The sequence below is a fragment of the Aquarana catesbeiana genome, linkage group LG10, assembly GCF_042186555.1.
Source record: "Aquarana catesbeiana isolate 2022-GZ linkage group LG10, ASM4218655v1, whole genome shotgun sequence".
In the NCBI taxonomy this organism is placed as follows: Eukaryota; Metazoa; Chordata; class Amphibia; order Anura; family Ranidae; genus Aquarana; species Aquarana catesbeiana.
The window spans coordinates 11904509-11976597 of NC_133333.1; the positions used below are offsets into that span (position 1 = coordinate 11904509).

Consider the following 72089-nt stretch of genomic DNA (forward strand, 5'->3'; position numbering starts at 1 on the left):
CAGTATGGGGGCAGGCAGGAGGGCACAGTATGTAGCAGGCAAGAGGGCACAGTACAGGGGCAGGTAGGAGGGCACAGTATGTGGTGGGCGGGAGGGCACACTATGGGGGAAGGTAAAAGTATTTTTATTTTATTTGGGTACAGCGTCGCACGACCGCGCAATTGTCAGTTAAAGTAATGCAGTGCCGTATCATAAAAAATGGCCTGGTCATGAAAGGGGGGTAAATCTTCCAGAGGTGACGAGGTTAAACATCCATTGTGACCCTTTACTTGTCTCTTTCAGTCACGGAGATGTGCGGATCGGAATGACCTGGAGGGAGCAGCTCGCCATGGATCTACTGCTCTCAAATGGAATATCTGTGGTCTGGTGATTGGGATCATATTAGAGATTGCCCTGGCTGTGTATTATTTCTATAGAATTCGTAATGATAAAGATTTTGCATCTCTATTCGAAAACGAATAAATATACCTTCTGCTGCACCTTCTTTCATTCAGATTTGTCTTTTGTATATCTTAACGTAGCTCAGTCAATATAAAAACATTTTATCGGAGAGGTGGAGGCGAGGTACCGAACTCAAATCTATAACCATCAAAAAGCAATCATTGGTTTAGCCTAACGGCTTAAAAATGACAGCTCTCCCCAAAAGTGGGACCCCCCCAAAACGAAGGGGGGGGTCACCCAAGTTAAGAAATTCACAATTAAGTGACCCAAAAGAAGGACCAAGCAATTGTCTTGAGAATCCAAAAATCCCTTTATTCTGGTCACAAATAAGAACAGGAAGGCAAAAGGCGTGCAACGCGCTTCGGAGCGTCACCAATTTTGCTTTTCATCAGCCCTACAATACAAATGGAAAAAAAAAATCGATAAATATTTCAATATTTGCAGATCCATTGGGCTCTCCCATACATTTCAATGCACAGCAAATACACGGCAGAATTGAGGACACACCCCCAAACAGATGGAGTTCTTTTTTCACTAGGGTTTCACTGATACCGATACTGGTATGGTATTGTTATTGGTGCCGATACTAAGCATTTGCCCGAGTATCGGTACTCATGCAATGGTTCCGATACCTGAAACCGATACTTTCAAGCTCGGTTCTTTCAGCTGTCAGCGAGATTCCCCCACTGACAGCTGAAATGTAAAAAGAAAAAAGCCAGCAATTATCAGTTGTTAAGGAGAGGGGTCCACCGTGTCCCTAACAACCGATGACTCATTCAGCTGTCAGTGGGGTTCGCCTGTTGACAGCTGAAAACAAAGTTCTGGCAATTGGAGCTGTCAAAAAAAAGCATCCAGGCAATGTTTATCAACAACATTGCTCAGCTGTTGAAACAGAAAGATAAGAAAAAAACATTGTTTCTTTTTGTATCTGTTTCTTCATCTACGCAACAAAGGGATGAACTTCCATCTGCAAATGAAGTCAGTTTCAAGCAACCTGCCAAGTAAAACATTTTTATTTTGTTAAATATTCCTCTGCTTTAACCCCTTATTAACCCCTTAATCATCCTTAATTAACTCCTTATTCTCCTTCTCCGTTTAATTATTATTTCCCTGCTTTTTTTTTTGCTTACTTCTATGTTATAAACTATTAATAAGTTCAACTTTTTTTTTTTTTTTTGCTTTGTTCGTTAATATTTTTACACCTTTAACATATATTTACACATATCACGTTTGAATAAAGCACAACAAAGCTGAAGTGTAAGCGAAGTCCCGGCAATTGGAGCTGTCAAAAGAAAAAAAACAAAAAAAGGCAATGTTTATCAACAACATTGCTCAGCTGCTGAAACAAAAAGATAAAAAGAAACATTGTTTCTTTTTGTATCTTTCTGTTTAAACATTTACAGATCAAAGGGATGAAACCAGATGAAGTCAGTTTAAAGCAACCTGTCAAATAAAAATAAAAAAATTATTAAATGTTCCTCTGTTTAACCCCTTATTAACCCCCAATTAATTCCTTATTCTCTGTCTCCATTTAATTATTATTTTCCTGCTGATTTTTTTTCTTCACTTTTATTTTAAAAACTATTAATAATTTAAACTTTTTTTTTTTTTTTTTGGCTTTGCTCATTAATATTTTTGCACTTTTAACATGTATTTACACATTTCACATTTTAAAAAAGCGCAAAATAAAACAATAAATAAATGTATTTAATTTGTAAATAACTTTCCAATGCTTTGTACCATTGCTGACAGCTGAAGTGTAGACAAAACAGTTGCGGTAGGTGTCGGTAATTGGTCTCGGTACTAAAAAAAAAAGTATCAGTACTCGTAAAAAAAAAAATTGTATTGGTTCATCCCTAGTTCTCACAAATACACTCAAATTATCCACAGGTAGGTCTATGGAGACCATTCCCAGAGCAGGGCACATGATTCCCCAAGATGCAGTAGAGCACATCCAGATCAATCGTCCATTGACAACCCCCGCACCCTTTTTTGGTCTAAGCCAGACAGGCGACTCCAGAAAACTTGGAAATTTGGACTTGCAGATGGTTCAGACAACCCATCCTCCCCCCAGGGTAAATTTAGACATCATTAACCTTTTATCTTACAAGGCAAAAAATTATTTGACCGTGTTTTGGAGAAAAAGCGTATGATGCCACATCCCAAAAATATGGAGAAGACAACAGATAAGTAAAGGGCCGTTCCCAAAACCGGGGGCTTTAATACTCGTTTCCTGCAAACATTTTATACGTTGTCCGAAATGCACAAAAATGATATTATACCCACCAGGTCTACCGATAATTTGGGGAATTGGATCTCTAAATGGGAATGTCAGCTGTTAAGTGGATTTCTTTCTGATGCCCCTTGCCCTATGGTTACCTTTGTATGTCAAGGACACTACTGAGCTCCTCAAACTGCATCCTGAGGGCCTAGCCTTTATCAAGCCCCAACTGACACAAATAATGGGGCCCACTAATATCAATGATGGGACACGATTCCTCCCACCGATACCAATGATGGGGCACTATTCCTCCCACTGACACCAATGATGGGGCACTATTCCTCCCACTAATATCAATGATGGGACACAATTTCTCCCACTGATACCAATGATGGGGCACTATTCCTCTCATTGACACCAATGATGGGGCACTATTCCTCCCACTGAGACCAATGATGGGGCACTATTCCTCTCACTGATACCAATAACGGGACACTTCCTCCCACTGATACCAATGATGGGGCACCATTCCTCCCACTAATACCAATGATGGGGCACTATTCCTCCCACTAATACCAATGATGGGGCACTATTCCTCTCATTGACACCAATGATGGGGCACTATTCCTCCCACTGAGACCAATGATGGGGCACTGTCCCTCCACCTAATACCAATGATGGAGCTTTATTCCTCTCATTGACACCAATGATGGGACACTTTTCCTCCCACTGACACCAATGATGGGACACTATTCCTCCCACTGACACCAATGATGGGACACTATTCCTCCCACTGACACCAATTATGGGGCACTATTCCTCCCACTGATACCAATGATGGGGCACTATTCCTCCCACTGATACCAATGATGGGGCACTATTCCCCCCACTGACACCAATGATGGGACACTATTCCTCCCACTGATACCAATGATGGGACACTATTCCTCCCACTGATACCAATGATGGGACACTATTCCTCCCACTGATACCAATGATGGGACACTATTCCTCCCACTGATACCAATGATGGGGCACTATTCCTCCACCTAATACCAATGATGGGGCACTATTCCTCCCACTGATACCAATGATGGGACACTTTTCCTCCCACTGATACCAATGATGGGACACTATTCCTCCCACTGATACCAATGATGGGGCACTATTCCTCCACCTAATACCAATGATGGGGCACTATTCCTCCCACTGATACCAATGATGGGGCACTATTCCTCCACCTAATACCAATGATGGGGCACTATTCCTCCCACTGATACCAATGATGGGACACTATTCCTCCACCTAATACCAATGATGGGGCACTGTTCCTCTTATTGACACCAATGATGGGGCACTATTCTTCCCACTGACACCAATGATGGGTCACTATTCAATGATAATGAAAAAGAAGATTAGTCACCTAACAATAAGAGTGTCAGACTCTGTGTGTAGCCACACCTAGAACTAGCAATCTGCTAGGGGACACTCACAAGCCTATTGTTTGTGTGCTGATTGTAAAAAACTCAGCAGACAAACCAGTTCCTCTGAATCAAATTGCAATATGGTAACAGAATATGGTAACAGAAGACTAAAGGTCAAAAGAGATTCTTCAAAGAGGAACACTCAGGTTTAAAAAAAAAAAAGATACAAAATGGTATATGTTATTGAATGCTATAAATACCGGACAAATGATGGGATACAATGCAGACATGCTGCACTTTATCGCATAGCGCACACACCCGAATCGCACTGCAATGTCAGGCAACGTAGGGCATTGCGCTTCCCGACATCGCATTGAATGAAGTGTTACGTTTTGTACACTTCAAATAAAGCTTGTACAAAAAAAAAAAGACAGTGTGGTGCACTAAATAGTGCACCACACTGCCCCCTAGCGAGCCAGGAATGCAGAGCAGTCAGAGCGTTGAATCGCTCCGTCTGCTCTGTGATTTGGCTGAGGGCCAGTGTGAATTGCCCCTTATAAAAGACCTTTTATGGCGCCTGAAAGAACCATTTGTCCACGTTTGGATAATAATTGTAAAAATATATACAAATACCATTTTATTTGAATAAAAGCAGCCTTCCTTTATAATTTGTGCTATATTTCAAACAATTTCTTCACGGTGGCCTTTCTTATTACAATGAGATAAGTTCATGAAGAACTGAAGGGCTTTACCGTGATATCCAAGTCTAAATACAAATTTATGCCAAAGATACACCAAAAGTATTGGGACGCCTGCCTTTACACGCACATGAACTTTAATGCCATCCCAGTCTTCGTCCGGAGGTTTCAATATTGAGTTGGCTCCACCCTTTGCAGCTATAACAGCTTCATACTCTTCTGGGAAGGCCGCCCACAAGGTTTAGGAGTGTGTCTACGGGAATGTTTGACCATTATTCCAGAAGTGCATTTGTGAGGTCAGGCACTGATGTTGGACGAGAAGGCCTGGCTCTGCTCTAATTCATTCCAAAGATGTTCTGTCGGGTTGAGGTCAGGACTCTGTGCAGGCCAGTCAAGTTTCTCCACCTCAAACTCGCTCACCCATGTCTTTATGGACCTTGCTTTGTGCACTGGTGCGCAGTCATGTTGGAACAGGAAAGGGACATTCCCAAACTGTTCCCACAAAGTCGAGAGCATGAAATTGTCCAAAATGTCTTGTTATGCTGACTCCTTAAGATTTCCTTTCACTGGAACTAAGGGGCCAAGCCCAACCCCTGAAAAACAACCCCCACACCATAATCCCCCCTCCACCAAATGGTTTGGACCAGTGCACAAAGCAAGGTCTATAAAGACATGGATGAGCGAATTTGGGGTGGAGGAACTTGACTGGCCTGCACAGAGTCCTGACCTCAACCCCATAGAACACCTTTGGGATGAATTAGAGTGGAGACTGCGAGCCAGGCCTTCTTGTCCAACATCAGCACCCGACCTCACAAATGCCCTTCTGGAAGAACGGTCAAACATTCCCATAGACACCCTCCTAAACCTTGTGGACGGCCTTCCCAGAAGAGTTGAAGCTGTTATAGCTGCAAAGGGTGGGCCAACACAATATTGAACCCTACGGACTAAGACTGGGATGCCATTAAAGTTCATGTAAATGCAGGCATCCCAATACTTTTGGTAATATAGTGTAGGTTGCAAAGCCAATGCATTTTGGGGCCGTAGCTCTGTGCCTTTCATAAGCGCTTCAAAGAATACAACAAAGATGCAGCACAAGTGAACTCAATGGTTGGTATATAAATGGATTGTTGGAGTGTTGTTGGTTATTAGGACATCATTAGCAGATGGTTCAAGTAGATTGCAAGCAGGTGTATGGCCGACCTTTAGATATACAGTATAAATATATCTGGTATATTGCAAACACACCTGAAAAGGTGAAATAAATCTAACTACATAAACCAGTCAGTGGCCATAAACCAACCATAAAAAGAAACTCCCAACTGGTTCCTCTTCACCAATATCTTCCGCTGATAAGATAAAAAGGAGCTCTAATTTCCCTTTCACCAGGGAAAATGTCTGGGCTAGGTAGATGATGGAGGAGGGGAGCATCCTATATGGTAGGTGGGTTTATGTAAATGGAGCAACAAAATGACATAGTCCTCTGCAAACTGTCCTAATTCTCTTCCTAGTCAACGACCTGAACACCTTAACTCGTCACTCAGACCAGTCTTTGGATTTTAGGTGAAAAATGGAAGCTTCTGCCAGATACACCAAATCGGGTTTCCAGGTCAACGACGAGGCCAATGAGACAAATGAGAGCTCTCCACCTCCTCAGTACTATCCAATAACATTCACACCCCCGCAGAAGGAACCCACCAGCCAACTTGGCTTCCAACAAGGAATTGACCGTGGAGTTGAAGACCTTCTCAACCAACAAGGCCAGGCGTTGGTGATAGTCTCGGGATATGGGGGCAATGGTCTACGTAGAAAGCAAAGCACTTACCTCTGCTTTTCCATCTGCAATCTTCTTTGTTGCTGTTGGCCGATCGGACTTTGGGCCTTGCGATACTCTCTCAAGGTAAGGAATTGGGAATATGGTGCTTGTGCACAAATGGAGCTCCAAAGGTCGGTGAATGTGGCTGCTCTGCATAGTCACCTTGTGATCCGGCCACGAATTGCCCTTGTTTGTGCACAATTGCCCTAATCATTTTATAATGAAATACTTGTTTTCACTTTTCTTTATCCTTTCTCTCCAAAGTGACACAAACAGCTAAAAAAATAAACTATGAAAAAATATATATACAGTATATAAGCACACAATCCAAATGTAAACAATAATGTGATATAAAGTGTGTAAATTCGAAGTCCATATGTATAACGGAAAAAAGTTTTTTTAAAACAGTAGTAGGGTGAAAGATTTAAAAAAAAAAAAGTCCAACATATAGGTGAGAAGAGCCGGAAACTCCTTGTTACAAAAATGTATGAGCATTAAAAAGCAAACAGCTGACGCGTTTCGGCATGAGCCTTAGTCTGATTTTAAAAAAAAGTCCAACAAGCGCTTCAAAAAGTGCGGAGTGGTTTATGAACACGGTGCTTCACCCGGTGCTCCTTTTCCATGTATAATCAGCGCCGCTTACCAGAACAGTTGGATCTCAGGTTATAGAGATCGTAAACGCTCACACAAACGTCAGCCGACAGGGGTTATCCACTCCTCCAATCAATGCTCCTCTCCAGTAAACAGATAGATAGATACAGTAGATCTCCCCAAGACACAGGTCATCCTTCTCTGGATTAACAAAATGTTCCGGAAAAGATCCTTTCCGAAATAAGACAACTCTCACCTTACCTTACTTTTTTGTCTTTAATTTAAAAATCTGTATTTTTTTTTTTGCTAGAAAATGACTTAGAGCTCCCAAATGTTATATATATATATTTTTTTTTTAAAGCAGGAGCCCCAGAGAATAAAATGTTGGTAGTTGCAATTATTTTATGTCACATGGTATTTGCGCAGCGGTTTTTCAATTCATTTGGGGACAAAAATACACTTTTTAGAATTTTATTTCACAAAAACATAATATAATACCCAATTGTTTGGTAACATTTAACCACTTCAATACCAGGCACTTAGACACCTTGCCGCCCAGGCCAATTTTCAGCTTTCAGCGCTGTTGCAATTTGAATGACAATTGCGGGGTGATGCTACACTGTACTCAAACACATTTTTTATCATTTGGTTCCCACAAATAGAGCTTTCTTTTGGTGGTATTTGATCACCTCTGCAGTTTTTATTTTTTGCGCAACAAATAAAAAAAGACCGAAAATTTTGAAAAAAAACAAGTTTTTCTATGTTTCTGTTAAAATTTTTTGTAAATAAGTTTTCTTCTTCAGTGACGGGCACTGATATGGCTGCACTGATGGGCACCGATGAGGTGGCACTGATGGGCACTGATAGGTGGCCCTGATGGGCACTGATAGGTGGCACTGGTATGTGGCACTGATGGGCACTCATAGGCGGCACTGGGCATTCGTAGGTGGCATTGATGGGTACTTATGGGTGGCACTGATGGGTACTTATGGGTGGCACTGATGGGTACTTATGGGTGGCACTGATAGGTGGCACGGATGGGCACTGATGGGCACTGATAGGTGGGCACTGATGGGCACGGATGGGCACTGACAGGTGGCACCGATGGACACTGATGGGTGGCACTGATGACACTGATTGATGGCACTGATGCCCCTAAGGGTGGCATTGCTGGGCATCAGTGCTATATAATGGTGCCAATCAGTGCCCATTTGTGGGCACTGATTGGCACAGATTGGGCACTGACTGGGCACATTGGGCACATGTGGATGGCCATGGGGTACATACCTGGCCATCCACATGTTGCCCCTTCCCTGGTGGTCCTAGTGGCGATCCCTGGTGGTCCAGTGTGGTGATCTGAGGGGGGCTGTGCTGATAAACAATCAGCACAGACCCCCCCTGCCAGGAGAGCCATCGATCGGCTCTCCTCTACTCGCGTCTGTCAGACGCGAGTAGAAAGACACATAAAAGTTCATTGATAAAAACGGCATGGGATTTCCCCACAGTTGAACCCCGAACCAAAATTTAAAAAAAAATGGAGTGGGGGTCCCCCTAAATTCCATACCAGACCCTTCAGGTCTGGTATGGATATTAAGGGGAACCCCGCGCCAAAATTAAAAAAAAAATGACGTGGGGGTCCCCCTCAAAATCCATACCAGACCCTTCAGGTCTGGTATGGATTTTAAGGTGAACCCCACGCAAATATTTAAAAAAAAATGGCGTGGGGTCCCTCCAAAAATCCATACCCATCCAGACCCTTATCCGAGCACGCAACCTGGCAGGCCGCAGGAAAAGAGGGGGGGACGAGAGAGCGTCCCCCCCTCCTAAACCGTACCAGGCCACATGCCCTCAACATTGGGAGGGTGCTTTGGGGTCCACTCCAAAGCACCTTGTCCCTATGTTGATGAGGACAAAGGGCCTCATCCCCACAACCCTTATCGGAACAATCTTTAACAAGGGGACCCCCAGATCCCGCCCCCCCGTGTGAAATGATAAGGGGGTACAAAAGTAACCCTACCATTTCACAAAAAAAGTGTCAAAAATGTTAAAAATGTAAAGAGACAGTTTTTGACAATTCCTTTATTTCAAGTATTCTTCTTTCCATCTTCTTTCTTCTATCTTCTATCTTCCTTCGGTTTCTTCCTCCATCTTCTTCTTCCTCTGGTTCTTCCTCCAATCCTCTGCTTCTTGCTTCGGTGTTCTCGTCCGACATCTTCCTCCGCGGCGTCTTCTTCCCTTCTTCGTTCTCAGGCCGCTCCGCATTCCATGATGGGAGGCTCCCACTATGTGATGCTTCTCGTCTTTTGACCCTGCCCCCCCTCTGACGCACGGGGACTTGACTGGGACGTCCCTGTGGCATTACCCGTGACGTCAGAGGGGGGCGGGGTCACCCATTACGTAACGGGTGAACCCGCCCCCCCTCTGACATGACGGGGAAGGCCAGTCAAGTTCCTCTACCCCAAACTCGCTCATCCATGTCTTTATGCTCCTTGCTCAATATACACTTACTGGAATTTTACCAAAAATATGTAACAGAATACATATTGGCCTAAATTTATGAAGAAATTTGATTTGTAAACTTTTTTTATTGGATGTGTTTTATAGCAAAAAGTACAACATATTGTTTTATTTCAAAATTGTCGGTCTTTTTTTGTTTATAGCGCAAAAAATAAAAACCGCAGAGGTGATCAAATAACACCAAACATTTGTGGGGAAAAAAGACATCAATTGTATTTGGGTACAACTTTGCATGGTATGGGGGCAGGCAGGAAGGCAGAGTATGTGAGGGGCAGGAGGGCACAGTACGGGGGCAGGCAGGAGGGCACAGTATGTGATGGGCAGGAGGGCACAGTATGGGGGCAGGCAGAAGGGGGCAGGGAAGAGGGCACAGCATGTGGTGGACATGAGGGTACAGTATGTGGTGGGCAGGAGAGCACAGTATGTGGCGGGCAAGAGGGCACAGTACAGGGGCAGGCAGAAGAGGGCAGGCAGTAGGGCACAGTTTGTGGTGGGCAGGAGGGCACAGTATGTGGTGTTCAGGAGGGCAGAGTATGGGGGCAAGCAGGAGGGCACAGTATGTGGTGGTCAGGAGGGCAGAGTATGGGGGCAAGCAGGAGGACACAGTATGGGGGGAGGCAAAAGGGCTCAGTATGGGGGCAGGCAGGAAGGCACAGTATGTGACAGACAGGAGGGCACAGTACGGGGCAGACAGGAGGACACAGTACAGGGGAAGGCAGGAGGGCACAGTATGTGATGGGCAGGGGGGCACAGTATGGGGGCAGGCAGGAGGACACAGTATGTGGTGGGCAAGAGGGCAAAGTGCGGGGCAGGCAGAAGGGGGCAGGCAGGACGGCACAGTATGTGGCAGGCAGGAGGGCGCAGTATGTGGTGGGCAGGAGGGCACACTTTTGGGGGGAGGCTGGAGGTCACAGTATGTAGCAGGCAAGAGGGCGCAGTATGGGGTCGGGCAGGGGGGCACAGTATGTGGTGGGCAGGAGGGTACAGTATGGGGGGAGGCCGGAGGGCACAGCATGTGATGGGCAGGAGGGCATAGTATGTGGGCAGGCAGGAGGGCACAGTATGGGGTGGGCAAGAGGGCACAGTATGGGGTCAGGCAGAAGGGGTCAGGCAGGACGGCACATTATGTGCCGGGCAAGAGGGCACAGTATGTGGTGGGCAGGAGGGCATAGTACGGGGTCAAGTAGGCAGGCACAGCATGTGGTGGGCAGGAGGGCACAGTATGGGGGCAGGCAGGAGGGCACAGTATGTAGCGGGCAAGAGGGCAAGGTACAGGGGCAGGCAGGAGGGCACAGTATGTGGTGGGCGGGAGGGCACAGTATGGGGGAAGGTAAAAGTATTTTTATTTTATTTGGGTACAGCGTCGCACGACCGCGCAATTTTCAGTTAAAGTAACGCAGTGCCGTATCGCAAAAAATGGCCTGGTCATGAAAGGGGGGTAAATCTTCCGGAGGTGACGAGGTTAAACATCCATTGTGACCCTTTACTTGTCTCTTTCAGTCACGGAGATGTGCGGATCGGAATGACCCGGAGGGAGCAGCTCGCCATGGATCTACTGCTCTCAAATGGAATATCTGTGGTCTGGTGATTGGGATCATATTAGAGATTGCCCTGGCTGTGTATTATTTCTATAGAATTCGTCATGATAAAGATTTTGCAGCTCTATTCGAAAACGAATAAATATACCTTCTGCTGCACCTTCTTTCATTCAGATTTGTCTTTTGTATATCTTAACGTAGCTCAGTCAATATAAAAACATTTTATCGGAGAGGTGGAGGCGAGGTACCGAACTCAAATCTATAACCATCAAAAAGCAATCATTGGTTGAGCCTAACGGCTTAAAATTGACAGCTCTCCCCAAAAGTGGGACCCCCCCAAAACGAAGGGGGGGGTCACCCAAGTTAAGAAATTCACAATTAAGTGACCCAAAAGAAGGACCAAGCAATTGTCTTGAGAATCCAAAAATTCCTTTATTCTTGTTGCAAATAAGAACAGGAAGGCAAAAGGCGTGCAACGCGTTTCGGGGCGTCACCAATTTTCCTTTTCATCAGCCCTACAATACAAATGGAAAAAAAATCGATAAATATTTCAATATTTGCAGATCCATTGGGCTCACCCATACATTTCAATGCACAGCAAATACACGGCAGAATTGAAGACACCCCCCCCCAAACAGATGGAGTTCTTTTTCACTAGGGTTTCACTGATACCGATACTGGTATGGTATTGTTATTGGTGCCGATACATTTGCCCGAGTATCGGTACTCATGCAATGGTTTCGATACCTGAAACCGATACTTTCAGGCTCGGTTCTTTCAGCTGTCAGCGAGATTCCCCCACTGACAGCTGAAATGTAAAAAAAAAAAGAAAGCCAGCAATTATCAGTTGTTAAGGAGAGGGGTTCACCGCGTCCCTAACAACCAATGACTCATTCAGCTGTCAGTGGGGTTCCCCTGTTGACAGCTGAAAACAAAGTCCTGGCAATTGGTGCTGTCAGAAAAAAAGCATCCAGGCAATGTTTATCAACAACATTGCTCAGCTGTTGAAACAGAAAGATAAGAAGGAACATTGTTTCTTTTTGTATCTGTTTCTTCTTCTACAGATCAAACTGATGAACTTCCATCTGCAGATGAAGTCAGTTTCAAGCAACCTGCCAAGTAAAACATTTTTATTTATTTTTTTGTTAAGCCCGGGTTCACACCTATGCGAATTAGATGCGGCTTACACCGCATCTAATTCGCAGGACATTTTAAAATACATTCATATGAATGTATCTGGTTCACATATGTGCGTTGCATTCGCACTGCGCATTGCACAAAAAACGTGTGCGTTTTTTGGGCATTGCGGTGCGAACTACAAGCCTATTATCTCCTATGGGAACACATCTGATTCGCAGATGCATTGCGTTCTGAACAAGGATTTTCTCTTTCTCCTCACTACACCTCCCCCTCTCCCCCCCCTCTCCCTGCTCTCTGATACTGAGCAAAAACGCAATGAATCCGTTGAACAGGAGATTGTTATCTCCCCAGTGAAACCTGAGCTTCAATTCGCACTGCACAAGTGTGAAACAGGGCTCAATGTTCCTCTGTTTTAACCCCTTAATCATCCTTAATTAACCCCTTATTCAACTTCTCCATTTAATTATTATTTCCCTGCTGATTTTTTTTTTTTGCTCACTTCTATGTTATAAACTATTAATAAGTTAAACTTTTTTTGTTTGCTTTGTTGATTAATATTTTTACACTTTTAACCACTTACGGACCAGCTCACGACGATATACGTTGGTACTTTGAAGGAGGATATTGTTTTTATGGTAGCAGCTAGCTGCCATAACCCTGGTATCCTCTTTTTCAGTGAGCGGTCCGGTTTAAGATAAAAGTGGTCTCTGCGGCGGATTCACCGCAAGATCACTTTTATCGATGGCGGGAGAGGGCCCCCCCCTCATGCCGCGCTCTGGTCCCCTCCGCCGCTTACCGGAGCCATCGGCGATCGCGTCCTTCCTGTGGTCTGACATGGAGATGAGTGAGGGGAAGATGGCCCCCACCCGTCTCCATATCATTGCAGGACGGAAGCGACGTCAAAACGTCACTTCCGCCCATAGCTCTTGAAGGGCCTTTTTTTTCTTCATTTTTTTAAATGACAATTTTTTTTTCATTATTGCATTTTAGTGTAAATATGAGATCTGAGGTCTTTTTGACCCCAGATTTCATATTTAAGGGGTCCTGCCATGCTTTTTTCTATTACGGAGATTATGGAGATTTTTAAGGGTAAAAGTTTGTTGCCATTCCACGAGCGGGCGCAATTTTGAAGCGTGACATGTTGGGTATCAACTTACTCGGCGTAACATTATCTTTCACAATATAAAAAAAATGGGCTAACTCTACTGTTGTCTTATTTTTTTAATTCAAGAAGTGTATTTTTTCCAAAAAAAGTACACTTGTAAGACCGCTGCACAAATACGGTGTGACAGAAAGTATTACAATGACCGCCATTTTATTCTCTAGGGTGTTAGAAAAAAAAATGTATAATGTTTGGGGGTTATAAGTAATTTTCTAGCAAAAAAAAATGTTTTTAACTTGTAAACAACAAATTTCAGAAAGAGGCTCGGTCCTTAAGTGGTTAACATATATTTACACATATCATGTTTGACAAAAGCACAACAATGCTGAAGTGTAAGCGAAGTCCCCGGCAATTGGAGCTGTCAAAAGAAGAAAAAAGGCAATGTTTATCAACAACATTGCTCAGCCACTGAAACAGAGAGATAAAAAGAAACATTGGATTCTTCATATACAGATCAAAGAGATGAACTTCCATCTGCAGATGAAGTCAGTTTCAAGCAGCCTGTCAAGTAAAACATTTTTTTTGTGTGTTACATTTTTCTCTGTTTTAACCCCTTATTAATCCTTTATCATCCTTAATTAACTCCTTATTCTCTTTCTCCATTTAATTACTATTTTCCTGCTGATTTTTTTTGTTCACTTCTATTTTATAAACTATTAATAATTTAAACTTGTTTTTTGTTTGCTTTGTTCATTAATATTTTTACACCTTTAACATATATTTACACATTTCACAAAAAGCACAACACAGCTGAAGTGTAAACAAAGTCCCGGCAATTAGAGCTGTCAAAAGAAGAAAAAAAAGGCAATGTTTATCAACAACATTGCTCAGCTGCTGAAACATAAAGATAAAAAGAAACATTGTTTTTTTTTTGTATCTTTCTGTTTAAACATCTACAGATCAAAAGGATGAACTTCCCTCTGCAGATGAAGTCAGTTTATAGCAACCTGTCAAGTAAAAAAAATGTTTCTATTAAATGTTCCTCTATTTAACCCCTTATTAACCCTTAATTTATTCTAATGAGCCCTAATTAACTCATTATTCTCCTTCTCCATTTAATTATTATGTTCCTGCATATATATACAGGCGGTCCCCATTTTTCAAACATCCGACTTACAAACGACTCCTACTTACAAACGGAGGGAGACAACAGGAAGTGAGAGGAAATCTACCCCTAGGACGGGAAATTCTCTCCTGTAAGAGTTAATATGGGAAAAACCTCCACTGATGCTTTATCACCAATCCTTGTTTCCCTAATAACTCAAAATGTTCCAAATCCAATTGTCATTGGGACAGAAAGTGAGGTGAAATCTTCTGAACAGGGGCACAGACAGCAAAACAAATGTCACAGGGGTGATAACCCTTCCCTATGTTATCCAAAAAGCTTAAAAATAGATTTTTTGGCTGGAGCTACATTTACAAAATGTACCTGTTCCAAATTACAAACAGATTCAACTTAAGAACAAACCTACAGTCCCTGTCTTGTTTGCACCGCCTGTATACTGCTGTTCAGAGTATATAGGGCCTAGGGGCCCCACGCCTTTTTTTTTTTTTTAATTTGGGTGCGGGGTTCACCTTAATATACATACCAGACCCAAAGGGTGGGGCAACATTACATTACAGCCGCAAGCAGTTTTAAATGACTTTTTTTCCTTTAGAAATGTCATTTTGTGCAGGGACTGTTCTAAACTCGGAAAACATGCGTCACTTTACAGGCATACTATAGTACCCCCTCGGCTTTCCGGGGTACCATTGTTTAGAGCGGGCAATCGGCTATCCGAGTATAACAACCGATGTGGCTAAAAGCCGCTCGGCTGTTATACCAGAGGAGCGGGGGGGACATCCCACCTCCTGCCGTCTCCCGCCGCTCTTACCGGGCCTCCCAATCGATCGGGAGGCCCGCTGACCAATCGGCTGCCTCTGGCGGCTGGGGGCGGGCTGGAAAGCAGCCGTGGGTGGCTTTGTTCCAGCCTTCTAATTGTAAACGCGGAAGCGACATCATGACGTCACTTCCCGTTTACTCGGCTGCCAATAGCGCCGGTTTTAAAAAAATACACAGTATTCAGAATCGCCGTTTTCGTCGATCTGAATACTTTGAAGTGCAAAGGAAGGATCGGGGGTCTTTTACCTGGGGGGTGTTCAGCTCATTCCTAATATCAATGATGGGGCACTATCCCCCCCCACTGATACCAATGATGGGTCACTATTCCTCTCACTAATAATAATGATGGGGCACTATTCCTCCCTCTGACACCAATAATGGGGCACTATTCCTTCCACTAATACCAATGATGGGGCACTATTCCTCCCACTGATACCAATGATGGAGCACTATTGCTCCCACTGATACCAATGATGGGACACTATTCTTCCCACTGACACCAATGATGAGGCACTACTCCTCCCACTGATACCAATGATGGGGCACTATTCCCCCCACTGATACCAATAATGGGGCACTATTACTCCCATTGATACCAATGATGGGGCATTATTCCTCTCACTGATACCAATGATGGGGCACTATTCCTCTTACTGATACCAATGATGGGTCACTATTCATCCCACTAATACCAATAATGGGGCACTATTTCTCCCACTGACACCAATGATGGGGCACTATTCCTCTCACTGGTTCTGGTAAACGCCACTTACCAGAACAGTTGGATCTCAGGTTATAGAGATCATAAACGCTCACACAAATGTCAGCCGACAGGGGTTATCCACTCCTCCAAACAATGCTCCTCTCCAGTAAGCAGATGGTTCAGCTAGATAGATCTCCCCAAGACACAGGTCATCCTTCTCTGGATTGTCTCAGACCTGGGAAGCAATGGAAGGAAGAGGCTTCATGGTGTAATATACATGACCATTAAAGCAGGGAGCCCAAGCTGCAATCAAACCAAGCAGATGCGCAGTTAGGTCAGGTTCAGCAATCCCTCTGGGCCATCATGACCAACAAGTCTATCCAGTTTACCCCCCCAGGGAAATCCGCATGCTCACCACCACCTTACACCAGGCCTTATAAGATATAAGATCAGCATCTTGTTCAATGTAGAAGTCACTTGAGATTGTCGCCAAATAATCAACAGTCAAAAAATTAGTCTGATGGTCAACATCATTCATATCACTTCCTCTGAGCCCAGGTTGTCCTGGACCCACCCCCAGCCTGTGACTGGATAGTGAGAGGCAGTACAGGCAGGCAGAAGTTCATCTCCTTGTCACTTTGTTTTCATCTACTATCATCATGCTTTTTACCTACCTGGTGGGAGACCAGAGTAGATGAGGAGGTTCCTCTTGCACCTCCTGCCCAGCACTCCTAAGGGGGTGACAGAGAGCACGGAGTGTCACGAGTGATAGAGCTGCAGGTCATATCAGACCTGTGTTTGCAGTCGGATGTTTAGAGCAGGGAGCTGAGGATTAGGGAGCAGGAACCAGGCAAAGGAACATCGTGGTACCAGATAAGGAGACGAAGGCAGAGTTGGGGCACAAACCGAAATCAGGAACAGCGTGGTACCGAACCAGGAGACAAAAACAGAGTCCAGGAAACAATACAAGGTCAGTAGCAGCTGGGCAAGCAAGGTAGTAAGCACAGTTTATGTCAGGACCGGGATCTGAACCCATTACCTCTGCTGCATGGAGCTCTTCTTGGTGAGCCACCTGAGATTCCGGACAGCTCGCCGTCTGAGCCTTTGGACAATCCTGCCTTGTGGCTTGTTACTGCTGAACCCTGAGCTCCTTGCTCCTCCCATGAACTTCCTGTTTAAGCCATGCTTTTGCACTTCCTGCCTGCCAGATTATTGTGCTCTTTTTCAGCCATGGTCTTGCTCTTGTCTCTCCTGCTGCCATCCATATCTTCACTATCACTCATTACTAACCTTTGGCTTGTTCATAAACTACCTCGATCTCATAAGCTTCCTCTCGATCCCAACCAGCAACAATTTGTTACCAACCTTGGCTTGTTCCTGGAGTATGTTTCTGCTTGATCCCAACCTGGATTAAACTCATTACCGAACTTTGGCCTGTTACTCGTGTATGCTTCTGCTTGATCCCAACCTGCAACTACTTGTTACCGACCTTTGGCTTGTTCCTCGTCTATGCTTCCACTTAAAGTGGTTGTAAACTCTGTACAGGGGGTCCCCGGGTTACGAACAGGATAGGGACTGTAGGTTTGTTCTTAAGTCGAATTTGTTTGTAAGTCGGAACAGTACCTTTTTTAAGTGCAAATCTAGTCTCAGAGACAGGATGTAAACCTAAATCAACAGAGAAAGGCAACCGGATGGCAGGGGCGGCATGGTTAGTTCAAATATGTTTTGTTTCTTTTATTTTTTTACTTTTTAATCACTTTTTTTTATTTGTATTTATTTGTAGCTTGTCGTTTACTTTTTTATTTTTGTATAATTTTCTTATTTTTAATATTATTTTTATTATTCTTTACTTTTTTAATTATTTTTTTATTTTATTAATTTAATTATTACTGTATTTCTTATTTTAATTTTATCAATTTTTTTTTCACTTAACTTTATTGCTATCACACAGGAGGAAACAATTCCCTGTGTGATAGCAATTGGAGGTGACAGGTTCTCTTTATTGACCCTGTCACCTCCAAAACAGGAGTCCAGGAGCGCAGCTGAGCACAGCTCTCCCCTCTCACTATTTCCTGGCGGCAGCGACAGGAGACAGCAGAGAGAGGTACACTGTATGGCACAGCAGGGAGATGGATGGTGAAAGCAGCCATCAGAGGCCAGGCAGGCCGGGCGGCCGGCCGTGGTGCACCCTCGCGGGGCAGCGGCGTAGGAAAGACCGGGGATCCTGGAGGCTTCATACGCCGCACAAGGCCTCGGCCACGACGGCCAGTTTTAGCGGCCTGGCAGGCCACCGGACCATACCAGGGCTGTAGATGGGCAGGCAGGAGGACGAAGGGGACCCGCAGCCAAGCCAGGAACGGAGGAAAGGCTCAGGAGAGGAAGATTCGGCCAGCAGTGACGTCATTCGGGCTCCGTTCGTAAGTAGGGGTTGTTCGCAACTCGGATGTTCGTAAGTCGGGGACCCCCTGTACTACCACTTTTACCTACAGGTAAGTCTATAATAAGGCTTACCTGTGGGTACCGTGAACATCTCCTAAACTTGCACTGTTTAGGAGATATGCACTGGATCCACATGTGCTGACGTCATCGGCACATGCGCACTTAAGAAATGTCTCTCTCGTGCCGTTTCTTCAGTAGCTGTGCCGTGACTGGTGGCTCCCGTGCACATCCGCCGGAGTGACGTCATCACGGCTTCGGCCAATCACAGCTCCGGAGCCCGCGAACCCGGAAATAACTCCAGGAGACATGTCGCCGGTCACAGCTGCAACAGCTTCGATCTAAGGTATTTCATAATGAGCTAGTATACGATGCATATTAGCTCATTATGCCTTTGTCTGGCAGGTTGTTTTTTTTGTTTTGTTTTTTGAGAGAATTTACAATCACTTTAAACCCAACCTGCAATCACTAATTACCGACCTTTGGCTTCTTCCTCGACTACGCTTCTTCTCAATCTCAACCGGCAACCATTTGTTACTAACCTATGGCTTGTTCCTCGACTACGCTTGCGCTTGATCCCAAATTGCAACCATTTGTAACCAAACTTTGGCTTGTTCCTCGACTACGCTTCCGCTTGATCCCAACCTGCAACTACTAATTACCGACCTTTGGCTTGTTTACAGACTACATTCTGCTTGATCCCTACCTGCTATATCTGCTACTGGACCCTGACATGCTTACCTCCTGGTGGGGCAATCCTGAGGACTACAACCCAGTACTAACATTGAGCAAAAGCCATCTCCACCATCAGGAGATCTGGTGAACACCGGTTAGTGCTTAGACCACGCACCTCGGGTGAGCCTACGTCATCTGCCAGGGTGACCTGCTTGTATATTTTTTTAGCTGGTAGGTGGGAGCCTCTCTACTGCTATGGCTACTGGTCTCCCACCCTGACCCCTGACCATGACAGTCCAGGAGGCTGGCCAAAGTAACAACAAAGAGGCAAAAAGTCCAGAAGCCGAACAAAAGGCAAACCGGGTCTTACCCTGTGAGGCAAAATCAGTAAGTCAGGTCTCGGGTTAACAAGGATTAGCTGAAGACCACTCAGCAACTTCCTTCTGCAGTGCTTCAGTCTATTTAGGCCACTGGGGGGCGTCAATACCAGTGGAGACCATGCATGCTAATTTTTTCATGTTTACCTTAAGCACAGAGGTATAGCCAGTGTTATGCGCACGTGCATACACCCGCACTGGCTTCCTTCTTCTACTGAAAAGAATTCTGCCTTCTTTACAATACGTCTTGCCAGCAAACACACTGATGAGCGTCTTGTGCTGCTTCTTCCTCTCACACTCCAGCTCTGCTGTACAGAGACTGCAAGAGACTTGTGATGCCAGGTCACATTCAGGTATTTAAAAAAAAATAATGATGTACTAATAATTACATAGCTGCAACATTTGTGTTTTTTGTTCATTGGCTTATGCCACGTACACACGATCGGATTTTCCGATGGGAAATGTTAGATGTGAGCTTGTTGGCGTTAAGTCCGACCGTGTGTATGCTCCATCGGACATTTGTTGTCGGACTTTCCACCAACAAATGTTGGCTAGCATGCGCTCCAATTTTCCGCCAACAAATGTGTGTTGTCTGACTTTCTGATCGTGTGTGCACAAGTCCGTCGGAACAAACACGCATGCTCGGAATCAAGAACGAGCCGGAAGCGTTCGCAATGGAGATAACGTCTTGTACGTCACCACGTTCGTAATTGTTGGCCAACATTTGTGTGACTGTGTGTATGCAAGACAAGTTGGAGTTAACACCCTTCGAACAAAATTCCATGGTTTTGTTGTCGGAAAGTCAGATCGTGTGTACGTGGCATTAGAGTAGAATTACAATACATTTAATACATTTTTTATAGGAGGTGACACCAGGCATTGAAGGAATTGCACTACTGGATCTCCAGCAAGCTATCCGCAGAAACACACACATACCAAAAGAAAGAAATAGTACAAAAAAAAGAAAAAATGTTTCCTGTTCAACTAGATTTTTATTTAATTGTATGAAAAAATGGTGCAGTGGATTCCTAGGTAGCATATGGGGAGGAGGCTGACGTCCGGTTTGACAGGTGCGTTTTTACAGAAAGAGATGATCCTCTAAAAACTGACATAATTCTCTTGTATGTGAACAAAGTAAACACTTTAACTCTTCACTCCAGTCTTTGGATATTAGGAGATAAATGGAAGAATTGGAGAAATACACCAAACCAAGTTTCCAGGTCAACAACAAAGCCATTAAGCTGAATGGGAGAGATCCACCACCTCCATACTATCTGCTAGCATCCATACCACCACAGCAGGCACCCAACTACTACCCTGGCTTCCCACAAAGTATGGGCTATGGAGTTGAAGAGTCTTTCAGCCGGCAACCAGCAAGACCAGTCGTGGTGATGGTCTCACCATCAGAGGGCAATGATCCACAACCACAGTACCGCAGTTTTCTCTGCTTTTGCATATTCAATCTTCTTTGTTGCTGTTGGCTACTCGCACTTTATGCCTTGCAAGTTTCTCTCCAGGTAAGGAAGAGGGAATATGGTGCTTGTGAGCAAATGGAGCTACAAAAAGGGTGAGAGTGGCTACTATGCATAGTTACAGACATGGGGGCAATTTTGATGGGGCAGTATGATGGGGCAATTTTGATGGGGAAAGTTTTGATGGGGCAGTTTTGATGGGGGCAGTATGATGGGGCAGTTTTGATGGGGCAGTGTGATGGGGCAGTTTTGATGAGGCAATTTGATGGGGCAATTTTGATGGGGCAGTTTTGATGGGGGCAGTTTTTATGGTGGCAGTATGATGGGGCAATTTGATGGTGCAGTTTTGATGGGGCAATTTTGATGGTGGCAGTATGATGGGGCAAATGTTGATGGGACAGTTTTGATGGGGCTGTTTTGATGGAGCAATTTTGATGGGGCAGTTTTGATGGGGCAATATTGATGGGGCAGCATGAAGGGGGCAGTTTTGATGGGGCAGTTTTGATGGGGGCAGTATTGATGGGGCAGTTTTGATGGTGGCGGTATGATGGGGCAATTTGATGGGGGCAGTATGATGGGGCAATTTGACGGGGGGCAGTATGATGGGGCAATTTTGAGGGGGCAGTTTTTATGGGGGGCAATTTTGATGGTGGCAGTATGATGGGACAATTTTGATGGGGGCAGTATGATAGGGCAATTCTGATGGGGGCAGTATGATGGGGGCAGTTTTGATGGGGCAATTTTAATGGGGCAGGATGATGGGGCAGTATGATGGGGACAGTTTTGATGGGGCAATTTCGATGGGGGCAATTTTAATGGGGGCAGTTTTAATGGGGCAATTTTGATGGGGCAATTTTTATTGGGGCAGTTTTAATGGGGCCATTTTGAAGGGGCCAATTTTTATGGGGCAAAATTGATGGGGCAGTTTTGATGGAACAATTTGATGGGGCAGTATAATGGGGTAATTTTGATGGGGGCAGTTTTGATGGGGGCAATTGTGATGGGGCGGTTTTGATGGGACAGTTTTGATGGGGCAGTATGATGGGGCAGTTTTGATGGGGCAATTTTGATGGGGCAGTATGATGGGGGCAATTTTGATGGGGGAAATATGATGTGGCATCTATTGCAAAAGGTAATTGCTTTTTTAAAAGATGCTAATTGCAAATATATATATATATATATATATATATATATATATATATATATATATATATATATATACACATAACAGAGAATATATATATATAAAATCTGCACAGAAACAAGGGATATAATTTACAATTAGCATCTTTTAAAAAGTAATTACCTTTTGCAGGAGCTTTTTATATTTCTAGGTTTATAATCTTTGTAAATGTAGATATACCTTCTGGTTCTTGGAGGGGGAGGGGAGGTTTCCATAGCTAAGGGGTGGCAACTTCCCCTGACACTGCTGTTGCTATGGAGACCCGACCCACAACCTATTACACTGCTCATGCTGCTCTGAGCATGTGCGAGATCTGGAGGTGCATACTGGGTAACCATGGAATACAGGAGGAGATACAGTCCGGCTTCAGATGCCCACACATGAGATGGCCGCGGCCTGCTGGGACTTACAAAAGTAAGAAACCAATGCTGCAAAAATACAAAACGGTCCTTCGTTTACAGCGTACTTTTACTAGAATACATTAAGCATGAGGATTATAGAGGGATTTTTTTATCTAAAAAGTAAAATTTTTGGAACAACTGCTTTAAGCTAAAAAGAATGCAATGCTTCTTCTACAGACAGTATGTGGGCAACATGAATGACACCGATAGCTGGGAGGCGGTTGGTTAGAAAACGGTTTGGTGTGGTGTTCTTGAAGTTATGTGGCCAAACAGATAAATGCCGATAGGACAGATAAAAATGTTACAAAAACAACCATCGCCGAAATCAGACATCTCTTACCATGATAAATCATTACAAGAGAAAATATTATGCACTTGCCCTAAAATATAACATCTACTACCTACCAAAGAGCTCACAACTTCACCATCTACTAATACTGATGAGTAAATCTGAACAGTTTCGGCATGTCAATGGTTCGGCAAATCTTGCTCAAAATTCTGTAAACCCAAACTCAGAGGTGAACGCTTTTGAATTCTAAGGTGGGGTGGGGGCAACCTTGTTAAATTCTGGTCACTTTTAGGGCTAATAGGTAGAATACTGTCAAAAAGGCTTGGCTAGCTGGGCACTGTCATGAGGGGGGGCATGTACCAATGCAAGTGTAGCACCCTCTACCTTAGGTAGGTAGGTGCTAGAGTAGGTTTTTTGTGTATGCTCCCAGAGCAGGTAAATTTAGGCCTATGCTGTGAGCTAGGCCTGTCTGTTTTGATCTGGGGGCAGGGGAGGGCTTTTAGTGTAGCAGGTGACTGACATGTGTTTAAGCTCTTGGGCGCCTCCTCTGTTTCCAGGGAGAAGGTTCTGGAAAAGGGACAGGGCAGAGAGCTGGAGTGACATGGGGTGCACATGGGAGCCCTGACCAATCCCCAACTAGGATTGGCAGGGGGCAGGCCTCCTACATATACCCATGGTCGGCCTGCTGTGGGAGGAGTTGTGGGGTGGAAGAACTGGGGTTATGGCGTATTGGACTGTCGTGGTCTGAGGGAACCCCCTTCCTGGGGGGGTGTACCTCAGGCCAGGAGCTCAGGAGCTGAGAGGGAGCCTCTCATTACATGGTCATTGAGAGGTGTCCTGGAACAGGAGCAGGAAGAGGACAGTTGGAGGGCATGGCCGGGAAAGTCACTCAGGAGGGATCCATGCCGGGGTCAGTCTGGGGGGGATGTACCTCAGGCCAGGACCTTGGGAGCTGGGAGGGAACCTCTCATTACACGGCCATTGAGAGGTGTCCTGGAACAGGAGCAGGAAGAGGACAGTTGGAGGGCACAGCCGGGAAAGTCACTCAGGAGGGATCCATGCCGGGGTCGGTGAGTGAAGTGCACAGTGGAAAGCTCTGGAAGAGACATGCCAGGAGTTGGATGTGGAGCCAGAGGGAGAGACTGTGGGGTTGCGTTGAAGTCAGGTCACTGCAGCCTGGAGGGCTTCCAGGATTTGCATCGGATGTGCTGGGATCAGTAGTCCACCAAGTGCCAGTTAGTACATTTATTCTTTTCATCAAAATGACTGCTACCTCAAAGGGGACTGCAGACCCCTGCCTGTAATGGGCTATCGGGATAATACTAGGACTCATTCAGAGTGAGGCCTAGCCGTGTGCTAATGTGACAGAAATCTAGATTTGGATAGTGCAGTGAAACAAGTGATCTCCAGTATTGTGCTGGAGGAGATGTGCAGAGGAAAAGACTGTCAGATCTAGCCGCAACTACTTTTATTCTACTGAGAATTATTCATTATCTGGGCGTCCCATGTCCCTTTTCCCCGTCCAAGTTAATCCCCTAGAAAAAAACAACAAAAACAAGCAAGATATTGTTGTTCATATGGCGTGTACGGGTCTTTAGGCCAGGTTCATACTGGTTTGATCCCAGACATCGCATGTGATTCGCATTGCTGTTCAGATCACATGCAATGTCTGTGCAATGCAATTTCAGCTATAGAAACTCTATGGCTGAAATCGCATCACATTCGCACCAAAATGGTGCAGGACCCTTTTTTTTTGGTCCGCACTGGAATCGGATCGCATGGGTGTTCTTATACTTATACTTATAGTTATATGATCCGATTTCCTGCACCATTTAACAGTTCGCACTGCGATCTGCCGACCAATGTGGGGGTGTCGTTAACTTTACATTGACACCCGCAGCGGTTCGCAGATCTCAGTGTGAACCAGTGTGAGATTCAGGTGCGATGCGGGAACCCCCGCACTGGATTCGCAGGGTCCTCGCATCGCACCACTGTGAACCGGCACTTAGTGTCCGTTGTCAGTAGGGATGAGCCGAACACCCCCCCCCCCTCCCCGTTCGGTTCGCAGCAGAACATGCGAACAGGCAAAAAATTGGTGCGAACACCGTTAAAGTCTTTGGGGCACGAACATGAAAAACCAAAAGTGCTAACTTTAAAGGCTTATATGCAAGTTATTGTCATAAAAAGGGTTTGGGGACCTGGGTCCTGCCCCAGGGGACATGTATCAATGCAAAAAAAAAAGTTTTAAAAATGGCAGTTTTTTCGTAAGCAGTGATTTTAATAATGCTTAAAGTGAAACAATAAAAGTGTAATATTCCTTTAAATTTCGTACCTGGGGGGTGTCTATAGTATGCCTGTAAAGTGACGCATGTTTCCCGTGTTTAGAACAGTCTGATGCCCCGTACACACGGTCGGATTTTCCGACGGAAAATGTGCGATAGGACCTTGTTGTCGGAAATTCCGACCGTGTGTAGGCTCCATCACACATTTTCCATCGGATTTTCCGACACACAAAGTTGGAGAGCAGGATATAAAATTTTCCGACAACAAAATCCGTTGTCGGAAATTCCGATCGTGTGTACACAAATCCGGCGCACAAAGTGCCACGCATGCTCAGAATAAATAAAGAGATGAAAGCTAGTGGCCACTGCCCCGTTTATAGTCCCGACGTACGTGTTTTACGTCACCGCGTTCAGAACGATCGAATTTTCCGACAACTTTGTGTGACCGTGTGTATGCAAGGCAAGTTTGAGCCAACATCCGTCGGAAAAAATCCTAGGATTTTGTTGTCGGAATGTCCGAACAAAGTCCGACCGTGTGTACGGGGCATGACAGTAAAATGACACTCCTAAAGGAAAAAAAGTCATTTAAAAATACTTGCAGCATTTAATGAATTATCGGTCCGGCAATACACATAAAAGTTCATTGATAAAAACGGCATGGGATTCCCCCACAGGGGAACCCCAAAACAAATTTTTTTTTAAAAAAATGCATGGGGGTCCCCCCAAATTCCATACCAGGCCCTTCAGGTCTGGTAGGGATATTAAGGGGAACCCCACGCCAAATTTAAAAAAAAAAATGGCATGGGGTCCTCCCAAAAATCCATACCAGACCCTTATCCGAGCACACAACCTGGCAGGCCGCAGGAAAAGAGGGGGGGACGAGAGAGCGCCCCCCCTCCTGAACCATACCAGGCCACATGCCCTCAACATTGGGAGGGTGCTTTGGGGTAGCTCCCCCAAAGCACCTTGTCCCCATGTTAATGGGGAGAAGGGCCTCATCCCCACAACCCTTGCCCGTGGTTGTGAGGGTCTGCTGGCGGGGGGGCTTATCTGAATCTGGAAGCCCCCTTTAACAAGGGGACCCCCGTGTGAATTGGTAATGGGGTACCATTTCACAAAAAAAGTGTCAAAAATGTTAAAAAAGACAAGAGATGGTTTTTGACAATTTCTTTATCAATGTCTTCTTCTTTCCCCGCTTCTTCTTCCATCTTCTTCTGGTCTTCATTTATTTTTCTTCCTCCATCTTGTTCTTCCCCCGCTTCTTCCTCTGCTTCTTCCTCTTCTTCCTCCGATCCTCTGCTTTTTCCTTCGGTCTTCTCGTCCGCATCTTCCTCCGGCTTCTTCTTCCCCCTTCGTTCTCCGGACGATCCGCATCCATGGGCGGTTCCCACAGTGCGACGCTTCTGTTCTTCTGACAGTTCTTATATAACTGAAAGCGGGGCCACCCGGTGACCCCGCCCCCCTCTGACGCACAGGGACTTCACAGGGACTTTCCTATGGTTTTCCCTCTGGTATCAGAGGGGGGCGGGGTCACCCGTTACGTAACCGGGTGACCCCGCCCCCCTCTGACATCACGGGGACTGTCAGAAGCGTCACACTGCAGGAACCTCCCATGGATGCGGATCATCCAGAGAAGGAAGCGGGGAAGAAGAAGCCGGAGGAAGATGCGGACGAGAAGACCAAAGGAAGAAGCAGAGGATCGGAGAAAGAAGAGGGAGAAGCAGAGGAAGAAGTGGGGGAAGAACAAGATGGAGGAAGAAAACCGAATGAAGACCAGAAGAAGATGGAAGAAGAAGCAGGGAAAGAAGAAGACATTAATAAAGGAATTGTCAAAAATTTTGGTTCGGGGTTCCCCTTAATATTCATACCAGACCCAAAGGGCCTGGTAATGCACTGTGGGGGATAATAAAAAAAAAATCAGGAGATATTCATTACCATTTACCACCAAAAAAAAAAAAAAAATTAAAATTAAAAAAAAATGCGATATAATCTACATGGGTGCACAAACTAGCTGTGATGATATATACGGTTTTACTAACGTATGTCAAATTTGCAAAATTGTGCTTAGGCATTTTGAATTTTTTACCCTTAGGTGCGAAGGGGTTAACAGCAGCAGCAGCGTCCCGATCCGATTCAGTTCAGTAAGAGAAAAAGTCTTTTTTTTTTTTCATGAACACTTACCCAGGGAACTTTTTCACCTCTCACTCAGGCCGGGTAGCCGCGGCTCTGTATTGTGCAATCCATGCGGGTCAGGCTGCGGCACTGTGGGGTTAGCCTGGGAGGTTTACCCTTTTGGCTCACTCCTCCTACAGAAGTGTATTTGCTATCTAGCTTCATGGGCTCATCACTTTCCTATTCCCCTTTGGGACGCTCGCTCCTCCGCTTCTGCTCTGTAGTTGTCGGTTTTTGCAGCCAGCTGCGCGTGCGTGAACGGGCAGAGTGGTGCACACGCATCCCTGGCAAAGTGAGTACACTCCTAAGTGAAAATGTCCAAAATGGGCCCAAAGTGTTAATATTTTGTGTGGCCACCATTATTTTCCAGCACTGCCTTAACCCTCTTGAGCATTGAGTTCACCAGAGCTTCACAGGTTGCCACTGGAGTCCTCTTCCACTCCTCCATTATGACATCACGGAGCTGGTGGATGTTAGAGACCTTGCGCTCCAACACCTTCAATTTGAGGATGCCCCACAGATGCTCAATAGGGTTTAGGTCTGGAGACAAGCTTGGCCAGTCCATCACCTTTACCCTCAGTTTCTTTAGCAAGGCAGTGGTCATCTTGGAGGTGTGTTTGGGGTCGTTATCATGTTGGAATACTGCCCTGCGGCCCAGTCTCTGAAGGGAGGGGATCATGCTCTGCTTCAGTATGTCACAGTACATGTTGGCATTCATGGTTCCCTGAATGATTTGTAGCTCCCCAGTGCCGGCAGCCTTATCTGGTTGCCACCACACACGCTTGACACCATCTGAACCAAATAAGTTTATCTTGGTCCCATCAGACCACAGGATGCTGAGCACTTGCACTCAACTCCTTTGGTGGACCATGGCGAGGCCTGTTCTGAGTGGAACCTGTCCTGTTAAACCGCTGTATGGTCTTGGCCACCGTGCTGCAGCTCAGTTTCAGGGTCTTGGCAATCTTCTTATAGCCTAGGCCATCTTTATGTAGAGCAACAATTCTTTTTTTCAGATCCTCAGAGAGTTCTTTGCATTGAGGTGTCATGTTGAACTTCCAGTGACCAGTATGAGAGAGTGAGAGCGATAACACCAAATTTAACACACCTGCTCCCCATTCACACCTGAGACCTTGTAACACTAACGAGTCACATGACACCAGGGAGGGAAAATGGCTAATTGGGCCCAATTTGGACATTTTCACTTAGGGGTGTACTTACTTTTGTTGCCAGCGATTTAGACATTAATGGTTGTGTGTTGAGTTATGTTATTTATTTATTTATTTTAACTAGTAATATCGGCCATTTTTTTTCTGCAACTGCGACATTGCGGCGGCCCAATCTGACACTAAGTGACACTTTTTGGGGACCAGTGACACCAATACAGTAATCAGTGGTTAAAAAAAATGCACTGTCACTGTATAAATTACACTGGCAGGGAAAATCTCAGTTTTCCCCTCTGGCAGAACGGCGGTCTGCCTCTCCTGATTGGGTCCCGCTGTGTCCAATCACAGCGGGAGCGGGTTGTCGGCGGCACGCGCGTGGGTGCAGGCACGTGAATTCGCGCAGGGGGGCCGCCCTGCTGCAACAGTCTGGGAGGGGTTAACTGAACCAAAAGGAGCAGCAAACAATTGTGTTGAGAGTCCAAAAATTCCTCTATACTTGTCACAACAACAAGCAAAAAAGGATCCAATGCATTTTGGGGAATATATACACACATAACAGAAACAAGGCATATCATTTACAATTAGCATATTTTAAAAAGTAATTACCTTTTGAAGGAGATTTTTTATATTTCTAGATTTATAATCTTTGTAAATGTAAATAAACTTTCTCTTTCTTGGAGGGGGAGGGGAGATTTCCATAGCTAAGGGGCGGCAACTTCCTCTGACACTGCTGCTGCTATGGAAACCCGACCTACAACCTATTACACCGCTCGTGCCGCTCTGAGCATGTGCGAGATCTGCTGGGTAACCATGGAATACAGGAAGAGATACAGTCTGGCTTCAGATGCCCACACATGAGATGGCCGCGGCCTGCTGGGACTTACAAAAGTAAGAAATCAATGCTGCAAAAATACAAAACGGACCTTCGTTTACAGTGTACCTTTACTAGAATACATTAAGCATGAGGATTATAGGGGTATTCTTTATCTAAAAAGTAAAATTTTCATCCTGAACAACCGATTTAAGCTAAAAAGAATGCAATGCTTCTTCTACAGACAGTAGGGATGAGCTTCGAGTTCGAGTCGAACTCATGTTCGACTCGAACATTGGCTGTTCGCAAGTTCACCGAACAGCGAACAATTTGGGGTGTTCGCGGGAAATTCGAATGCCGCGGAACACCCTTTAAAAGTCTATGGGAGAAATCAAAAGTGCTAATTTTAAAGGCTAATATGCAAGTTATTGTCATAAAAAGTGTTTGGGGACCTGGGTCCTGCCCCAGGGGACATGGATCAATGCAAAAAAAAGTTTTAAAAACGGCCGTTTTTTCAGGAGCAGTGATTTTAATAATACTTAAAGTCAATCAATAAAAGTGTAATATCCCTTTAAATTTCGTACCTGGGGGGTGTCTATAGTGTGCCTGTAAAGGGGCGCATGTTTCCTGTGTTTAGAACAGTCTGACAGCAAAATGACATTTTGAAGGAAAAAACTCATTTAAAACTACCCGCGGCTATTGCATTGCCGACAATACACATAGAAGTTCATTGATAAAAACGGCATGGGAGTTCCCCAAAGGGGAACCCCGAACTAGACATGTGCACAGCCAAAAAAAATCGTTCATTTTCGATTTCGTTTCATTCGTTTATTATTTTTTTCTTTTTTCGGGTCATTCGTTATGATCGCGATTCGTAAATTCGTTCATTTGTAAATTCGTAATTCGAACATTTGTTCATTTGTACATTCGTACATTTTTACATTTGTACATTCATAAATTCGTACATTCGTAAAATCGTACATTTGTAAATTAGAAAATTCGGAAATTTGTAAATTCGAAGTTTGAAAATCCAAAAACCCGAAAATTCAAAAATCTGAAATAGTAACTAACTATTAAATTATAGGTATTGTAATTTCCTTTCAAACTTGACTGTCAGTGAACGTAACAAATACAAATTTAAATGAAGTTACGAATTATCCAAAACGAATGCTGCATCTAAACAAATGGAAAGGTGTTTTCAAGGGCCCAAAAGTACACCACTCAGCGCCAGGGATCCAAGCAGCTCAAATTAATAATCAACAAATTAATAATCAATAATAATAATAAAACGTTGTTATTATTATTATTGTTATTTATTATTATTAATTCATTATGTTCCATTCCGTTTTTTCGGTTCATTCATAACTTCGGATAAATTTGTATGTGTTACGTTCACTAACAGCCAAATTTAAAAGGAAATTACAATACCTGTAAATTAAAAGTTACTAGTAATTACTAATAGTTAAGTTATTATTAGTTAACTATTATTTCAGATTTCCGAATTTTCGAATTTACAAATTTACGAATGCACGAATTTACGAATGTACGAATGTAAATTGCGAATGTACGAATGCCCGAATTTACGAATGTCCAATTTTATCGAATTTACGAATATTCGGAAAAAATTCGTTAAACGGGTTTTCGTTAATTCGGATATTCCCGAATTAACTAATTTGTCGAAATTCGTTAAAAAACTAATTCGGAACGAAACGAATTGCACATGCCTACCCCGAACCAAAATTTAAAAAAAAAAATGACGTGGGGGTCCCCCTAAATTCCATACCAGGCCCTTCAGGTCTGGTATGGATATTAAGGGGAACCCCGGCCAAAATTTAAAAAAAAAAATGACGTGGGGTTCCCCCTAAATTCCATACCAGACCCTTCAGGTCTGGTATGGATTTTAAGGGGAACCCTGCGCCAAAAAAAAAAAAAAAACGGCGTGGGGTCCCCCCAAAAATCCATACCAGACCCTTATCCGAGCACGCAACCTGGCAGGCCGCAGGAAAAGAGGGGGGGATGAGAGTGCGGCCCCCCCTCCCTCCTGAACCGTACCAGGCCACATGCCCTCAACATTGGGAGGGTGCTTTGGGGTAGCCCCCCAAAACACCTTGTCCCCATGTTGATGAGGACAAGGGCCTCATCCCCACAACCCTGGCCGGTGGTTGTGGGGGTCTGCGGGCGGGGGGCTTATCGGAATCTGGAAGCCCCCTTTAACAAGGTGACCCCCAGATCCCGGCCCCCCCCTGTGTGAAATGGTAAGGGGGTACATAAGTACCCCTACCATTTCATGAAAAAAGTGTCAAAAATGTTAAAAATGACAAGAGACAGTTTTTGACAATTCCTTTATTTAAATGCTTCTTCTTTCTTCTATCTTCCTTCATCTTCTGGTTCTTCTGGCTCTTCTGGTTCTTCTGGTTCTTCCTCCGGCGTTCTCGTCCAGCATCTCCTCCGCGGCGTCTTCTGTCTTCTTCTCCTCGGGCCGCTCCGCACCTATGGCATGGGGGGGAGGCTCCCGCTCTTCTCTTCTTCTCTTCTTCTTTTCTTCTTTTCTTCTTTTCTTCTCTTCTTCTCTTCTTCTTCATTTTCTTCTCCGGGCTGCTCCGCAATCCATGCTGGCATGGAGGGAGGCTCCCACTGTGTGACGGCGCTCCTCGTCTGACAGTTCTTAAATAACGGGGGGGCGGGGCCACCCGGTGACCCCGCCCCCCTCTGACGCATGGTGACTTGACGGGACTTCCCTGTGGCATTCCCCGTGACGTCACAGGGAAGTCCCGTCAAGTCACCGTGCGTCAGAGGGGGGCGGGGTCACCGGGTGGCCCCGCCCCCCCCCGTTATTTAAGAACTGTCAGACGAGGAGCGCCGTCACACAGCGGGAGCCTCCCTCCATGCCAGCATGGATTGCGGAGCGGCCCGGAGAAGAAAATGAAGAAGAAGAGAAGAAGAAAAGAAAAGAAGAAAAGAAGAAAAGAAGAAGAGAAGAAGAGAAGAGCGGGAGCCTCCCCCCCATGCCATGGGTGCGGAGCGGCCCGAGGAGAAGAAGACAGAAGACGCCGCGGAGGAGATGCTGGACGAGAACGCCGGAGGAAGAACCAGAAGAACCAGAAGAGCCAGAAGAACCAGAAGATGAAGAAAGATAGAAGAAAGAAGAAGCATTTAAATAAAGGAATTGTCAAAAACTGTCTCTTGTCATTTTTAACATTTTTGACACTTTTTTCGTGAAATGGTAGGGGTACTTTTGTACCCCCTTACCATTTCACACAGGGGGGGGGGCCGGGATCTGGGGGTCACCTTGTTAAAGGGGGGCTTCCAGATTCCGATAAGCCCCCCGCCCGCAGACCCCCACAACCACCGGCCAGGGTTGTGGGGATGAGGCCCTTGTCCTCATCAACATGGGGACAAGGTGTTTTGGGGGGCTACCCCAAAGCACCCTCCCAATGTTGAGGGCATGTGGCCTGGTACGGTTCAGGAGGGAGGGGGGGCCGCACTCTCGTCCCCCCCTCTTTTCCTGCGGCCTGCCAGGTTGCGTGCTTGGATAAGGGTCTGGTATGGATTTTTGGGGGGACCCCACGCCGTTTTTTTTTTTTTTTTTGGCGCGGGGTTCCCCTTAAAATCCATACCAGACCTGAAGGGTCTGGTATGGAATTTAGGGGGAACCCCATGTCATTTTTTTTTTTTAATTTTGGCCGGGGTTCCCCTTAATATCCATACCAGACCTGAAGGGCCTGGTATGGAATTTAGGGGGACCCCCACGTCATTTTTTTTTTTTAATTTTGGTTCGGGGTTCCCCTTTGGGGAATTCCCATGCCGTTTTTATCAATGAACTTCTATGTGTATTGTCGGCAATGCAATAGCCGCGGGTAGTTTTAAATGAGTTTTTTCCTTCAAAATGTCATTTTGCTGTCAGACTGTTCTAAACACAGGAAACATGCGCCCCTTTACAGGCACACTATAGACACCCCCCAGGTACGAAATTTAAAGGGATATTACACTTTTATTGTTTGACTTTAAGCATTATTAAAATCACTGCTCCTGAAAAAACGGCCCTTTTTAAAACTTTTTTTTGCATTGATCCATGTCCCCTGGGGCAGGACCCAGGTCCCCAAACACTTTTTATGACAATAACTTGCATATAAGCCTTGAAAATTAGCACTTTTGATTATTCATGTTCGTGTCCCATAGACTTTAACGGTGTTCGCATGTTCGAACGAACTTTTTTCCTGTTCGCATGTTCTGGTGCAAACCGAACAGGGGGGTGTTCGGCTCATCCCTAACAGACAGTATGTGGGCAACATGAATGACACCGATAGCTGGGAGGCAGTTGGTTAAAAAACGGTTTGGTGTGGTGTTCTTGAAGTTATGTGGCCAAACAGATAAATGCCGATAGGACAGATAAAAATGTTACAAAAACAACCATCGCCGAAATCAGACATCTCTTACCGTGATAAATCATTACAAGAGAAAATATTATGCACTTGCCCTAAAATATAACATCTACTACCTACCAAAGAGCTCACAACTTCACCATCTACTAATACTGATGGGTAAATCTGAACAGTTTCGACATGTCAATGGTTCGGCAAATCTTGCTCAAAATTCTGTAAACCCAAACTTAGAGGTGAACCCTTTTAAATCCTAAGGTGGAGTGGGGGCAACCTTGTTAAATTCTGGTCACTTTTAGGGCTAATAGGTAGACTACTGTCAAAAAGGCATGGCTAGCTGGGCACTGTCATGAGGGGGGACATGTACCAATGCAAGTGTAGCACTCTCTACCTTAGGTAGGTAGGTTCTAGAGTAGGTTTTTTGTGTAAGCTCCCAGAGCAGGTAAATTTAGGCCTATGCTGTGTGCTAGGCCTGTCTGTTTTGATCTGGGGTCAGGGGAGGGCTTTTAGTGTAGCAGGTGACTGACATGTGTTTCAGCTCTTGGGCGCCTCCTCTGTTGCCAGGGAGAAGGTTCTGGAAAAGGGGCAGTGCAGAGGGCTGGAGTGACCTGGGGTGCACGTGGGAGCCCTGACCAATCCCCAACTAGGATTGGCAGGGGGCAGGCCTCCTACATATACCCATGGTCGGCCTGCTGTGGGAGGAGTTGTTGGGTGGAAGAACTGGGGTTATGGCATGTTGGACTGTTGTGGTCTGAGGTAACACCCTTTCTGGGGGGGTGTACCTCAGGCCAGGACCTCGGGAGCTGGGAGGGAGCCTCTCATTACACGGTCATGAGAGGTGTCCTGGAACAGGAGCAGGAAGAAGACAGTTGGAGGGCACAGCCGGGAAAGTCACTCAGGAGGGATCCATGCCGGGGTCGGTGAGTGAAGTGCACAGTAGAAAGCTCTGGAAGAGACGTGCCAGGATTTGGATGTGGAGCCAGAGGGAGAGACTGTGGGGTTGCGTTGAAGTCTGGTCGCTGCAGCCAGGAGGGCTTCCAGGATTTGCATCAGACGTGCTGGGATCAGTAGTCCACCAAGTGCCAGTTAGTTCATTTATGCTTCTCATCAAAATGACTGCTACATCAAAGGGGACTGCAGACCCCTGCCTGTAATGGGCTATCAGGAAAATACTAGGACTTATTCAGAGTGAGGCCTAGCCGTGTGCTAATGTGACAGAAATCTAGATTTGGATAGTACAGTGAAACAAGTGATCTCCAGTATTGTGCTGGAGGAGATGTGCAGAGGAAAACATTGTCAGATCTAGCCGCAACTACTTTTATTCTACTGAGAATTATTCATTATCTGGACATCCCATGTCCCTTTTTTCCCCATCCAAGTTAATCCCCTAGAGAAAAACAACAAAAACAAGCAAGATATTGTCATTTGTATCACGTGGGGGAACCCCAAACCAAAATTTAAAAAAAAAATGCGTGGGGGGTCCCCCCAAATTCCATACCAGGTCCTTCAGGTCTGGTATGGATATTAAGGGGAACCCTGCGCCAAATTTTTTTTTAAAAATGGTGTGGGGTCCCCCCAAAAATCCATACCAGACCCCTTTCCAAGCATGCAACCTGGCAGGCTGCAGGAAAAGAGGGGGGGATGAAAGAGCACCCCCCTCCTGAACCGTACCAGGCCACATGCCCTCAACATTGGGAGGGTGCTTTGGGGTAGCCCCCCCAAAGCACCTTGTCCCCATGTTGATGGGGAGAAGGGCCTCACCCCCACAACCCTTGCCCGGTGGTTGTAGGGGTCTGCGGGTGGGGGGGCTTATCGGAATCTGGAAGCCCCCTTTAACAAGGGGACCCCCCGTGTGAATTGGTAATGGGGTACCATTTCACAAAAAAGCGTAAAAAATGTTAAAAAAGACAAGAGACGGTTTTTGACAATTCCTTTATTAATGTCTTCTTTTTTCCCCGCTTCTTCTTCCATCTTCTTCTGGTCTTCATTCAGTTTTCTTCCTCCATCTTGTTCTTTCCCTGCTTCTTCCTCTGCTTCTTCCTTTTCTACCTCTGATCCTCTGCTTCTTTCTTCGGTCTTCTCGTCCGCATCTTTCTCCAGCTTCTTCTTCCCCCTTCATTCTCCAGACGATCCGCATCCATGGGAGGTTCCTGCAGTGTGACGCTTCTGTTCTTCTGATAGTTCTTATATAACTGAAGGCGGAGCCACCCGGTGACCCCGCCCCCTCTGATGCACAGGGACTTCACAGGGACTTTCCTATGGCTTTTCCTGTGGTGTCAGAGGGGGGCGGGGTCACCCGTTACGTAACCGGGTGACCCCACCCCCTCTGACATCACGGGGACCGTCAGAAGCGTCACACTGCAGGAACCTCCCATGGATGCGGATCGTCTGGAGAAGGAAGCGGGGAAGAAGAAGCTGGAGGAAGAAGCAGAGGATCGGAGGAAGAAGAGGAAGAAGCAGAGGAAGAAGTGGGGGAAGAAAACCGAATGAAGACCAGAAGAAGATGGAAGAATAAGCGGGGAAAGAAGAAGACATTAATAAAGGAATTGTCAAAAATTTTGGTACGGGGTTCCCCTTAACCACATCAGTACTGGGCACCTTCGCCCCCTTCCTTCCCAGACCAATTTTCAGCTTTCAGGGCTCTCACACTTTCAATGACAATTGCGCGATCATGCAATGCTGTACCCAAATTAAATTTTTAGCATTTTGTTCACACAAATAGAGCTTTCTTTTGGTGGTATTTATTCACGACTTCGTTTTTTATTTTTTGCGATATAAGCGAAAAAAAAGCGGAAATTTGGAAAAAAAAACAATATTTTCTTCTTTCTATTTCAAAAGAAATCCAATAAAATCAAATTTTGTCATAAATATAAGCCAAAATGTATTCTGCTACATATTTTTGGTAAAAAAAATCCTGTTAAGTGTATAATAATTGGTTCGTGTTTCGAATTTGCCACGGACACCCCAAATTGTTCGCTATTCGGTGAACGGGCGAACAGCCAATGTTCGAGTCGAACTCATGTTTGACCCGAACAGACAGCCCATCCCTACGTGTCAGTATGTTTTAGGTAGGATAAAAAAAAAGGAAAATTTATACTTTATTTTTTTTACTATTTTGGGCCAGTTTTCCTTTGATAGTAAAAAAAAAAAAAAACAGGAGATATTCATTACCATTTACCGCCAAAAAAAAAAAATGAAAATGAAAAAAAAAATGCGATATAATCTACATGGGTGTACAAACTAGCTGTGCTGATATATACGGTTTTACTAACGCATGTCAAATTTGCAAAATTGTGCTTAGGCATTTAGAATTGTTTTACCCTTAGGTGCGAAGGGGTTAACAGCAGCAGAAGCGTCCCAATCCCATTCAGTTCAGTAAGAGAAAAAGTCTTTTTTTTTTTTTCATGTAGACTTACCCAGGGAACTTTTTCACCTCTGGCTCAGGCCGGGTAGCCGCGGCTCTGCATCGTGCAATCCATGCAGGTCAGGCTGCGGCACTGTGGGGTTAGCCTGGGGTGTTTACCCTTTTGGCTCACTCCTTCTACAGAAATGTATTTGCTATCTTGCTGTAAGGGCCGTTACATCGCTCCTGGGTAACCGCGCATGCACGGTTCTCAGTGTGTCTTGTGTGGAGGTTTAGCTAGGGGGAGCTCATGACTTTCCTATTCGCCTTTGGGACGCTCGCTCCCCCACTTCCACTCTGTAGTTGTCGGTTTTTTCAGCCAGCTGCGCATGCGTGAATGGGCAGAGTGGTGCGCACGCATCCCTATCTGGCAAAGTGAGTACACCCCTAAGTGAAAATGTCCAAATTGGGCCCAAAGTGTTAATATTTTGTGTGGCCACCATTATTTTCCAGCACTGCCTTAACCCTCTTGGGCATGGAGTTCACCAGAGCTTCACAGGTTGCCACTGGAGTCCTCTTCCCCTCCTCCATGACGACATCACGGAGCTGGTGGATGTTAGAGACCTTGTGCTCCTCCACCTTCAATTTGAGGATGCCCCACAGATGATCAATAGGGTTTAGGTCTGGAGACATGCTTGGCCAATCCATCACCTTTACCCTCAGCTTCTTTAGCAAGGCAGTGGTCGTCTTGGAGGTGTGTTTGGGGTCATTATCAGTGCCGGCAGCCTCATCTGGTTGCCACCACACACGCTTGACATCATCTGAAACAAATAAGTTTATCTTGGTCCCATCAGACCACAGGACGCTGAGCACGTGCACTCAACTTGTTTGTTTGACCATGACGAGGCCTGTTCTGAGTGGAACCTGTCCTGTTAAACTGCTGTATGGTCTTGGCCACCGTGCTGCAGCTCAGTTTCAGGGTCTTGGCAATCTTTTTATAGCCTTGGCCATCTTTATGTAGAGCAACAATTTTTTTTTCAGATCCTCAGAGAGTTCTTTGCCATGAGGTGCCATGTTGAACTTCCAGTGACCAGTATGAGAGAGTGAGAGCGATAACACCAAATTTAACACACCTGCTCCCCATTCACACCTGAGACCTTGTAACACTAACGAGTCACATGACACCGGGGGAGGGAAAATGGCTAATTGGGCCCAATTTGGACATTTTCGCTTAGGGGTGTACTGACTTTTGTTGCCAGCGGTTTAGACATTAATGGCTGTGTGTTGAGTTATTTTGAGGGGACAGCAAATTTACACTGTTATACAAGCTGTACACTCACTACTTTACATTGTAGCAAAGTGTCATTTCTTCAGTGTTGTCACATGAAAAGATAGAAGAAAATATTTACAAAAATGTGAGGGGTGTACTCACTTTTGTGAGATACTGTATATAGATCACCCAGAGGGGAATGTTTTTATTTTTATTTATTGCAACAAAAGTGGAGTTACTTTTTAAACATCCATTGTGACCCTTTACTTGTCTCTTGCAGGCACAGAGATGTGTGGATCAGAATGACCCGGAGGGAGCAGCCTACCATGAAACTGAAGCTTATCAGCGGGATTTATATATTCTGGTGTTTGGGATAATATTACAAATTGCGCTGGCTGCGTTCTATTATTTCAGATATTTTCATAAATATACGTAGCGTGTGTGTTCAAAAATGAATAAATAAATAAACCTTTTCGCTGCACCCGCTTTCATTTAGTACTTCATTCAAATCTATAACCATCAAAACGGAAACATTGGTTGGGCCCAATGGTTTGAAATTGGCAGCTCTCCCAAAAACGGGGGGACCCCCAAAACAAGAGGGGGTCGCCTAAACTGAAATTTGCTTTTAACCACATCAGCTCCAGAAGATCTACCCCCCCTTCATGACCAGGACTTTTTCTGGGATACGGCAGTGCATTATTTTAACTGACAATTGCGCGGTCGCGCGACGCTGTACACAAATAAAAATTACGTCCTTTTTTCCCCACAAATAGAGATTTCTTTTGGTGGTATTTGATCGCCTCTGCGGTTTTTATTTTTTTGCACTATAAGCAAAAGGAGAGCGTAAATTTAAAAAAATAAAAAACTATATTTTTTCTGCTATAAAACATATCCAATAAAAATTGTAAAAAATCTAATTTCTTTATCAGTTTAGGCCAATATGTATTCTGCTACATATTTTTGGTAAAAAAATCCCAATAAGCGTATATTGGTTGCGCAAAAGTTATAGCGTCTACTAACTATGGGAAAGATTTGTGGAATCTTTATTTATTTATTTATTTTAACTAGTAATGTCGGCGATCAGCGATTTTTAGCGCAACTGCAACATTGCGACGGACCAAATCTGACACTAAGTGACACTTTTTGGGGACCAGTGACACCAATACAGTAAGCAGTGGTAAAAAAAATGCACTGTATAAATGACACTGGCAGGGAAGGGGTTAACATCAGGGGTGGTCAAACGGTTAAATGTGTCCCTAGGGGGTGCTTGCTAGCTATGTGGGGGAGGTGCTTTCACTAGGGGAAAACAGAGATCAGTGTTTCTGCTTTGCAGAAACACAGGATCTCCGTTTTCCCCTCTGGCAGAACGGTGGTCTGCCTCTCCTGATTGGGTCCTGCTGTGTCCAATCACAGCGGGAGCGGGTTGTCGGCGGCACGCGCCTGGGTGCAGGTACGTGATTTTGTGCAGGGGGGCCGCCCTGCTGCAACGGTCTGGGAGGGGTTAACTGAACCAAAAGGAGCAGCAAACATATGTGTTGAGAGTTCAAAAATTCCTCTATTCTTGTCACAAGAAGAAGCAAAAAAGAATCCAATGCATTTTGGGGGTTGACCAACACCCCCTTTATCAGGAGTCCAAAAAGAATAGAAAAATATACAAATATTTAAATATTTCCAAACTCATGAAAGGTACAAAGGAGTATTCAACATTAAAGAATCGAAACCAAATATTTACTTGCAGTTCAAAATTCCTCACACTCGAACTCGCACATAAACAGGACCCAGACCCCATAACCTACGTTAATCTCTCTAACGCCCGTCGGGAATTACTCCATGTGCTGGATTCCGACTCCCTCATAGCCAGAGACAGGGGACGTAACCCGCATTACACTTTAGCCAACAAATGCGGGCAACACCTGGCGAGGGTCCTCCACCCCCGCCCACCACGCCGACCCATCCAACACATCTGCACCACCGACCAGAAAAAGATTAGCAACACTCAGGGTATTTCCGACGCCTTTCGACACTACTACTCTCAGCTATATAACCTGCCCCCCCCCGCGGACTAAACAAACCCACACGGGAGACCCACATCTTTCCAGCATGAGGATTACATATCAGAGACGGCCCTACCACAGATAGACGCCAAAGAGTCAGCTGACCTAGGCAACCCTCTAACGGTAGAGGAATTCCTTAACGCTATCAAAAGGTTGTAATCTGGAAAATGCCCGGGCCCAGATGGGTTTTCCCCTAGGTTCTACAAGTCGTTTGCCCTGCCCCCCGCCCCATTGCTCTCAGTGGCGTTCAACTCCATAGACGATTCCCATCTACCATCTAGAGACCTTTTATCCGCTAACATCTCTGTCATACCCAAGCCAAGCAAGGATCCCTCTCAGTGTAGTAGTTATCGGATGATTTTGCTCCTCAACCTGGACGTTAAACTTTTTGCAAAAGTTTTAGCGAACCGTCTCTCACCCCTTCTGCCCTCAGTCATTCATAAGGACCAGGTGGGGTTTGTCCCTGGTCAAGAGGCCAGGGACAACACACCACTAAAACCATTCACCCACCTCGTTTCCTACATTCAGCGACATAACTTAAAGGCATGCCTCCTATCTTTTGACACATAGAAGGCGTTTGACTGGGTCAATTGGCAGTTCTTACGCCTCTCCATGGAACAGATAGGCCTGGGTCCCACCTTTTATGTCCAAGGTTATGGCAATATACTCTCGACCCTCTGCGTCTGTCATGGTTAATGGTTCCTTATCTACACTATTTCATATCTCCAATGGTACCCGCCAGAGATGCCCCCAATCTCCCCTACTCTTTGTTCTAGTAATAGAACACCTGGCAAGGGCCATCAGACAAAACAAATCCATAGTGGGGATCCAGACACCCTCCTCCGACCACAAACTTTCACTTTATGCGGATGATCTTCTGGTCTACATCCAGCAACCACACACGTCCCTACCCTCATTAATGCATGAATTCCACAGGTTCGGGGAATTTAGTAACTTCAAATTAAACTTGCCTAAGACGGAAGCCCTTAATATCTCTTTACCACCAACTACCCTCACCCGAGTACGGCCCAACTTCCCGTTCCAATGGGGCTCCAGAGGCATCTCTTATTTGGGAATAATGATTCCCTCCAACCTATCAGACCTCTATACCCTTAATTATCTCCCTCTACTGACCTGGCTTAGGAAGGAACTGTACACCTGGAACTCATCCCTACTGCCCTGGTTTGGCCGCATCAATACACTCAAAATGGACACCCTCCCTAAGCTACTCTATTTGTTCCAGAGGCTACCTCTTACCGTCCCTAAACGCTTTTTCAACTCCTTGCGCTCCATGTCCATACATTTCATCTGGCACCAAGGCCTGTCCCGCATCCGTGACACCCTGCTTACTTACCCCAAAATTCAAGGTGGGGTGGGCCTCCCAGACTTTGAACTATACCACAGGGCGGCATTGTTGTCTAGGATCCTGGAATGGTTCCCTCGCCCCTTTCCCTAAGCATCCACCATGGTAGAACAAGACCTTTCCACCCTCGACCTTCGGGCCCTACTTTGGGGCTACGGGCAGAAGTTACATTTACTTTTCTCCTTCTCCCCATTAACAACTGCTGCCTTATATTTATGGTACAAAAAAGGACTGTCATCGCTTCTATCCACGGACCCCTCGCTTCTCACATCATTGTTTGACCACCCTGCACTACCTCAGGGAATGGGATCCAATATGGTGGGCCCATATTTACGCTTAACCTGGCCTGTAGCAGGTTCATTTGTGAACCCCACCTCAGGTACCCCTGTTGTACCGAGAGACCAGGGCAACTGGCTCACAGCCCTCCGTATATCCTCCTTCTGCTCTGATTTAATTTCTTCTTCCCAAATCCACAGATCCCTGACAGGGTATGAACAGCTGTGCTCTCTCTCAGAAACACCCAGACACTTGCTCTCTACTATCTACAAACTACAACACTCACTGCTGCACGATCAACCGCCCTTTTACACCAGGAGGTGGTCCACAGAACTGGGAAAGGAACTCTCTTTAGTCGACTGGCAAACGTCATTCCACTTCATGCACAAGTCCTCTATATGCTGCTATACCCAGGAAAAAAACGTTAAACTCCTGTCCAGATGGTACAGGGACCTTCAACCTCTACATAAAATATTTCCATCAGTACCTCCCTCGTGTTGGAGGTGCGGCTCGGCAGAGGGTAGCTATTTACACATTTAGTGGAGTTGTAAGGATATATCTCTGGTTGCAGGTTTTTGCCATATATAGCAGCTTATATGATCGGCCACTGACACCCACCCCAGAGATAGCTTTATTATCCATGCTCCCAGGCTCCATAGCCTCTCAAAACCTCCCAAAAATGCACCTTGCTGCACTTTTTCTTGTCATCCGCCAGACAGCTTATTCCCCCATTCTGGAAAACAACCACCCACCCCCCCCCCCCCCTTTGTCCTTATGGGTCTCAATGGTCAATGACATCATGCGCATTGAAGAGATGCTAGCCCTAGACAATGACACCTTTGACAAATGTAGGGTTCTAGGGCTCATCTGGATTAAATACTCTACCTCGGACTCCCTGAAAGCTATGCTGGCACCCAATTGTCGACCCGCAAACACCTCCTGATCCCATCACACAGGTTTGTCGCACCAAGGTTTGGTCTATTCCCTTCTGACCCTCTCCCCTCCTACACTACTACGCCAGAACTTTCCTCCCTTCCTTATTTCGTTCCTCCTTTCCTCTCTCTCCTCTTTCCTCTTCCTCTTCCTTTCTCTTTTTCCCCACTTCTATGTCTCCTCAACCCACACCCAGATGTTTTACTCCCCAACTCTAATAAGTCTCTCTGCAATACGTAACGGTTTTAACCTCTTGATCCTGAGAGATAGCTTTATGTTGGTATTTCAGGATTATATCCTAAAGTGCACTGGATACGTGACTTACATCGTACTGTCTTCTGTAACAAACATTTGGTCATTATTTATGTTATTTTATTTTGTTAAACATAATAAAAACATATATGATGCTAAATAGTTGTTTATGGATTGGTAAATTTTTTTTTTTTATGTTTAATATTCTCCTACACCCTAAATGTTTTTAGATTTTGTAATGTTTTATTATAATTTAGATATTTTTCCCCATTATCATCCTAAATGAAGGGCGAAATTGTGGACCTCCAAAATGCTTTGTTTGCTTTTAGCTTTTTGTGACAGGAATTAGAGATTTTTTTTTGGCTCTCAGAACAATTGTATGCTGCTTTTTTAGGGGGTTATTTATATTAATTACCGTATTTATCGGCGTATAACACGCACTTTTTTCCCCTTAAAATCAGGGGAAAGTCGCAGGTGCGTGTTATACGCCGATATCCTGCGATCCCGAGCTGTCAAAATTTCAAAATCGCCGACCGCGATTTGAAAATGGCGCCGCCGGCGCCGAAATACACAGAGCCGGTCCTCGGCTCTTTCCGGCGGCTCTCATTTACTTTCGGGTCCACTCGTAGTCCCGAGCGGAGCTATCCGAACCTACTCGGATAGCTCCGCTCGGGACTACGAGTGGAGCCGAAAGTAAACGAGAGCCGCCGGAAAGAGCCGAGGACCGGCTCTGTGTATTTCGGCGCCGGCGGCGCCATTTTCAAATCGCGGTCGGCGATTTTGAAGCCCAGGAAGCAGGGACCGTTGATCGAAGGCTGCACTGGGGCAAGGCTGCACTGGGGCAAGGCTGCACTGGGGAAGGCTGCACTGGGGAAGGCTGCACTGGGGAAGGCTGCACTGACAAGGCTGCACTGGGGAAGGCTGCACTGACATGGCTGCACTGACATGGCTGCACTGACATGGCTGCACTGACAAGGCTGCACTGGGGAAGGCTGCACTGACAAGGCTGCACTGACATGGCTGCACTGACATGGCTGCACTGACAAGGCTGCACTGGGGAAGGCTGCACTGACATGGCTGCACTGACAAGGCTGCACTGGGGCAAGGCTGCACTGAGAAGGCTGCAATGATGGGCATTTAAATGTAAGTTTTTTTCCCTTCAACTTCCCTCCTAAAAGTTTTTTTTCCTTAAAATTCCCTCCTAAATTGGGGTGCGTGTTATACGCCGGTGCGTGTTATACGCCGATAAATACGGTAATTAATAATATTTATTATTGGGGAATTTCAAAAGTGTTTTTCAATCTTTATAAATCTGAAGATTTATTTAAAGTCATACCTTGTGATCCTGCCACAAAAGCCCTTTTTTGGGGGGGGGGTACAATTGCCCCAATAATTTTATCATAAAATACTTGTTTTCACTTTTCTTTATCCTTTCTCTCCAATGGGACACAGACAGCTAAAGAAAATCTGCAATAACCTGCAATCGTTGGTTACCAACCTTTGGCTTGTTTCTCAAACACGCTTCCTCTTAATCCCAACCTGCAAACCATTTGTTACCAATCTTTGGCTTGTTCCTCAAATATGCTTCTGCTTGATCCCAACCTGCATCCATTCATTACCAACCTTTGGCTTATTTCTCTAGTATGCTTCTGCTTGATCCCTACCTGCAAGTACTCATTATCAATCTTTGGCTTGTTCCTCGACTATGCTTCCACTTGATCCCAACATACAACCATTTATTACCAACCTTTGGCTTGTTCTTCCCGTACGCTTCCGCTTAATCCCTACCTGATATATTTGCTACTGGACCCTGGCTTGCTCACCTCCTGCTGGGGTGACCCTGAAGACCGCAACCTGATATTAACATGCAGAAAAAAACATCTCCACCATCAGGAGCTCTGATGGATGAACCCCGGTTAGTGCTTAGACCCCACACCTCGAGTGAGCCCACGTCACCCGCTGGAGTGACATGCTTGTGGACCAATCCAGCTGGTCGGTGGTAGCCTCTCTACTTCTATACATACTAGTCTCCCAGCCCAACCTCTGACCGTTACAGTTCAGTAAGGAGGCCAAAGTCACAACAAAGAGGCAAAACTTCAGAAGCCGGTCAGAGGGCAAGCTGGGTCATGCGTTGTGAGGCAAAATCAGTAGGTCAGGTTTCAGGTTAACAAGGACTAGCTGAAGAAGACCACCCTTCTGCAGTGCTTCAGTTTATTTGGCGTCAAAACCAGTGGAGAGCAAGCATGCTAATTTTTGCGCATTTCCCTTAAGCACAGAGGTCTAGGCAATGTTATGTGCACGTGCATACACCCACACTGACTACCTTCTACTGATGAGAAACCGACCTTCTATGCAATACTTCTTGCCAGCACACATTCCAGCTTTGCTGTACAGGGACTGCAAGAGACTGATGCCAGGTCACATTCAGGTATTTAAAAAAAATGCAACAATGTATTAATAATTACATAGCCGCATTATTTGTGTTTTTCATTTCATTGGCCTAGAGTACAATTACAGTATAATTAATACATTCTTTATAGGAGGTGACACAGATAATACGGCGTAAACCAGTCATTGAAGGAATTGCAAACTCAATCTCCAGCAAGCTATCTGCAGAGTGCAGACACACACCAAAAGAAAGTAATAGAACAAAAAAATGTTTCCTGTTTAACTAGTTTTCTTATTATATGGACAAAGGGTGCAGTCATCTTCTTTTCACGTGGGATCAGGTAGCATTTTGGGAGGGGGCCGTCAGCCATTATCATAGGTGGGTTTTTCTTGAAAGAGATGGTTCTCTGAAAACTGGCCTGGTTCTCTTCCTAGTGAACAAAGGAGACATTTTAACTCTTCATTTTAGATCTTTGGATATCAGGAGAGAAATGCAAAAATCAGAGAAATACACCAAACCAGGTTTCCAGGTCAATAATGTGGCCAATGAGCTGAATGGGAGAACTTTGCCTCCTCTATAGTATCTGCTAACATCCGTGGAGCAAGCACCCAACTGCTCTGCTACCCTGGTTCCCAGATAGAATGGGCCATGGAGCTGAAGAGCCTCTCAACCAGCAACCAGCTAGTTTAGTCATAGCGATGGTCTCGTTATCTGAGTGCCGTGATGGTCAATGTCTGGTCAATGGTCCAAATGGGAGAGCGCTAACTTCTCCTTATCATCCACCAACATCTGTATCCTTGCCACAAGCACCCAACTGCCACTCTGGCTCCCAGAAAGAATAGGCCATGGAGTTGAAGAGTCTCTCAACCAGCAACCAGCTAGGCCAGTCATGATGATGGTCTCACCATCTGAGGGCCATGATGGTCAATGTCTGGGCAATGATCCGAATTGGAGAGCGCTAACTCCTCCTTATCAACCGCCAACATCTATATCCTTGCCTCAGGCACCCAACTGCCACTCTGGTTCCCAGAAAGAATAGGCCATGGAGTTGAAGAGTCTCTCAACCAGCAACCAGCTGGGACAGTCATGGTGATGGTCTCGCCATCTGAGGGCCATGATGGTCTATGTTTGGGCAATGATCCGAATTGGAGAGCGCTAACTCCTTATCATCCACCAACATCTGTATCCTTGCCACAGGCACCCAACTGCCACTCTGGTTCCCAGACAGAATAGGCCTAGGAGCTGAAGAGCCTCTCAACCAGCAACCAGCTGGGACAGTCATGGTGATGGTCTTGCCATCTGAGGGTAGTGATGGCCAATGTCTGGTCAACAATCCGATTCCCCAATCATTCCCCAGATGAAATCACGAGCAGTGATGTAACGCGTAGGGCGTGGCAGAGAGCAGACTTTACCGGAAGTCACGTAAGGAGGTGCCTCGGACGCCGCTCCTTCACTGTTTATGCTTTTATTATTGATTTTAATGTAAGAGACCACCTTTTGAGATACAAATAAAAAGAGTTTACTTAAAATACTACACTATTGGAGGCTTTCTCTCTCCTCCCCCTCCCCCCACCGGGCCGGCGCAGTCTAGGTGGAAAAACCCCTTCTTTGTTAACAGGTGACTGTCAGTCTGAGGAGACTATTTGGCCATCACAATACCAGCATGCTTGAATGCACAACACCAGTGTAAAGACATACATTGATGCCCAAATCTACTTCTCTTAAGGTGAGAGTTTTGAGAGCCTGTTTAGGCTGGCAGTCTTTATGTGAAGATTATTATCAGCATCACCATCATTTATGTAACTTTCTATTCACCTGACCCCAGCGGATATAATTCACCATTTATGAACTTTTTATTGCAATATATATTCACTTGGACTTTTTTGGAGTTAATCACTCTGTTTTTGCACACTTTTGCACAAATATTACACTCTATATTTGATGTGAGGTATTTTATGTGAGCTATCTTATTCAGCCTTTTGTGATAGATTTTATGCGCAAAATCTTTTTTACTTTTATGGTTGCCATTTTATTGTGAACAAAATATTTGTTTTCTCCTTTTTTATCCTTTGTTGTATCTCAGGGCTGCTGATCTCCTGCATCCGTTTTGCAGCCACTTCATTTCTCCATGCACTCCAGTAATGGTTGCATGGCATTGTTCAGGGTGGGTTTCCTGATAGTGAACCAATGCCGGCATAAACGTGTGTTGGGACGGCCACTTGTAGTCTCCATCAGAAGCCCATGTGACAGGGTGACAAGGTAGGAGCACACTTGGGACACAGGAACAGAGAGTTGCCACCCTAAAATAGGAAGTGCGTGAACAAGGACCTTCATTGTAGAACCACCAGGATGACAACACAGAAGCACAATTGAGATACAGGGACAGAGCGTTGGTACCCTATAACAGGAAGGGCCTAAACAGGGACCCTCATGGCACAACCACCAGGGTGACAACACAGGAGCACAATTGAGAGAAAGAAACAGAGTGTTGTCACCCTATAACAGGAAGTACCTGAACAAGGACCTTCATGGCACAACCACCAGGGTGACAACACAGGAGTACAACTGAGAGACAGGGACAGAGTGTAGTCACCCTATAACAGAAAGGACCTGAACAAGGACCTTCATGGCAGGACCACCAGGGTGACAACACAGGAGCACAACTGAGAGACAGGGACAGAGTGTAGTCACCCTAAAATAGGAAGTGCGTGAACAAGGACCTTCATGGTAGGACCACCAGGGTGACAACACAGGAGCACAATTAACCGCTTCCCGACTGCCTCACGCAGATATACTGCAGCAAAAGGGCATGTACAGGCAGATTAACGTACCTGTACGTTGCCCTTTAAGAGGCGGCTTGCTGGAGCGCCCGCCGGAAGCTCCATGACCGTGATCGCCGGTCCCGAGGACTCGAGGTCCGCGGCGATACCCGTGATCATCTCACAGTGAGGAAGAACGGGGAGATGCTAATGTAAACAAGCATTTCCCTGTTCTGCCTAGTGACACTGTCACTGATCACAGCTCCCTGTAATCGGGAGCGGTGATCAGTGACATGTCACACACAGCCCCTCCCCCCCACAGTTAGAATCACTCCCTAGGACACACTAAACCCCTACAGCACCACCTAGTGGATAACCCCTTCACTGGCAGTCACATTTTTTACAGTAATCAATGCAATTTTTTAGCATTGATCGCTGTATTAATGCCAATGGTCCCAAAAATGTGTCAAAATTGTCCGATGTGTCCGCCATAATGTCGCAGTCATGATAAAAATCTACGATCGCCGCCATTACTAGTAAAAAAAAAAATTATCAATAAAAATGCCATAAAACTATCCCCCATTTTGTAGACGCTATAACTTTTGCGCAAACCGATCAATATACACTTATTGCGATTTTTTTTTTTACCAAAAATATGTAGTAGAATACGTATCGACCTAAACTAAGGAAAAAAAATGTTTTTATATATTTTTTGGGGATATTTATTATAGCAAAAAGTAAAAAAAATATATATTTTTTTTTTAAATTGTCGCTATTTTTTTGTTTATAGCGCAAAAAATAAAAACCGCAGAGGTGATCAAATACCACCAAAAGAAAGCTCTATTTATGGGGAAAAAAGGGCGTCAGTTTTGTTTGGGAGCCACGTCGCACGGCCGCAAAATTGTCAGTTAAAGCGACGCAGTGCCCGAATCGCAAAAAGTGCTCTGGTCTTTGGCCAGCCAAATGGTTGAATGGCTGAAGTGGTTAAGATACAGGGACAGAGCGTTGTCACCCTATAACAAGAAGTGCCCAAACAGGGACCTTCATGGTAGGACCACCAGGGTGACAACACAGAAGCACAATTGAGATACAGGGACAGAGCGTTGTCACTCTATAACAGGAAGTACCTGAACAAGGACCTTCATGGTAGGACCACCAGGGTGACAACACAGAAGCACAATTGAGATACAGGGACAGAGCGTTGTCACCCTATAACAGGAAGTGCCCAAACAGGGACCCTCATGGCAGGACCACCAGGGTGACAACACAGGAGCATCATTGAGAGACAGGAACAGAGTGTTGTCACCCTATAACAGGAAGTACCTGAACAAGGACCTTCATGGTAGGACCACCAGGGTGACAACACAGAAGCACAATTGAGATACAGGGACCTAGCGTTGTCAACCTATAGGAGGAAGTGCCCAAACAGGGACCTTCATGGTAGGACCACCAGGGTGACAACACAGAAGCACAATTGAGATACAGGGACCTAGCGTTGTCACCCTATAACAGGAAGTGCCCAAACAGGGACCTTCATGGCAGGACCACCAGTGAGACAACACAGGAGCACAATAGGGAGACAGAAACAGAACGTTGTCACCCTATAACAGGAAGTGCCTGAACAAGGACCCTCACGGCAGAACCACCAAGCTGACGACACAGGAGCGCCGGAGCATACAGCCGGTGGAGAAGGGTTAATGATATCTCCGGGCTTTGAGATCTGTTGGTGTAACATCAATGAAGTTTTCAGTTCTGGGAATACAGCCAGCGAGCTTGGCAAATAGAGGAAACTCTACAGACAGGAAAACCTGGCAAACCTAAAGCTACAGAGATACAAAAGACGCAGCGCTAATAGATTAACCCCTCCTCGCCCCTTCCCTTTAAGATCAGCTATTTGCATAATCAGCAATTTTACATGAAAAAACGAACAATCAACATTTCCTCAATTTAACATGCGAGTCCCATTATTGTTTCAGACTCTTTGCACCAAAATTAAAACATGTTTCTGATCGATTTTTTTTTTCAGCTGATGCACATTTCCTTTTTTTTTTATCTCGAAATAGTCCCCTATTAATGATTAGAAAATGTGTTCCTTCTGAAAAAAGTTCCAACATTTTTGTTCGTTCGGTTTCGATGGCGACATAAAAATCGCCTGTCGCAACGGGCACACTATGTGAAAATCGAAAGATTGCTCCATCGGCCTGAATTTTCATTGATTTTTTTACTCATCTATGGGCTGAGGTTGATTTAATAAATGAATAAAGAGTGTTAAAGAGTATCCAATTGATAAATGAGCACTAACAAAAACTCTAAAGTATATTACTGGTGGACCACTGTCCTCATTTATCGAACGCACTCATATAAAAACTGCCCTCAGTTCAAGCACAAACGAATCATTTTTTCATAATGTATCAGTAAAATGTGTGAAAAACATGGTATAAAAAGTCCAAGTACTGATACAGATGCATGAACCCCAGCACTCTGTACATTACATACTCCTGACCCCTTCACTTTGTCTGTTGCCTACTCCTGACCCCTACACTCTGTACATTACATACTCCTGACCCCTATACTCTGTACATTACATAATCCTGACCCCTACACTCTGTACATTACATATTCCTGACCCCTACACTCTGTACATTACATACTCCTGACCCCTACACTTTGTACATTACATACTCCTGATCCATGCACTCTGTACATTGCATACTCTTGACACCTGCCGTCTGTATATTACATAACTCTGAGCCCTGCAATATGTACATTTCATACACCTGACCCCTTAACTTTGTGGGTTGCCTAATCCTGACCCCTACACACTGTACATTACATACTCCTGATCCATGCACTCTGTACATTACATACACTTGACACCTGCCGTCTGTATATTACATAACTCTGAGCCCTGCAATATGTACATTTTATACACCTGACCTCTTCACTTTGTGGGTTGCCTACTCCTGACCCTTACACTCTGTTTATTACATACTTCTGACCCCTGCACTCTGTATATTACATATGCTTGACACCTGTGCTCTGTGTATTACATACCTCTAACCCCAGCACACTGTACATTACATACTCCTGACCCCTAAACTCTGTACAATTCATACACCTGACCCCTGAACTTTGTGTATTTCCTACACCTGACCCCTACACTCTGTACATCATATTCTCCTGATTCATGCACTCTCTACATTGCATACACTTGATACCTGCCCTCTGTATATTAGATAGCTCTGATCCCAGCGCTCTCTATATTACATACTCCCGACCCCTGCACTCTGCACATTTCATACACCTGACCCCTGCACTTTGTGTATTTCCTACTCCTGACCCCTACACTCTGTACATTACATTCTCCTTATTAATGCACTCTGTACATTACATATACTTGACACCTGCCCTCTGTATATTAGATAGCTCTGACCCCAGCGCTCTCTATATTACATACTCCTGATCCATGCACTCTGTACATTATATACTCTTGACACCTGCCGTCTGTATATTACATAACTCTGACCCCAACACTCTCTACATTACATACTCCTTACCCCTTCACTTTGTGTGTTGCCTACTCCTGACCCTTACACTCTGTACATTACATACTCCTGATCCATGCACTCTGTACATTACATACACTTGACACCTGCCGTCTGTATATAACGTAACTCTGACTCCAGCAATATGTACTCTTCATACAACTGACCCCTTCACTTTGTGGGTTGCCTACTCCTGACCCCTACACTCTGTTCATTACATACTTCTGACCCCTGCACTCTGTACATTACATATGCTTGACACCTGTGCTCTGCATATTACATACCTCTAACCCCAGCAAACTGTACATTACAAACTCCTGACCCCTGAACTCTGTACATTTCATACACCTGACCCCTGCACTTTGTGCATTTCCTACTCCTGACCCCATACACTCTGTACATTACATTCTCCTGATCCCCACACTCTTGTACATTACATACACTTGACACCTGCCCTCTGTATATTAGATAGCTCTGACCTCAGTGCTCTCTATATTACATACTCCCGACTCCTGCACTCTGCACATTTCATACACCTGACCCCTGCACTTTGTGTATTTCCTACTCCTGACTCCTACACTCTGTACATTACATTATCCTTATTAATGCACTCTGTACATTACATACACTTGACACCTGCCCTCTGTATATTAGATAGCTCTGACCCCAGCGCTCTCTATATTACACACTTCTGACCCCAGAACACTATGGGGTTGATTTACTAAAGGAAAATAGACGGTGCACTTTTGAAAGTGCAGTTGCTCCAAAGCTTAGTAAATTAGGTAATGCTTCACTTTACAAAGAACAACCAATCACATGCAAGCAAAAAAAAAGCATTTTTTGCTTCCACATGATTGGATGATGGAAGCCAGCAGAGCTCTCCCTCATTTACTAAGCTCTTAAGCTCTGGAGCAACTGCACTTTCAAAAGTGCACAGTAAATTTGACTTTAGTAAAATAACCCCTGTATGTTACATACTCCTGACCCTTGTGCTTTTTGCATTACATACCCCTTACCCCTGCACTACATACACTACAAATTCCTGATCCCTGGACACTATGCCTGACTCCTTCCTTATGTACATTACATACTCTGAACCCCTGCACTCTGCACATTACATACTTCTACCCTGTGCATTTTGTACATTACATACTCCTTACCAGTAGCGGCCACTTCATATGGGGCGCCCCCCTAATCCATGTCCGGCCCCTAATCTGCATCCAGGGCATCGGACACCTAAATTCCAATGTTTTTTTTTTTTTTTTAAGCACTTGAGAGCACTGCACCCCGAGCCCACCCAGTTTTGTGACAATAGCGAATTAGCATTTGTTATTGTCTGCCTGCTTTTCCTCCCGGCCAATCAGGAATTGGGAGGAGCGCGATTGGCCGAGAGAAGAAGTGATCGTATTGGCAGGGAGGATGTACGGGGAGATCCAGAAGGGAAGATGTACCACCCACCGGTGCCCACTAATAGGTGGCACTGATAGGTGGCACTGATGGGCACTGATAGGTGGCACTTATGGGCAGTAACAGGTGGCCCTGATGGGCGGCACTGATGGGCACTGAAAGGCAGCACTGAATGGCATCACTTCTGGGCACAGACTGGCATCACTGATGATCAGTGCCTTGATTATCTGTACAGGTCTCCCCTGTGAGGAAATGTTGCTGATCGGCTCTCCTCACAATCTGTCAGTGTGAGGCGAGGAGAGCCGGTGACCGGCTATGAAACTGGACTTTCCAATGTTTGGCAATACAGTGCACAAAGGGTGGGGCACGGTATCAATGCCTAGATCCTATTTCCAGAAGCTCACAATGAACCTACAGGACCAAAACCACATGAATGCGATTTCCCAGTCGCAATGGCGTAAAGTACCAACACAGGGAAATCTTTTGAGTTACCTCCCAGTGTTGCGCTTAATGTGTAGCGTTATAGATTGTCCCAAAGGTGGTACTCCACTGTGAGGCGGAAAAGGTGGAGTCCAAGTCCGCTTCCCATTTTTGGAACGGTTTTGATTTGTAAAAGGTCAATTTCTCCTGTAATGTATTCTAAATGCAGCACCCTGGAGTTAAGGCAGGGTTGCTCCCAAATTTACTTGCAGGAATAGTCATCTTCGCTAATTGTTAGAGATCAATTGATTTCTCCCCAAGTCTGGCTTTGTTGCACTTTTATTCTCTACCGCTAGGTGGCCGTGTACCTGGTGGTACTAGATACAAGAAGGGCATGCAAGGTTAGATTATGGGTATATGAGATATCTCAGCCAATGGGCAGGGGTTTTCTTGGATCCCTTGGCCTGCTGGGAGAGCCTATATATTCGGGTGGAGTCAGGTTATCCGTGTTCTGTGCCACCTGGACGGCTGTCTGGTTGGACGTGTGTTGTATTGACCGGGCTGCTAGGCCGGAGTTTGGGCCTATCCCGAGCACATCTGTCTGAGGGCCTATCCAGAATCAAGAGAGCAGCTCAGGGTTGGGATTGTGGCTTGCAATTCAACCAGAAGTGACGGTTCTGCCGGCCAGAGAACCTGTCATGGTCGGAGGTAGAGGCAAAACTGTCGCCACTAAGGGACCAACCACCTTATTACCAGAGACCACAGTGAGTAGCTGAAGCAAGTACTGGAGCTGTATTCTCACCAACCGGGGACAGTGAAGAATCAGGAAACTTCAGTGGCTATCAAGCCAGGGACCCAGCCAGTGGTGGGGATGCTTGCAGAGCAGCCTTGTGTGTCAAGCCAGGGACCGAGCAGGCCAGTGGGATGAAGCTTGAGAGGTATCTTGAGTGCCAAGCCAGGGACCCAGAAGAGAGGTGGGGGTGACCCTTGAGGAAGATACCACCGTGAAGATTGGAGGAGCTTAAGGGATTCAGTGGCAGTGAATCATCTGATCTAGTGAGAGACTGGGAGCTCAGTGGGCTGGAGAACTAAAAGAAGTGATTGTAGTGGAAGTGAAAGAACTGTTACGCTTTGTGTTAGGAACTGTTAAAGACTGTTGCCATAGGAGATAGCATTCCTGCACATGCAGATGTGGTGTCTTGCTGGATGCCTTTTCCCGCATGGCTGTCCCCCTGTTGAAGTCTCGGAGTCTACCAATTAATCTTGCAACTACCTAAGGGTGTCCTGGCCCTAACCCTCTCTCCCAAAGTTCTGTTAAGAGAAATAAAATCTCTTTTGCATTCAAGAAGTGTCTGGCGCCCAATTACTTTAACTACCTTGCTCCCACTATGCCTCACAACCCACCATATTCAGAAGGATGTCAGTTATCTCTGGCCCTGGAGGAGGCCTGGGACATTGCCACATAAATAAGGGAGATTCCCTTATGTTTGAGAGGGGTGGAGAGGTAAAAGTTCAGAAGTAATTTAGGTAGATTTATATCGGGGGCTGGGGAACGTTGTAGGAGATGTTGTATCCTGCAATATGTATAGTGGTCAGTAGATCTCAGCCCAAACCTCTTCTGTAACGCTCGCCAATCTTGGAATTTACAATTGTTAGTTATGTCACTGAGTAACTGAACACCCTTTGATATCCAAAGCTGTAATGAGATATGCAGTATAAGGTAGTGTAGGGTGTCAAGAGGAATGCATAAGGAAGAGTCAAAGATCTCTGGAAAGGGGGTGGTGTTCAGTGCTCTCTAAGCAAGTAGGGAGGATCTAATTGGTGATGAGATGCCTTTCAGAGGAATAGGTTGCCATAAATCAGCCATTAGTAGGTTATGAAGATCTGGGGTTTTTAGTAGGCTCCATTCAATTATCACCCAAGGGAGGCAGTCAGTGGGGTTAAACCAGTGCTTGACTTGGTCCAAACAGGGACACCAAATAATAGTCTTTCATGTCTACTAGCCCTATACCTCCTGCTCTCCTGTGCTTGAGCAGGAGAGATTGAGAGCCTCTTGCTCTTTTACCTTGCCATATGAATTTTTTAAGAATATTGTTTAGTATAAGTAACTGCTTAGATGAGAAAGGAACAGCTAGCGTTCTGAATAGAGAGAGCATCTGGGGAAGGAGGAGCATCTTAAAAGACATCAGGCCAGAACAGTTCAGATTTAAATAGAACTAGTTCTTGGGTCAATTTATTACATAGAGTGTCAGAGTTCTGGAACGCTAATTGCAACGTGTACGGAGTGAGTGTGGTAACCAAGTATGGAACACCCTGTGAGCTCCATGTGTATGGGAACGAAGCCTGTAGGGACTGTTTGTGTGCGAATGAAGCCCGTAGGGACTGTTTGTGTGCCTTGGAGACATTCAGGTCAAGAATTAGTGATTTAAATTCAACTCGTAATAAGAAAACAAGCTGAATTGTCATAGGAGTTGGTGAGCAGGGGGTAAGAAAGTGATTGGGTGAGTGAGGAGTAAGATAATGTCATCAGTGAATAGATTAATTGTATGGGTGGATTGACCTATGTTGAAGCCTTGGATCTGAAAGTGGGTATGTACAGCTTCAGTCTGCCGTTAAATGTTTAAATTAAAAATGGAGGGAGAGAGGGGAGACCCCTGACGAGTGCCATTTGTGATGTTTAGCCCGGGTTCACAGCTATGCGAATTAGATGTGCCTTTCCCCGCATCTAATTCGCTCAGCAGGAGAATGTGACTGGCTCCCTATGGAGGCGGTTCACATATCTCTAGGGCGGCTGCGGAGCGCACTTCACAAAAACGCTTTGCGTCTTTGGCTCAGTTTCAGGCCCGAATTCAGGCATAGAATCGGCCCTGATTCATCCCCGAAACGGGGAACAGGGACGCACAGCGCTCCTGTGCGATCCACAGCGCATTATAGCATGAACCCGGCCTGAAGGTTTTAGAAGGTTGGACGTATACATCTGAGCGGAGGGCCAGGATGGTCGGGAGAATAGAGCTTTAGAAGCCAAATTTTGATAGCACTTTCTCCATATAGCCCCAGTCTATCCTTTTCAACGCCTGCTCCACATCCAAAGAGAGGAGCAGAGAGGGCGCACGACCGAACCCAGTCAAGTGAAGGAGATTGACAATTCTTCTAGTGGCATCGGATGCCTGCCTTTCCTTAGTAAACCCTGCTTGGTTTTATTAGTTCTGGGAGGATGTCAAACAGGGAACTCGCTAATAACTTTACATAGATTTTGACATTAGAATTAGGCAAGGAGCCTAAAGTTGCTTGAGGGATGTTGGTTCCTTGCCAGGCTTTGGTGTAGTTACCACATATGCCTTCAACATCTCGGAGGGGGGGGGGGATTTCTGTGAGGCTGAGAAATGGAAACTTTTTTGCAAGTGAGGTGCCAATTGATCTTTGATCTTTAATTAGCTTGTAATAATCATTTGTTAAACCATCAGGGCCTGGGGCTTTCCCATTAAGAAGTGAGTCTAGATTTTGCTGACTTCAGCCTCAGTAAATTAAGTTTAAAAGGTGATCCTTAGATAAGGTTAGGAGCTGCAACCAAGCTAGAAAACTGTCAATAGCTTAAGGGGTAGGTTGTGAAGTATGGGGGTCATCCTTTGAGATTATATAGGGAGCTGTAGTAGTCAGCAAAAGAGTTGGCAATATCCTGGGGGTTGATTATTTTGTGGTTGGTGCAAAGATTAATAGGATGTGAGATTTTGGTTTTTACCCATTAGGCTTTCAGTCTATGGGCTAGCAATCTGCCCTCTGTATTGCCACTAGCATAGTGCTTAACCTTCAGCGCTCTCGCTGAATTGTCAAACTGCTCAAATAAAAGTCCTCTGAGGTCTAATCGAAGTCTAGAAAGGGTGGAGGAGCGAGTTCAATCTGGGTGGGCCTTATTAAGTGCCTCTGGATCTCTGGGAGTAAATTATCTAAGTGTTGAGAGTGGCATCTTCTAGCTCGGGCGCAGCATTGGAGGATAATTCCTCTCATGTACTCTTTATGAGCATTCCACACTAGGAAAGGATCTCCAGTAAGAGGGGCATAGATATCAAAGTATTCCCTGAGATGTTGGGTAAGCAGTTGGGTGCTACAAGGTTCAGATATGACTTTTGAGTTACATCGCCACATACGTACAGGTGAGCAGGTGTCCCTCGCCTCCACAAAGATGGATATGGCAGTGTGATCCGACCAGGTAATGTCCTCAATGGAGGAGGAGGACGTCTGCTGGAGCAACAATTTATCAACAAGAAATAGATCAATGCATGTATAGGTGGTACAGTATGGCTGGGAGAAAAGAAGGTATAATCTCTCTTTGCCCCATGCTGGCATCGCCAGACATTAAACAAATCTTCTACATGGAGCAAAGTGCCTAAGGTGGGCACCAACCATTTTGGGTAGAATCGACGAGTCCCAAATATCGCTGGGGATTCCCCTTTAACCTGTCTGCATCTCATGAAGGGAAATCAGCAACATTCCGCACATTGGGGGATTTACCAAAGTTCCTGGGAACATTCGAGCTACCACAGATCCCGTTACCAGACTGGCCACTTCATTCGGCAACTCCTGGATTTCAGACCACTACTGGCTGGCAGAAACAATCCAAGAAGAACAAACGTTCAAAAGCAGAAGCTTATAAGTCGACTGCCGGCTGAACGCCTTCCCCCCACCCTTTGACTAACCATTCTTTTTCTTCACAGGCCTCCAACCCGTGATGTCGTCCCAGTTCCTAGTTATGTTGGGACTTTGAACAGATATGTAATTTTCATACTTTTGATTGCACTGACAGATGTTATATCATTTTACTTTGCATTATGGTAATGTGATAATCTTATGAATAATGGTTACACCTGTCGGTACCTACTTACCTCATCCCCCCCCTCCCCTCTTGTTAATAATTGGTCATACTTGACCTGTCTGAAGTTAAGCAGCAGACCCTCAATGCTGTCATCATGCACTGGGCTTCCCCGGGGTCCCCCCCTGGGGTAGCCCATAAGAGGATAGATACACAAAATATGAGCTGCAGTGGGGGGTCCTGAGCTACCAAGTTAATTTAAAAATAAGTTATTGTTGCCCGGTGTGTGCGGGCTCCTCCGTGCGCTGACGCGTACCCCCTCTTAGGTTTTTTCAGCACCCCTAGTGGGTTTTGCTGACTTGTTGGTTACAACACTATAGTTAGGCCCCACTGGCCTTGACTCTCCTAATTTCTTTTTTTCATCTCACCTTCACCTTCCCTACCCCCTTTTTTCCTATGTTCACCACTGGATGACGATCTCTCCACCTCTTTCTCCTTCCTCCTCTCCCCTGTTCTGAGGCAGCGGGCCTCACTCTTATCCAAGCTAACACTCCAATTACATTTTCCCTCTCATGGCAACGCAACCCTCCTTGAAAGTCTCCTCTTTAAATTGTAGGGGCCTCAATACCCCGGAGAAGAGATGGCAAATTTTGTACCATTTCCATAAACTACGTACGTAAATTCTCCTCCTCCAAGAGACCCACTTTAGGTCAGACACAATCCCGCATTTCCTACATAAGCAATACCCCACCTGGTTCCACCGCACTAATCCAACAGCTAAGTCCAAAGGGGTGTCTATTGCATTCCATGCCACGTTCACACCAGATGTGCTAGATTCCTACATAGACCCACAAGGGAGATATGTTTTTCTCAAACTGTCATACTTGAATGTGATATACACAGTCATTAACATATATTCTCCCAATCAGGACCAACTACGATTTCTCTCTTCGGTTACATCATGCCTAAAATGCTTCAGCACGATCAACATGATCCTGGGAGGAGACCTCAATGCTGCCTTGATACCCCGTCTTGATACTTCAACTGGTAAGTCCTCTATTTCCCCAGCTTCTCTGACCAAAATGCGAACAATTCTCGCTGAGCTCTCCTTGGTGGATGTGTGGAGAGTTCTTCACCCTTCTACCAAAGACTACACATAATACTCCCCTGCACATTCCTCCTACAGTAGATTGGATTACATTTTCATTTCCCAAACATTACTGGACTATAAACTTCCATAGGCCTTACCCTTTGGTCTGACCACGCCCCCATCCACTTGAGCTTAGGGAGGATCCCGTCAGGTAAAACTAGAACCTCCTGGAGACTCAATGATAACCTGTTATTTGACTCAGTGTGTGTACAGGACATCATACAGACCATTAAACACTTTGTAACAGATCATGCACACGATGATACTAACCCACTTATTAAAATGGGAAGCGCTTAAACGTGTCCTCAGGGGCAAATTTATCCAACATGGCTCCAGACTAAAACCAGAGCGTACGGTAGACATTGCACGCCTCCTCGCCACCATTGCTGTATTGGAAGACTCACATAAACGGAACCCTGACAAGGTCACACAATAATGCCCCGTACACACGGTCGGATTTTCCGATGGTAAATATCCGATCGGATCGTGTTGTCGGAAATTCCGACCGTGTGTGGGCTCCATCGGACATTTTCCATCGGATTTTCCGACACACAAAGTTTGAGAGCAGGATATAAAGTTTTCCGACAACAAAATCCGTTGTCGGAAATTCCGATCCTGTGTACACAAATCCGATGGACAAAGTGCCACGCATGCTCAGAATAAATAAAGAGATGAAAGCTTTTGGCCACTGCCCCGTTTATAGTCCCGACGTACGCGTTTTATGTCACCGCGTTCAGAACGATCGGATTTTCCAACAACTTTGTGTGACCGTGTGTATGCAAGACAAGTTTGAGCCAACATCCATCGGAAAAAATCCTAGGATTTTGTTGTTGGAATGTCCGAACAAAGTCCGACCGTGTGTACGGGGCATTAGACCTGACTAATGCCAGGAGAGACCTCCTGCAAATTTTTGCAGAACGTTCCTTGGTAGCAAAGAATAAGGGACGTTTTGTACACTACTCTCAAGCTAATAAATGCGGTAGACACTTAGCAAACACATTTCACCCTCGTCAACTCAGGAAACCTATCCCTTTTATTAATTCAGCCACTAAAGGAAAATTAATGAATAACTCAGCAATAGCGGAGGAATTCCGCCAATACTACGCTTCTCTTTATAATCTCCCCCCACAGACGCCAACTTTTAAACCTCACGGAGGTACCCCTCCACAAGATCTCTCTTTGTACATCCAAGAAACTGCCCTCCCCACCATCCCTTCTTCCGATTCGGAAGAACTGGAATCTGCCCTTTCTGACACAGACTTTATACAGGCCATAAAAAACCTCAAATCTGGCAAGAGCCCTGGTCCGGATGGGTTTTCCCCACGTTTTTATAAAACATTCCCACTATTATTATCACCTCTCCTAGCGAAGGCATTTTCAGCGATAGATGGGACTATAACCCCCTCAGCAACCCTCCTCCAAGCCCAAATTGTAGTTATCCCGAAACCAGGCAAAGACCCCGCTTCATGCCCTAATTATAGACCTATATCCCTATTAAACATTGACTTGAAGCTCTTCGCCAAGATTCTTGCCAATCGAATATCACCATTCCTACCCAACATTATACACAGAGACCAAGTGGGATTTGTCCCTGGTCGCGAAGCTAGAGACAACACCACCAAAACCATACACCTAATAGCATATGCTCAACGTACCCATACTTCAACCTGCCTTCTTTCCTGCGATGCAGAGAAAGCCTTTGATAGGGTAAGCTGGTCCTTTCTTCAATCCACCCTCTCTCAGATAGGATCAGGCCCTAGAATGTTAGCACGTATCATGTCTCTTTACTCGAAACCGATGGCCACTATCTTGACGAATGGTACACAATCAGACAAATTTTCAATCACCAACGGCACGAGGCAAGGCTGTCCGCTTTCCCCTCTACTGTTTGCCTTAGTGATTGATCACTTAGCCCAAGCCATCAGGATGAATCCAAATATACACAGCATTCAGACACCCTCTTCCCAATGTAAACTTTCCTTATATGCAGATGATTTACTCCTCTATGTGACCCGACTTCATATTAGCATCCCTTCAATACTCGCCGAGATTAATAGGTTTGGCCACTTTAGCAACTATAAGTTTCCAAAACAGAAGCACTGAACCTTTCACTAACACAAAATACCCTGACATCTCCCAAAGCCAATTTCCCATTCCAATGGCAGACGCGTTCCATCTCATATCTAGGTACAGCCATTCCCAGATGTATATCAGAAATCTACGCCCTAAACTTTAGCCCTCTCCTGATTAAGCTGCGACACCTCTCTGAGGAACGGAAGGACCTACCGGTGTCATGGTTTGGACGTATGAGCACATTGAAAATGGACATACTTCCAAAACTACTTTATTTATTTCAAGCTTTTCCGATTGCTCTCCCATCTGCCTTCTTTCGTGCCCTCCGCACCATGGCAATTCGCTTTGTATGGAAAGGGAGCCACCCCAGGCTGAAACATAAGCTTTTATGCGCCCCCACTTATAAAGGAGGGGTTGGCCTACCTGATTTTGAGGTATACCATAACTCAGCAGTAATCTCTCGAGTTCTGGAGTGGTTCCCCCGCCCTCTGACCAAAGCATCAACCTTGGTAGAACAGGATATGTCCTCGGACGACCTCAGGGCACTTCTCTGGGGATTCGATAAAACTCATAAATCCACTCCAATGTTATCCCCCCTCACCAGAGATGCCTTGGCGGTATGGTACCGAAAAAGGGAGACATACTCACTGTCCACTGAACCGAGTCCCCTCACTCCCCTATTCGACAATCCAGCCCTCCCATAAGGTAGACTTGCACACAGCTTGGAAAGTTATACTAGAGATCCCTGGCCCACAGCACAACAATATGTAGATGCTGAAAATGGCACCTTCGTGACTCATCACAGCGCTGCTGCCTCTAGAGTTACATGGCTTACCCATTTACATTTAACCTCCTATTCCAAGAAACTTCATGACTCCAATCTAATCCACAGACCTCTGACTGGGTTCGAACAACTAACTACATACACAGAGATGCCACGACATACCCTATCACTGATATATAAGATGTCACTAGACCACACTTATAACAACCTTCCTAAATACACCACTGTATGGTCGGAGGAGCTCGGGAAGGATGTAACAGAGGTGGAATGGGGTAAGGCTTTTCTCTTTACCCATAAATCATCCATCTCGAGTTACACTCAAGAAAAAAATTATAAATTGCTGTCAAGGTGGTATCGGGTCCCAACTACTCTCAGGAAAATGTTCCCTTGGGCAACCGATATCTGCTGGAGATGTAACTCCGCAACGGGTACGTATAAGCACATCTGGTGGGATTGTGATGTGATCCGGCCTTTCTGGACGCAAATTTTTCAAATCTATAATGAAATATATGACAAATCTCTCACGCCTTCCCCTGTCATAGCACTTCTTTCCATACTGCCCGGGACCCTTAAATCCTAAAAACATAGCCTCCTCAAATTTTTCCTAAGTGCGGCGAGACAATTAATTCCCAGACACTGGAAAACTACCTCTCCTCCATCCCTCACTGAATGGGTGGCTGAGATAAATGACATCATGCTCATGGAGGAAATGCAGGCTAAATACATAGAAAAAGAAGCAAAATTTCCGTTCATCTGGAGTATCTGGAGGCATTACTCTACTTCAGACAAATTGAAAAACAGACTTTCACCAGTAAATACATCTTAAGAGATAGGGATCTCCTTACTCCCCTTTTAACCTTTCTGTAAGTGCTACATCTGCAGGGATGTGAAGCCCGCTGCCTCACACCCCCCCCCCCCTCCTTACTCCCCTCCTCGGGGCTCCCCCTCTTTATCATCCTTTCTCTTCCTTTTTCTGCTCTTTTATCTTTCCTATCCCTACTTTTTTGATAATCATTCCACATGCTAATAAACACTCTTGACTGCCGGTATATATAATATAGGCAGCCAAGACACTCGAAACTACTAGTAACCCTGGTTCTGATGTTACATATAGATATTTCTGCCCCCTCGGCTACCGGAGCAGCAGGATCCCATTGGGGCTTCCACGCTAGAGGTATAGACAGACATACAAAAGTCAGCATTGTATCAGAATCTTCTTGTCAAAGACAGTCATATTTATGCATGTAAAGGAATGTACTATGTAGATGTCTACACATTTCATTTTTTAGATCAGTACACCCTCTGTTTGGGTCCTGATCTAGCTCTTGTACTTTTATGTTTACAATGTAAAAAAAACAATAAAACATATTGAACCTAAAATGTATTTATGTATTTATTTTATAGTTAAAGATTTTAAAACATCTTTAAAATGTATCTATTTCTTTATTTTATAGTCAAATTTTTTGAAACATCTTTAAAATGTATCCATTTCTGTATTTTATAGTCAAGAATGTTTCTTTATAGTCAAAATTTTTAAAACATCTTTTCTGTTGTCATTTTTTCAAATGAGAATTTTTATTTTTATTGCATTTAAGTCCAAATATGAGATCTGAGGTCTTTTTGAGAGCTCATATTTAAGAGGACCTGTCATGCTTTTTTTCTATTACAAGGGATGTTTACATTCCTTGTAATGGGAATAAAAGTGACCCATTTTTTTTTTAAACAGTGAAAAAATAAATAAAATCAAGTAAAATAAATAATAAAAAAAATGTTTTTTTTTTTTAAAGCATCCCGTTCCGACGAGTTCGCACGCAGAAGCGAACGCATATGTGAGTAGCGCTCACATATGAAAACGGTGGTCAAACCACACATGTGAGGTATCGCCGCGATCGTTAGAGTGAGAGCAATAATTCTAGCCCTAGACCTCCTCTGTAACTCAAAACATGAAACCTGTAGAATTTTTTAAACGTCACCTATGGAGATTTTTAAGGATAAAAGTTTGACGCCATTCTACGAGTGGGCGCAATTTTGAAGTGTGACATGTTGGGTATCACTTTATTCGGTGTAACATTATCGTTCACAATATTTTAAAAAAATGGGCTAACTTTACTGTTGTCTTATTTTTTTATTCAAAAAAGTGAATTTTTTCCAAAAAAAGTGTGCTTGTAAGATCGCTGCGCAAATACGGTGTGACAGAAAGTATTGCAATGACCGCCTTTTTATTCTCTAGGGTGCTAGAAAAAAAATGTATAATGTTTGGAGGTTCTAAGTAATTTTCTAGCAAAAAAAAAAAAATTTTTAACTTGTAAACACCGAGTCTGAAAAAGAGGCCAGGTCTTTAAGTGGGTAAAATGTATCTATTTCTTTATTTTATAGTCAAAATTTTTGAAACATCTTTAAAATGTATCCATTTCTTTATTTTATAGTCAAGAATTTAAAAACATCTTTAAAATGTATCAATTTCTTTATTTTATAGTCAAGAATTTTAAAACATCTTTAAAATGTATCTATTAATTTCTTTATTTTGTAGTCAAAAAATGTAAAACATTTTTAAAGCGGTATTAAACCCAAAACCAAAAATCTGCGGCGATGTACATGGAGGGGAGTGTTTTGGTTTTTTTTTTCAACAAAAGAGATACTCCTTAAGCCCCCGATAGCAAGAAAATTGCCCCCCCCCCACCAGTCTATAAACTTCTGGGAAGGGAAAAGATATTTTGTTGCTTTATTTTCTTCTCCAAATATAAGCTTTTAACAAAAATTGCGAGAATTAGCAATAAAAAAAAATCTGTTTCAACTTATAAAGAATGAGGAAGCAGCACGAATGTTTCCTGTGTACAGAAAAATGTGAGTAACCTTCACGTGGGAGAGAGTTGGTAAAGTGGTTGTGATAGGTGGGGGCTGGGCCGGAGAGGGGGAGGGGTAACAGACAGTTTGGCAGACCTTGTGCTCTTCTTTCATTTTGCATCCAGGAGGCAAAAGGGGCAGCACACTGGTTTGTGTGAAGGAATCTGAGAATTTCAAGAGGAAGAAGGATCATGCAGAATCCAAGCTTCCAGGATGGCTATCCAGCTGAAAAGCAAGACCCCAGCAGTCCCCCCCCACCGTACTACCCTTCGGCTCCTGGGCCCCCAAATATGGGACCATACTACCCTCCAGCTTCTGGGCCCCCAGATATGGGACCATACTACCCTCCTGCTCCTGGGCCCCCAGCTCCGGGACCATACTACCAACCGTACTACCCATCGGCGCCCATGCCGCCACCTCAACAGCCCCTCATGTGCCAGCAGAGCACCAACGTGGTGGTGGTGAATCCTCAATCGGTCACGATCCGGCAAAGGCACAGCGACTACCTGTGCTGGTCCATCTGCAACTTACTGTGCTGCTTTTGGCCTCTGGGGCTCGCTGCCATCATCTTCTCTTGCAAGGTAAAGTTGGACCCTTAAGCTTCCATACACGGGCTAATCCAATCACTCCGAAAGATCCTTCGAAATTCTTTACCGGAGTTAACAAATGATAACAATGTGTCTCTGCTTGGTCATCGATGAACTTTTGGTCATTCGATGGCTCGTACTTTGACCACCCTTTGGGTATAATCGGTGTTGGTTTAGTAGGGAAAGTCCCAGACTGCCTAGTGGTGGTTTCTTCTTTTTTTTTTTTTTTTTTTTTTTTTATTTACCATCGGAGTCGCAAAGGTCGCACTTGCCACCATGGGGGAGGGGGGCCCCAGAGCACATGTAAGGTTCAGTTCACACTGCTGCGGCCCCAAAGTCAGGCAATTTGCTTGCTTTTTGCTTGGGACTTTGCGATTTGCTTACTATTTCCTTGGGACTTCTTTGCAACTTGCTTGCTAGTTCCATGGGAGTTCTTTGCAACTTGCTTGCTATTTCCTTGGGACTTTTTTGTGACTTGCTTGCTATTTCTTTGGGACTTGCTTGCTAGTTCCATGGAAGTTCTTTGCGATTTGGTTGCTATTTCCTTGGGGCTTGCTTGCTATTTCCTTGGGGCTTGCTTGCTATTTCCTTGGGGCTTGCTTGCTATTTCCTTGGGGCTTGCTTTCTATTTCCATTGGACTTGCTTGCTAGTTCCATGGAAGTTCTTTGCGATTTGCTTGCTATTTCCTTGGGACTTCTTTGGGACTTGCTTGCTATTTCCTTGGGGTTTTTTTGGCACTTGCTTGCTATCTCCATCGGACTTGCTTGCTATTTTCTTGGGACTTCTTTGCGACTTGCTTGCTATTTCCATGGGACTTGCTTGCTAGTTCCATGGGAGTTCTTTGCAATTTGCTTGCTATTTTCTTGTGACTTCCTTGTGACTTGCTTGCTATTTCCATGAGACTTCTTTGCGACTTGCTTGCTATTTCCATGGGACTTGCTTGCTATTTCCTTGGGACTTCTGTGCAATCTGCTTGCCATTTCCTTGAGACTTCTTTGTGACCTTGCTTGCTATTGCCATGGGACTTCTTTACGACTTGCTTGCTACTTCTTTGGGACTTTTGTGCGACTTGCTTGGTATTTCCTTGTGATCTGATTATTTATTATTATTATTATTATTATTATTATTATTATTATTATTATTATTATTATTCAGCGCCAACAGTTTATGCCGCACTTATACAACACAGACAGTACAATTACAATACAATTCATACAGGAGGAATCGGAGGGCCATGCTTGTCAGAGTTTACAATCTAGAAGGGAGGGTCAAGAGATACAAGTGGTAATAGCTGTGGGGGAGGAGGTGATGGAGAAAATAATAGTACAGTTGTTAGGTGGGGGCAGGGTAGGCTTCTCTGAAGAGGAGGGGCTTCAGGGATGGTCTAAAAGCACACAGAGTAGGAGATAATCAGACAGATTGGGATAGGGAGTTCCGGAGGATGGAGGAGGTGACAAGGGAGTTAGAGAGCAGGAGGTCTTGGGAGGAAGGAAGGGAACTATTAGGTTGGTATTAAGAGACTAGATTAGTAATGTAGATGGGAGAAGAGCTGTGGATGGCTTTTTTTATTGTTGGTATGTTGAATTTAATTGGATGAGTGGAAGCCAATGGAGGGATCGGCAGAGAGGGGTAGCAGACACTGAGCGGTTGGGACTTCTTTGCAACTTTCTTGCCATTTCCATGATATTTTTTTTGTGACTTCCTTGCTATTTTCCTTACAACTTCTTTGCAAATTGCTTGCAACTTCCATAGGATTTCCTATTTTCTTGGGACTTTTTTGTGACTTGCTTGCGATTCCTTGGGACTTCTTTGCAACCTCCTTTTGGGATTTCTTTGCAACCTCCTTTTGGGACTTGCTGGCTATTTCCTTGGTATATTGTGCCTTGCTTGCTATTTCCTTGGGACTTCCTTGCGACTTGCTTGCTATTTCCTTGTGACTTTTGCATTTTAACATTTCAGTCTATGGCACACACATCATACTGAAGTCACAGAAAAGTAGCGCAGGAACCTTTTTAATATTTTGTTGATTGCATTGGGCCCCAGGATGTAAGGAAAGGGCCTCTGGATCAGTGGGGAAGGGCCCCCGGGATCAGAGGAAAGGGTTCGGGATCAGTGGGAAAGGGCCCCGGGATCAGAGGAAAGGGTCCTGGGATCATTTGGCAGGGCCCCGGGATCAGTGGAAAGGGTCCCTGGAAGAAGTGGGAAGGGCCCTGGGATCAGTGGGAAAGGGCCCCAGGCTCAGAGGAAAGGGCTGGGGATCAGTGAGAAAGGGTCCTGAGATCAGTGGGGAAGGGCCCCGAGCTCAGAGGAAAGGGCTGGGGATCAGTGAGAAAGGGTCCTGGGGTCAGTGGGGAAGGGACCGGGGCTCAGAGGAAAGGGTTCTGGGATCAGTTAGCAGGGCCCCGGGGATCATTGGAAAGGGCCCCGGGGATCATTGGAAAGGGCCCCGGGGATCATTGGAAAGGGCCACGGGGATCATTGGAAAGGGCCCCGGGATCAGTGGGAAAGGTCCCGGTGTCTTGCCGAAAAAGTTCCCCCGGCGGATAAGGACCCCCCTGTACTGCACATGCGCAACTCTTGCGCAGTACGAAGCTTGCTGAAAAAGTTCCCCCGGCGGAGAACCGCCGAAAATAGCCGTACATACACAGCTGAGAGTCAGCTGTACACTGCGCCTGTGCAATGAACACCACATTCTAACAGATGCTCCAGATGCTACCAGACAATGCCGCACGCTCCCGATGCTCGTGCAAACAGCTCTGCCCTTTAATTTAATATTCAACCTCTTCTGTACCATCCACCCCTTACCATGATATGACAGTAATACACCCGCCCCTTGCGCAGTAGCACGAACATCGGGAGCGCACGGCAGCGTCGGGCACAATGTTCTGCTCATTGCGCATTCGCCGTCTACAGGTGACTCACAGCTGTTCATTTTTGGAGATTTTCGGAGGTTCCCTTGTTGCTCGTACTGCGCAGTAAAGGGGGGTCATTATGCGCCGAGGGGAACTTTCTGCGGTAGAACACTGGGATCAGTGGGGAAGGGCCCCGAGCTTGGAGAAAAGGGTCCCAGGATCAGTGGGGAAGGGCCCCAGGCTCGAAAGGATAGGGTCCTGGGATCAGTGGGGAAGGGCCCCGAGCTTGGAGGAAAGGGTCCCGGGATCAGTGGGGAAGGGCCCCAGGCTCAGAGGAAAGGATCCCGGGAACAATGGGGAAGGGCCCCAAGCTTGGAGGAAAGGGTCCCCGGATCAGTGGGGAAGGGCCCAGAGCTTGGAGAAAGGGTCCAGGGATCAGTGGGGAAGGGCCCCAGGCTCGGAGGAAAGGGTCCTGGGATCAGTGGGGAAGGGCCCCGAGCTTGGAGGAAAGGGTCCCGGGATCAGTGGGGAAGGGCCCCAGGCTCGGAGGAAAGGATCCTGGGATCAATGGGGAAGGGCCCCAAGCTTGGAGGAAAGGGTCCCCGGATCAGTGGGGAAGGGCCCAGAGCTTGGAGGAAAGGGTCCAGGGATCAGTGGGGAAGGGCCCCAGGCTCGGAGGAAAGGGTCCTGGGATCAGTGGGGAAGGGCCCCGAGCTTGGAGGAAAGGGTCCCGAGATCAGTGGGGAAGGGCCCAGTGCTTGGAGGAAAGGGTCCCGGGATCAGTGGGGAAGGGCCCCGAGCTTGGAGGAAAGGGTCCCGGGATCAGTGGGAAGGGCCTCCGGGATCATTGGGCAGGGCTCTGGGATCAGTGGGGAAGGGCCCCGAGCTTGGAGAAAAGGGTCCCGGGATCAGTGGGGAAGGGCACCAGGCTCGGAGGAAAGGGTCCCGGGATCAGTGGGGAAGGGCCCCAGGCTCGGAGGAAAGGGTCCCGGGATCAGTAGGGAAGGGCCCCAGGCTCGGAGGAAAGGGTCCCGGGATCAGTAGGGAAGGGCCCCAGGCTCGGAGGAAAGGGTCCCGGAAACAGTAGGGAAGGGCCCCAGGCTCGGAGGAAAGGGTCCCGGGATCAGTAGGGAAGGGCCCCAGGCTCGGAGGAAAGGGTCCCGGGATCAGTAGGGAAGGGCCCCAGGCTCGGAGGAAAGGGTCCCGGGATCAGTAGGGAAGGGCCCCAGGCTCGGAGGAAAGGGTCCCGGGATCAGTAGGGAAGGGCCCCAGGCTCGGAGGAAAGGGTCCCGGGATCAGTAGGGAAGGGCCCCAGGCTCGGAGGAAAGGGTCCCGGGATCAGTGGGGAAGGGCCCCAGGCTTGGAGGAAAGGGTCCCGGGATCAGTGGGAAGGGCCCCGGGCTCGGAGGAAAGGGTCCCGGGATCAGTGGGAAGGGCCCCAGGCTCGGAGGAAAGGGTCCCGGGATCAGTGGGAAGCGCCTCAGGGATGATTAGGCAGGGCTCTGGGATCAGTGGGAAGGGCCCCAGGTTTGGAAGAAAGGCCCCCGGGATCAGTGGGAAGGGCCCCAGGATCAGATTTTAATGAGTTTGTTGGATCTGGAAAGTAATCTCTCTTCCCAGGAGCAATCTTAAACTTTGCAATTTTTTATTGGTTTTTTTTTTGCAATCTGGGAAATTGGCTTTTAAATCTCTGTTGTGCAATTTCTATTGTAACCAGAAAATGGCGTCTTTCTTTCAATTCATGGAATTTACATGAAAATGATGAAAATGTTACCAGATTTTGAAACCTCAAGATGTGAAGAAGATCCATCGGTCATTTTGTTAAAATATCTTTAAAATATCTCTATCATTTATGTCTTTAATACTCAAAACTTTTAAAACCTCTTTAAAGCGGTATTAAACCCAAAACCAAATTAAATTTTAAATGTTGCAGCTTACCAATCCGATCATTAGATGTGATGGCTGCATTTGTTCTCACCTTCTTCTTTTTTTTTTTTTTTTTTTTTTTTATATTTTTTTTTATTTGTTTAATAATTTTTTTCCCCTCTGTTTTAACCTGGTGACCTGGCCAGTAACTCCCTTCCTGTATTAGTGAGGCACAACTCTGGATGAAGGAGCACAGGAGGCACAGCAAAAATGGCAGCATTGTCAGCCGGGTGGGGGGGGGGGGTTACGGTATAACTAAAGACAAAACTTTTTTTTTTTTTTTTTTTTAAGTTTTTTGGATGGAGCGGAGGTGGATTAGACCTCCTGTCAATTTTTACTGTCATCTGTGTCCCCGTAGGGAGATTCACCCTCTCTATTTGTCCTCTTTACCGTTATCATTGAAGGTGAAACTAAAAGAAAATCCCAAATTTTGGGTTGTCACCAGAAAAGTAATAGAGGGGGAATCTTCCAATGGGGACACTAGTTCTGGTGACCTGGGGGGGGGGGGGGGCCTTAATTTGCAAGGATTTCCTCTCACTTCCTGTTTGGCAATGGGACAGGAAGTGAACGGTAATCTCCCCAATGGGGTACAGATGGCAAAAAATTTTAAAAATCTGACCGGGGTTATAACCCTCCTTACTTTATCCAAAAAAAATTAAATCCTGACTGGGGTTATAACCTCCCTTGCTTTATCCAAAAAAAACCCAAGATGACCGGGATTATAACCCCCCCTTACTTTATCCAAAAAAAAAAAAAAAAAAATCTGACAGGGCTTATAATTTCCTTTGCTCTATCCAAAATGGGGGGAAAAAAAAAAAAATCTGCCTATAGTTCTACTTTAAATATATTAGCGGATTTAAATACATTCCAAATCGGATAAATAAAGCTGATCATTGTAAGCACCCCTGCCAGTGGTAAATGGCTTGTCTCATCTCTGTAAACTGATGCATTCTGCTGGAGAGCTTGCGCTTTTAAAAAAACAGACTTGCTGGGTGGATCACCAAATGAAAAATAGAAAAAAGAAAACATATGCGGCCATTACAACTAGGAATTGGTAAACTGCAATGTAATGTTTGCTTTTGGGTTTCCGACTTCTTTTAACAATGTATTTGTCATTTTTTTAATTTTATTTTTTAAACCCTTTTTATAGTTACTACTTTTAAAATATCTTTAAAATGTATCTATACTTTATTTTATACTCCAAAACTTTTTTTTTTTTTATAGAATGGGGAAGGAGTGTTGGGTTTTAATGTTCATTTCCCCTTTTTTTTTTTTTTTGTCCTT

The 72089-nt window shown here is 45.3% G+C and overlaps 1 long non-coding RNA gene across 1 annotated transcript; it reads left to right on the forward strand.

Moving 5' to 3' along the window:
• The first annotated feature begins 19126 nt into the window (after positions 1-19126).
• LOC141109786 (uncharacterized) lies at positions 19127-38869 on the forward strand. Its single transcript, XR_012236191.1, has 4 exons — positions 19127-19971; positions 20482-20688; positions 20779-21135; positions 38664-38869. It is a non-coding gene; the product is annotated as an uncharacterized lncRNA (long non-coding RNA).
• Positions 38870-72089: the final 33220 nt, after the last annotated feature.